At 32.9% G+C, this 72089-nt stretch overlaps 3 protein-coding genes, 1 long non-coding RNA gene, 2 other non-coding genes and 1 pseudogene across 13 annotated transcripts; 1 reads left to right on the plus strand and 6 right to left on the minus strand.

Annotated features, from left to right (window-relative positions):
• Positions 1 to 2084: 2084 nt before the first annotated feature.
• LOC110627598 (serine/threonine-protein kinase BSK7) lies at positions 2085 to 9131 on the plus strand. Of its 8 annotated transcripts, none has more exons than XM_021773946.2 (12): positions 2085 to 2332; positions 2414 to 2543; positions 2768 to 3064; positions 3158 to 3378; positions 3540 to 3675; positions 4063 to 4196; positions 4290 to 4395; positions 4642 to 4727; positions 6978 to 7166; positions 7386 to 7538; positions 7919 to 8032; positions 8356 to 9131. In XM_021773946.2, the coding sequence occupies exons 3-12, from the start codon at positions 2983 to 2985 to the stop codon at positions 8599 to 8601; spliced, it is 1467 nt and encodes a 488-aa protein (XP_021629638.1). In that variant the 5' UTR covers positions 2085 to 2332; positions 2414 to 2543; positions 2768 to 2982; the 3' UTR covers positions 8602 to 9131. The 8 variants fall into 8 exon arrangements, with proteins under 8 accessions (XP_021629638.1, XP_043811642.1, XP_021629654.1 ...); XM_043955707.1 differs by having other exon boundaries at positions 2414 to 2485; XM_021773962.2 differs by having other exon boundaries at positions 2420 to 2543.
• A 6000-nt stretch (positions 9132 to 15131) lies between these two features.
• TRNAC-GCA lies at positions 15132 to 15203 on the minus strand. The gene has a single exon. It is a non-coding gene; the product is annotated as a tRNA-Cys (tRNA).
• A 5474-nt stretch (positions 15204 to 20677) lies between these two features.
• LOC122721730 lies at positions 20678 to 22296 on the minus strand. The gene is made up of 2 exons (XR_006348490.1): positions 22237 to 22296; positions 20678 to 20830 (listed from the first exon to the last, which is right to left on the minus strand). It is a non-coding gene; the product is annotated as an uncharacterized LOC122721730 (long non-coding RNA).
• A 6045-nt stretch (positions 22297 to 28341) lies between these two features.
• Positions 28342 to 28413, minus strand: TRNAC-GCA. Its single transcript has one exon. It is a non-coding gene; the product is annotated as a tRNA-Cys (tRNA).
• A 19-nt stretch (positions 28414 to 28432) lies between these two features.
• LOC110627650 (tubulin beta chain) lies at positions 28433 to 30334 on the minus strand. The gene is made up of 3 exons (XM_021773997.2): positions 29769 to 30334; positions 29408 to 29677; positions 28433 to 29322 (listed from the first exon to the last, which is right to left on the minus strand). The coding sequence occupies exons 1-3, from the start codon at positions 30160 to 30162 to the stop codon at positions 28646 to 28648; spliced, it is 1341 nt and encodes a 446-aa protein (XP_021629689.1). The 5' UTR covers positions 30163 to 30334; the 3' UTR covers positions 28433 to 28645.
• Positions 30335 to 38009: 7675 nt separating this feature from the next.
• On the minus strand, positions 38010 to 46104 carry LOC110601761 (annotated as a pseudogene).
• An 18738-nt stretch (positions 46105 to 64842) lies between these two features.
• Positions 64843 to 66849, minus strand: LOC110627669 (5-amino-6-(5-phospho-D-ribitylamino)uracil phosphatase, chloroplastic). The gene has a single exon (XM_021774015.2). It carries the CDS (start codon positions 66210 to 66212, stop codon positions 65073 to 65075), a length of 1140 nt encoding a protein of 379 aa, XP_021629707.1. The 5' UTR covers positions 66213 to 66849; the 3' UTR covers positions 64843 to 65072.
• Positions 66850 to 72089: the final 5240 nt, after the last annotated feature.

Raw genomic sequence — 72089 nt, forward strand, 5'->3', positions numbered from 1 at the left:
AGTAGTGGAATTGGCCTATTTTTTGCGTGTACCAATTGAAATATTTTGAAATGAGCTGAAGAATGAACATTTGTCAATCTGGGAGCTTCTTTTGATCTGAACTGAGTTGTATTTCTATCTCCTTTTTAAATCTAATGGTTACCATTACCTCTTTCCTTTGTCATCCTTCTTGGTGGATATCAAATTTGCAGTGGTTGAAATGAGTTTCTTATACTTCAATACATAATTCTTGCCATCTCGGCTTCAATAAAGGAAGTTCTTGTTGATGTGTATGATTGAAGGTGATCGAAAGGATCATCGTTAAAAGCTTTTTAAATCATCTCGAGTCAAGTTTTGGATCTCTTGAATTTTTTTTTTGAAAGCATGGACCTCTTGAATTTAGATGGTAGTTTACTTTTTTTTTTTTAATGTTTTTTAGCCCTAAAGTCCTTATATGTTCTTAGATTACATTTATAAGGCTTAAGATCTTTTATCCTATTTAATGATCTATCATCTTTCGATAAAAAAAAAAATTACTTTCTCATAAATTAGTTTAATTTAATTTGATACACTGGTTAATGTTATATTATTTACTTCAGTTTAAATTTTTATTTCTCTAAATTCTTTATCTAAAAAAAATTTAAATGAAGTGGCCATTCTAATGTCAAAATCAATGATCTAGCGCGATGGGAAAAAAATTTCATATATGAACTTTGAATGAGTTGATTTAAATTATTTTAAGAGATTTAAGGTTTGTAAAAGTTTAAAAAAGTATTAAACCTTTTAATTTTTCAACTCGTTGAATTAATAGATTGAAAAATTGATATATTTTATTTTTTTTATTAACTTATTTTAAAAGGTATCATTTTATTAGTATTAAAAAGTCTAATAATTAATTTTTTTGTTAATTTTAACCATTAAATATTTTATTGTTTAATCCTATAATCTTAAAAAATTAATTAATTAATCTTTAAAATTTTTAAAATGCTTATTAATTATTCTTTTTATTAGGGATATTTTAAAATTTTTTTATTATACTTAACAATTAAAATAAATAGATAAATTAATTAATTAATTTTTTAAAATATTAAAAATATTTTAATATATTTTTTTTAAAATAAATAAATATATTACTGAGTTTTGTCAATAACACGAAAATTAAATTTCCTAAAATATACACTATAAATTATAAAACCCACATGTTGCAGGTATAATTTTCAAAAAGGCATGGCAATAGGAAGGCTCCTAAATTCAAAGATTTTTGCTCATTTTATTTATATGGGCAATTACTACTTCCTTTATTTCTTTTTCTTTTTTTTTTAAATTATAAATACCCATTTTTTCCAAAATTAGACTCAGCCAAAAATCAGTTTAAGAACATAAATAAATCAATTTAATCCAAGTGATTATTTATTAAACTTATCCATTAACTAATATCAAATCAAAATTAATTGAAAAAAAATTTTAAAATGGTGACACATTAATATGTTTTTCTTGATAATTGAAGACAAAACTATGGTTGATGACAAAAAGTGGTACTACTACTCTATCTTTTTTATTATATTTTTCTCTCAAATCAAATCCAAAATGTAAAGATTTCATGTTACTTCAATAATGGCAATAATTAGACGTCATAATCATTCTATTTCCTTCACTAAACATATTTAGATTAATTAATTAATTATTTTTTAAAAAATTATTATTTAATTCTTATGTTAAAAAAAATTATTAATTAATATTTTAATTTTAAAAAATAAATTAAAACTCATAATATTCACATTATTTTTTTAATATAAGTAAAATTATAATAATATATGATTTTTTTAAAAATTGAACATATAATTTATATATTTTTTATAATATAAGAATTAAATATTATTTGTTTATTCTAATTACTATTAATTAATTATAAATATTTAATTGAATAGGCAATTGATTATGGAAAGGGCTTAAGGTTAGAAATTATTAGAAAGACGAGTGATGTCGGTGGAAATACATGGGAAAAAGAAAAGGAGAATTATTTAAAAAAAATAAAAATAAAAAAAGAGAGAAAAAAACCCGTAGGCCCATAACCTCTTCTTCCTTTCTCATTTAATATGTATTTCAATATTTATCGGTCTCTTCTCTTGTCTATTTTTGTTTGAATTCATATATCCAAATCTCAAAATTCTCTTTCTCTGAACTGATCTCAGATTCGCTCCCTTCAAAATCCACTTTTCAATTACACTTCCAATACCCAAAATTTTTTGCCAAATCCAAACGTTTTCTTCAACCCTTTTTAGTATCTATATCATATACTCTTTTGCTTTGCTGTTCTTCTTGAATGAATCTAGCTGCTGCTTTGCTCTTTCAGGTTCTCAGCTATTTTCCTTTCTTTTCTATGCATATGGGTTCTTTGCTTTTTTGCTCTTTTGGTTGAGTAAATCTCTTGAAGTTGCAGAGAGCTGAAATTTGATCGAATTGGGTGTTTCAGTGAGTTGACTCGGAGGGAAGCGCTGAAAAAGGGGTATATCCGTTTCTGGGTTGTTTTTTTTTTGTTTCGCTTGGTTGTTGACAAGGCTGAGGTAATGAAATTTGTGGTTTTGTTTGATCTTTAGATTCATAGGGAAAATGGGAATTTTATACTTGATAAAAGATATGTTGCAATGTTAAGGATTAGTTTATTTGGGGATTTATTTTGTTAGCAGGGTACTGATGTGACTTATTAGATTCTTATTGCTTCAGCTGTTTCTGTAGCTTTTATGTTGTTCTAGAATGGAAGTTTGATTCCAGTTGGTTTTTGTTGCAGGCTTACTTGGCTTGTTCTAAAAAGAATTCTGGGGCAAATTATTCTCACATTTCTATATATTCACGGGAACAGTTGAAGCTTTGAAATATTTTGCCATATAATTTGTGAACAAGATTAGTCTGTGAAGCTGGATGAAGTGGGTGAGCCAGATAAAATTTTTATAATTTTTGAGGCTTTGGGATTAGGTAGTGTTTAGTTTCAAATTTGCTGTTGTGATGGGCTGTGAGTGTTCCAAGCTCTGTACCTGTTGTTGGACTTCTGATTTTGATGGATCAGTTCCTGAGGGCCAAAATGAGGGTGAGTGAAATCTTTAGTTGTTATTTATTTAATCTGTTTTCTATTACGTTGTTGGAGAGTGGTTTTGATCTTTTATTTGGGTGTTCTTGGTAGAAAATGAGGAGAAGAACGAAGTTGATGATTTACCCCCGTTCATTGAATACACCATTGAGACACTCAAGATGGCAACATCTGGGTTTGCTGTGGAGAATATAGTTTCTGAACATGGAGAAAAGGCTCCAAATGTGGTTTACAAGGGTAAGCTTGAAAATCAGAGGAGGATTGCTGTAAAACGATTTAATAGATCTGCTTGGCCTGATGCCAGACAGTTTTTGGTAAGTCAAGCACATTGTTTCCTTTTTTTCACAAATTCCACGGCAGTGGAAGTATATTTTCATCAATGCGCTATACTCATATTTTCGCCAATGTGGTGATCTTGTAGTATTGGCATATGGAAATTTGGTAGGTCCTTGACTTTGACATTCTATAACTTTAGGAAGAAGCAAGAGCTGTTGGTCTGCTTCGGAACCATAGGCTGGCAAATTTACTTGGCTGTTGTTGTGAAGGGGATGAGAGGCTACTTGTTGCAGAGTATATGCCCAATGATACATTAGCAAAACACTTGTTTCATTGTAAGTTCGGTTTTGGTGCCATTGCTGGAGCTTTAACATATGGTCATTGTTATTTAAGAGTTCAAAATTCATATACTTCATAATTGGACAGTAATCCAGGTTCTGCCAATTGCGGATCTCTTTTTTTTGTTTGTTAAATACTTTCTATTGGTATTAATACTTATCTCGTTATCTAAATTTGTCTCCCATTGAATATTAATATTTTGTGAATTCACTTTATAGTAGATAATAGGGTGAATGCAAGTATACAACACAATTCTTTAGGTCATTAACTTTCACAACATGGGAATTTTTTTGGATCTGATAGATTTCTGTGGTACGTCTATCTTGTATTTTGTTACTATTACTTTCTATGGCATCTCAATATCTGCCTCTTGGCTTGTTTAGGGGAAACCCAACCGATGAAATGGGCAATGCGACTCAGGGTGGCTTTACATCTGGCACAAGCACTAGAGTATTGTACTAGTAAAGGGCGTGCCCTGTATCATGATCTGAATGCTTATAGAATTGTTTTTGATGATGTAAGTATGCATAAAAAATCAATAAAAATATGATCCTTTCTTTTTGAAGTTAGAACTAATCTATTAGATCACCACATTTGCATTTTTGTACAGGAGGCCAACCCTCGACTTTCATGCTTTGGTCTGATGAAGAACAGCAGAGATGGAAAAAGTTATAGTACGAACCTGGCATTTACTCCTCCTGAGTATCTGAGAACTGGTAACCAGATCAATTTTTCTGCTCAGGCAGACTTCATATTTATTGTGGTTCATTGATATCTGTTTGGCGCATGAATTCTAGTGGCAGTTGAATCCTGATTCCTGAGTTAGAGAGTTGATGGTGTATCACATTATCATTTACGATTTTGTTTGTGCAATAATGTCTCATTTAATATTTAGATATCATAATCATATTTATTGATTGTTTATGTCCAGAGTAAAAACCCATATTTCAATCTTTCTGCAGGCAGAGTAACACCCGAAAGTGTAATGTATAGCTTTGGCACCCTTTTGCTTGACCTTCTCAGTGGAAAACATATTCCTCCCAGCCATGTAAGTTTTGTACTTGATAGAATCAATTTGGAACCATGTTAAAGCATCTATTTACTGGATCTGTTGTGCCTTCCAAAAGTGTAAATTTTGCTCCACAAGCCCCACACTGCAACAAGGAGGAGCATTTAATTTGAATTATAAACGAAGTAATCCAATTAGTAAACACAGCATAAAAACATATCTTCCCAGCAATGTAATTTTTCTCCTTGATAGAATCAATTTGACATAACAATGTTAAAGCATCTATTAACTGGATTTGTTGTGCCCTTCAAAAGTATAAATTTTGCTCCAAACCCTCTTAGGAGCATTTAATTTAAAAATAAGATAATTAATTCGATTAGTGCACACATATCGTAAAATGTTAACACAGCTGGTTTCTTTCTAATTCAGCTCTCTCTCTGGCCTATTTTTAGTATTGGCATATTGGATGATGGTATAGTGTGCTAGTGGAGACTGAAGTTTGGATGGGTAGAATAATGCTTGATATGATTGAAAGTATAAGTCCTACTTTATCTTTCTGTCTTTGCTAAAGAAAATTCGTCTTCCCAACCTCTCCTATAAAGAAGGGAAAAGAGCAAAAACCAAATAATAGTAAACAATGGAGTGCCAAACTGTGATAAAAGCTCGTCAAGTTGTATCATGTTAACACAAACAGAACTTGGGTGTTACTCAATGTAGTTCTAGTATGAATAGTACTGGGCTATCTGTCATTGCTTAGTAGTAAAATGGTCCTTGTATTGTGGTGCCATTTCATAATTTGTGATTGAATGAAAAGGCCTCTGACATTTGATAGGAGGTGAGAGGCAGCTTAGATTCAGAGTGGAAATCAAGGGGAGGCAGCTTAGATTCAGAGTGGAAATCAAGGGAACAAAGTAATTCCTTACTTTCAAGGCATTTTGAAGAGGGCAATAGCTAAAGTTTGAAAATTTTGTTTCCTCAACCTCCTTAAGGTGGGAAGCCGGAGGAGAAGAGAATCAGTGAGTCTTGCATGCTTCCTCCATTTTGGTCACTGGGATAATGGTAGGAAGGTTTGGACGCATTGGAGTATCCTTAGGAGACACCTAAAAAGTTAGGTGTACTTCCTCAGTATTTGGACATATACAGCTCCCAAACTGCCCTCTGCTAGGGGTGGAGTTGAGAGGGAAGAGGATAGTAGACAATGATGAGACATTTACTTATTGCTGTTAACTTCTTTCCATTTATTACACTCCTTTTCTTTGGTGGAAGGGATTCCAATGCCATAATATCCCATTTTTCTAAGCGATATAGTAAATGATAGTAATTACCCTAGTCATTTCTAACCTCTCTTGCCCTCAGGCTCCTAGCTGTTTCAGATTTATTGAATTGTAGAAGGCAGTTCATATTGAAGCAATAGGACCCTAAAAATCTAACCAGGACAAAAGGAAAAAAAATAAAATAAAGAAAGAAGCCCGGTCTGTTTGGCAGAGCTATTGCTGTCTGGCTTTTTATGTCTGGTTATTAAGTGATGATATCTTTTGGTTAGGAATCTGTTGACTTCTTGCTACTTTTGCACTATCATATTTTTATTGGACATTTAGTTTCTTGTAACTGATGAATGAATACGTTTGGTGGGTCCCTTTTCTCCTTGTAGTTGCCTTGAGCATAATCAACTTCTGTTTTTAGACAAACACATTCTTATCTTACTGCATGAGAAGACTGTTATATTGACTGGTCTAATAGGTGTTTCTAATCCATAGAAAAGTGACTTTGGTTTGTCTTCCTGTGCCTTTATTTTCATGGGTTAATTTGTCTTCTTGTGCCTTTATTTTCATGGGTGAGGTGGAGTGTATTTTGGCTTGTTGGGGTTGAAGCCAATTGTCAATGATAAGGGAAATTAGGTTGAAGAAGATAATGTAAAGACAAATGAGGGCATGCTAATTCCTTGTCTAGAATATCCAAAGTGATGTTATATCTGACATCATCTTCCTCCAAAAGAGAGCAGCCTGTATACTACGTTACCTTTTCCAGATCCTTACCTAGAGGTAGATGGGGGCAGTAATACAATCAGAAATAGTCACCCTGCTTTTTGTCTTGTTTAATTTGATGTCTAAAATTAAAATTTTTTTTTGTCTTGGCAGTTGTTTCTGATTGGAGGCTGACCACGTATAATTAAGTTATCTTTAAGCTGGCCACATAGTCTTCTTATTTTTTTGCTTTACTGTGTGGTTATCTGAATGGTTAGGGTACTCATGCAATTAATCTAATAGTAAGTTGCAATATTTGTTTCAGGCACTGGACTTGATAAGGGACAGAAATATTCAGATGCTTACTGATTCTTGTTTGGAAGGCCAATTTACAAATGATGATGGGACTGAATTGGTGCGATTAGCCACTCGATGTTTACAGTATGAGCCTCGTGAGCGGCCAAATCCAAAGTCATTAGTTGTTGCTTTGATTCCACTTCAGAAAGATTCTGAGGTTGGTTATCTATTTGATTCTTAAGTAACTGAAAATATTATTCCTAATATCCACTTCAGAAAGATACTGAGGTTGGTTATCTATTTGATTCTTAAGTAACTGAATATTATTCCTAATATGCTTAGAATCCACTGGTACTCTTACGCCATTATAAATTGGCTACAAATTGAAAAATTCTAATCCACCTGGGGGAATGAGATAAACTGCTTTGTTCTGCAGGTTCCTTCTCATGTATTGATGGGTATTCCAGATGGTGCTGCACTTTTGCCTTTGTCACCTCTTGGTGAGGCTTGCTTAAGAATGGATTTGACTGCCATGCATGAGTTCATAGAAAAGATTGGATATAAAGATGATGAGGGTGCAGCTACTGAGGTTTGTTTCTGATATGTTAAATGGAATGTGTAACTAACTAATATTGCTGTAGTCATCTATCCTTTGTGTTTCATGGTTGTCCATATATTTTACTTTTGTTTAATATCTTCAAGTTACGGATTCTTATCATTTTTGTATTTATTTGTTTATGTCGTGTGCTTCCACTTTTTGATGGTATTTCATATATGTAAATGTACTCCTATTTAATCCTTTGAACTCATTGAACACATTTATCTTGCATTTGGTCTCCTTAATTACATTATGTCATTTATCTTGCATTTGGTCTCCTTAATTACATTATGTCACTTATTTCTGGTAAAATGACAGAATGGTCGAGTTGAGTGTTGAATTTCACTTGCTATTGTTCTGCTGTCTTGTAGCTCTCATTCCAGATGTGGACCAATCAGATGCAGGAAACATTAAACTCAAAGAAAAAGGGCGATGTTGCCTTCCGGCATAAAGATTTTAGAGCTGCCATTGAATGCTATTCCCAGGTTAGATTGGATGCCGTTATTTTTTTCAAGAGAATATGTTTTTCTTATACAATAGTGTGTGTGTGTGCATATAATTGTTCCTATCTATTTAGCAATGTAATTCCTATAATTATGCTGCTACTACTATTTAGGAATGCAGTAATATATATTAACACAGGGTTCAGCTTTCCTTAACAATTCCTGAGAGTCCTTCCCCTGTGGTTGATTGAAGTAAAAAAAAAAAAAAATAGCAGTTATCTGGATTTGACTAGGAAGGAGTACTAGTTTACGTATCTTGCAAGAAAAATTTCTGAATTTGGTCTGACACTTAATTATATTTGCAGTTCATTGAAGTTGGAACCATGGTTTCTCCAACTGTCTATGCACGTCGAAGTCTATCTTATCTCATGAGCGAAATGCCACAGGAAGCTCTTAATGATGCAGTGCAAGCCCAAGTAATATCCCCCGTTTGGCATATTGCATCCTATTTACAAGCAGCTTCTCTTTTTGCTTTGGGAAGGGAGAGCGAGGCACAAGCAGCTCTCAAAGAGGGATCAACACTGGAAAGTAAAAGAACAACAAACGCTTGATGAAGCTCAACAAACCTCTTCTTGAATCACTCTTCCTTGAGATGACCACAAAGGTAACACAAGCTTAAATTTCCAGGCAGGATGATCAAGTATTATCCTGGATTTGTGTGGGTCATAAATGGGCCCATCTTCTGCATGTCATTGCTTGTCATCTTCGAGAATTCTTTTCAACAAATTATTGGATGGGTTGGTTTGTCACTTTGCTGGGTATTTGCCATATTGGGACACACTCACATGCACATATGAACAATTTACCCTTGTTTCTATAGCTGATCTTTTCCAATACGCCAATCTAGGGAAATAATTTACATGTTTGTAGAGAGATTCAGCTCTTGTTTAAAGATGCATTTAGAGGGTGAATAGAAGTCTTTGCAATCCTTGTAATTTATGTACAGTGCTATTGGTTGCGGTTTCAGTTGCCGAAGGTGAGGTGAAATGGGGTGGTTGTATTTTGGTATGCTGTTACGAATTTTTTGAATTCATATTATTGCTTTCTATTTGAGTCTTCTTATTTTCTTTTTCTTGTGCAAGTATGTGCAAAGAGATCTGTGACTTCTGCAAGTTGTTAGTCTTGTTCATGGCATTTGATTAATCTCAAAACTCTTAACCCTTTGAAATTGAGAAATCTTTCTGTTTGATGGTTGTGTGGATGCGCTCCAAACATGTTTAGAATTAAGAGCCTGTTGACATTAAAGTGGGAGAAACATAATCTCTATCTTTGGAATCAAAGATTTCACTAGAATGTAATTCAATTTTTTTTTTTTCCATCATTTGTCTTTTTTGGAATAAAAGAATTCATCTATTTTTAATTTAGAAAATTTTTATTTTCAAAGTAAATGAAATTATGCATGATTTTATAATTTGATTTTTTTTTCTTACAAAATGAATAATCTCAAACAGAGTATATTTTGAAAAAATTATTTTTATTATTTTAGTGTTTTTGGATTAAATTATGTTAAAAATAATTTCTAAATTCTTAATATTTCTAGCACATTTTTAAGCTTTCAGCTCTAAGATTTATAATGTCTCAAAACTTTCCTTGTGCTTATTATTATTATTATTTTTAAAGGTACAACAGAAATATTAAATCTAAGACCTCTTAAATTTTGCTACTTTGCAATGGAAAATAGAGTATTTTTGAATATTTAAATTCATTCAATCATATAATAATGGGTCTCTTGGTTGAAAAATGTTTACGTAAATTTTGAATGAATTAGTTTAATATTTATTTTACTAATAATTTTAGTTAATTTTTAAAATTAAAATGTAAATATTTATATGGCATTTTATGTATAATATTTTATTATTTTTTAAATAAGTTAATTGCTAAAAAACTTTCATATTTCATAACTTTTACAATTCTACTTTTTGCTTTTAAAATAATTAATTTAACTCTTCAAAAAGAAAAAAAAATTTATACTTTGTAAATTTTTTAAAAAATAAATGTTAAATTTTTGCTTAAATTATATATTGATGATAAAAATTTTAAATTTAATTTTTCAGTGGAATTTTAATTATAAATTATTATTAAAAAGTTAAATAAAATTAAATGGACCGATAATAATAAAAAAAAGTTTTATTTAGTCTTTTAATAATAATTTGAGCAAATTTAAATTAACATATGAAATTTAGTATTTTAACTCAGTAAATTTATCAAATGATAACATAACGTTGTGCTTTTTATTAATGTGGTAGCAGTAGATTAAAAGTTTTTTTAATTATTAGATATAATTAATAAAAATTTTAAAATATAAAATTAAATTACATATTTGATAAATTTATAAAAAATTGTAAAGTATATATATTTTTTATAATCATTTTGCATTGTATTATAATAATGTAACGATGATATTGTACTCACGTGACATTTATATAGGTGAGTTATGGGAAAATTTAACAGTGACGTATAATTTTTAAAATTTTGAAAATATAAATTTAAATTGATTATTTTTAAAGTTACAAAATAAAATTACAAAAATTGTAAAATATGATTTTTTTTTTTGACAATTAACCTTAAACTAATTACGTACGTAAAAATAATACTCTCATGTAAGCCTAATTAACTAATATATTGTTATTGAAGATAAACAATTCAATTATTCAATATATATTTCAGACTTTAATAATATATAAATAAATTTTATTTTACAGTAATAATTATTAAAATTTTATAGTATATATATTATTTTTAATTTTTTTTATATATACTACTATTTTAAATATGTAAATTTAGTTAAAGACAACTTATTGAATTCAACTTTATTAATAATATTTTAAAATTCTATTTTAAATATTATATTATATTATATAATAAATTAATATTTTCATATCCACCTTATGAACATAATAAATTATTATACACCCTTATTAATCATTATACATATAAACAATAAAAGTTAAAAATAGTTTACTAACTGTTTAGCGGTATTCTGTTTAAATCAAAAAAATCAATCGAATCAAAATTCAGTTCGATTTTTTATTTATTTCAGTTTGATTTAATTTTTAATTTTAAAAATTTTGGTTATTTCAATTCGATTAGATTTTATTCAGAAAAAATTAAAAAAAATTAAACCAAATCGATTAGTGATAATAATATATTATTTTTAATAATACAAAGACATTAAATTATATTAAAATTAAAATATTTCAATTAAATTTTAAAATATTGAAAATAAAGTATAAAAAATAAAAAAAATTATTAAAAATAGAAATCGAAGTGATAATAATATATTATTTTCAATAATATAAAGTGATTAAATTATATTAAAATTAAAATATTCTAATTAAATTTTAAAATATTAAAAATAAAATGTAAAAAATAAAAAATTTATTAAAAATGGAAACCAAACAAACAGAGTCGAATCAGATCGGTTTGATTTAATTTTTTTATTAAAATCAATTCAATTTAATTTTTAACGATACTCAAATTGTAATTTTTAAAATCGAATCGACTAAATGTCGACTCTATTACAAGCCACCTGAATTTTACAAATTAGAATCCGTTATCAGTTATTGATTATAGTCAGTTATCACTTAACAATTTAACTGCTCATTATATTCAACCGCTAAACTAATCAAGACTTTAAAAAAATATTTAATATAACATATCACTTAAATTCTCATATTTTTATTTTTAAAAATTAATTAAAATTACACTTAAATCTAAATATTAGATCAATTTATTTAATTTTAAATATTTAAATTTAAATACAAAAATAAAAGTATTGGATTTTTTTAAACCAATGGGTCTGTAATAAAATTATTTAAGTAATATGTTTTGTGATGCTTTTTATGCTTGTTATATATATATATATATATTATTTTTACAATTAGATAAATTAAATTATTATTAATATCATTTAATGGTATTAGCTATAAGCTTTGTTTTATTAAAAACGAAGTAATTATAGTTTTTTTTTTTTTGAAAAAATAGGTTAAATATTCTTTCAAGATTATTGAATTTTAAGGCATAAATTATTAATAAAAATCTATTTTTTTCATATATAAATTACTATTAAATATATAAAATTGAATGAATTTAACGGTATTTAGATAATGATAATCAAATATTTGATGGATACAAGTAATCTGAAATGAATTTTGAATGTGGTCTTGATTTTTTTTTTAATGTGGGTTTTAAAAACGAAATTATTAATTAAAATTAAATAAAACCACCTCTATAAGTATGTTATCATTAAAAACCAAAAAAAAAAAAAAAGTTATTTACGGTATTTATCTTAGACTCGCAATTTGATTGACGCAGTGGATGTGAAGAATCATTTATAATGATTTAAGCTCAATCTCTATGCCAAACCTAATTTATTTCCGTGGAACTCATCTAGAGCATCGCACCTCTATTTAGAAAAGCTCAATTTTATATTTTAATAAATTTTAAAACTTTTAAATTAAATATTTATAATAAAAATTTATGTATAATTAAAAGGTATATATAATAAATGTAGATATTTAAATATAAATTATTAAACCACTAATTGTTACTTATATTTTATATTAGAAAGTTATCGCGCTACACTTCTCCGAATGAAATTTATATACTCATTTCACGACTATTAATTTATATTCACATATATTTTATAATTTTTATTTTCTTTACTTTTTCACGCACACTAAAAGTATAAATTTTTTTTATTAATTTTTCAATTATAACCATTTTAAATACATTAAGTTTTATTAAATATTCAAAGATATTTGGAAGGTTTATCTGAAATAAGACAAAATTAAATAAAATTATTGGTACTATATAAGAATTTTTCAAAATAAACTGTGTATTGTCATCGAAAGATAGAGTCACGTGACAAGATTTAATAAGCAGATAAACAGTCTCACCAATAGAAAGAAAAACTTAGACGACCGTTATGCTCGGAATCAAGAGAAAAGACCCAGTCTTAGGACAAGTCGACTTCAAGTCAGACAGACTCACCTTCTCAAATGTTAGGGCAAGTTTTCATAAGGAAGTTATCGCTAAACACCTACAATTCAGAAGATTCCCTTTTATGCATGTGATCACAGAATTTCCTACCAATTAGTTGGTGAAGATTACTTACCAATAGGCCGACCACATCATCGCTGAATTATTAGAAAATATTAGATTTATTTTCACCTTCTTACAGCATAAAAAAGAAACGATCACAAAGGTAAATGTATGCTATTTTCTCATACTAATATTATAAATTTTAAGTAATTTCTTACTCTCGCCTTGTTCTTCAGTTCACCGACTTAAGTATCGGAGTGGCTGCTGTAGGCACCAACCATCTCACTTTCTTCTTTTTGCAGGTCTAGCCAATACAATACAGCTCTGATCCGACCACGTCATAATTTTAGTTCCAGCAATATCATTTATTCCATTGTTTAAAAATTCATTGAATTCTCTCTGTTCATTTTAATTAAAGCCGGTCTCTTATCCCTTTTTCTCTTAAAAAGAAATCTCTTTTTAATGGTTGGCAATTCACAAGCTTCCACTCCTGACAGTGGACAAAATACAGCCTCTATGGTCAACGAAGCAGATTTCAACAATCTGAACATTGAGCAAATACTCCAATATATTTGAAGATTGTATATTATTTTTGAGCAATACAAAGCTTGGGACGAGGTGTCATTCATGGCTCCCATGGGAAGGGAAGCAGTCCAAACATAGTCTAAAGGGAAAAACAAGTTTGAGAAAGGAGAGTTATCAGATGATGTTCCCAAGGACGTTGGCTGGAAGTTGAGACAGGTTGTCTAAAGGTGCTACAAAGAATGGCAAGAGGACAAAAGGGCAGGCCAGAAGCACGGCCAAAAGCCGAAGAAAGGGTATGAGGGAGACCACAAAAGTTATTTGATTTCTTAATGAAGAAATGACCGAGATAAATATAAGAAATATACTTTATTGAACGATTCACGGACGCATATCCTAATATGGATTAGAAAAAATAACAACAGGATTGGGTGGCCTCTTAAACTCAATCCTAAGAAAGTCAGAAAACGAGATAGGACTAGGTACTGCCATTTTCATGAAGACCACAGACATGTAACGGAGGAGTGTCGTCAATTAAAAGATGAGATTGAAAGGTTACTAGGGAATGACACTTCGAAAGTTCAATTAGAAAGAATAAAAAAATAGGAGGTCCGAGCTCGCGGTAACGATTTTCAAAACCATTTCCAAAACCACTATTGACAGTAAATCTATGGGAGATTATTCATGTGATTGTAGGAGAACATAAGTCCTGTATATATTCCGTATATTGGTCCGCATAAATAAAAGCCATAAGACTATTCGAACACAAGTTCCACATATATTTTGAACATTGATCCGCAAAAATAAAGACCACAAACCCATTCGAGTAAGGTTTCCGGACTGGCACGAGTTCCGCACATATTCCGAGCGTTGATACGCGGAAACAAAGACTATAAGCAAAAAATTCAGTTCCTGTGACAAATAAGCTGAAGCAACATCCACTCACAAAAACCTGTAAAGGTAAGATTTTTCAAGGTCTGTATTAAGAATAAACTGCTTTGCCAAATACTCCTTAACATGATGATCGAAAATCCTAGTTACCTACTGGAAGTAAAGGGAGAAAGGCAAGGACCTCTCTCTCTCTAAAAGAACGATAGCCTTCTGATTCGGTAGATCCTCATCTAGGGTCACATCGCATGTCCATGATGGTTGAAGGGCAAAAGAAACGGAAGTAGGGAAAAGACAAACAAAACCCAAAAAACAATGTCGTTTTGTATATCAGTTCAAGGAAGGGCAGAAAAGAAAGGCAATTTGCGGAATTAAAGGAAAGGACATGAAAGCCAAAGAAGAAGTACTATGAGTCCTCTTTGGCTGATTAGTTTTTCAATTTACTGCAAAATAAAGATGCAGAAACATTTTCAGTCTATTTCTGAAAATTTTTATTGGAAACGACTGAGTTTAGGTTCTCTAAAGTGTAATATATAATATTCGTCTATCTTACTAGTTTTCCTGTTTACAATTATTATAATTATTAAAAATCATTAATAACTTAATATTATTGAAGAGGATGAGAAGAAGGGCCCAACCGGGTTCGAACCGGTGACCTCTTGATCTGCAGTCAAATGCTCTACCACTGAGCTATGGACCCGAGATGTGCGATTATCCTTAACAATAAAGAAAATTGGATAATAATCAACCCACAATATATGCAGGGAAAAACCCATAATATTTTTAAATAAATCCGTTCTAAAAACAAATTATTAATTAAATTTAAATAAAACCCTATGTTATCCTTAAAAGAGAAAAAAAGAAACTTGTTATTTACAGTAATTTTCTTAGATTAGCAATTTAATTAACGTAAACTTACAAGTCAAAAAGTATAATATGCTCTATTTTCACTTGATAATAAAAGCTGGTTTTAGATGTTTTGTACGAGATGCACAAGGCATTACTATTCAATTTGTAGAGATTGAATTGAAGGTGTAACCTTTGCTAGTATGGCTGAAGCTCTTGGTTTTGGGCATGAGCTTTCCAAATCGCGAAAGTTTACTTCAACAGGTAAATTAATTATTCTCTTGTTTGGGTGCCTATGCAAAAGAATAGGGTGGCACATGATTTTGCTCATCTGTCCAATCAGTTTTCCCACTTGCGACATTGATCTAAGCCAGTAGATTCTATTTTGGCTCTAGGCTGATTCTTTTAATTTCTGATGGTATTTCTATTTTCTTAAAAAATATATATATATTTGATATGAAATTAGAGAAGTGCGGTATAAATTAAATAAAAAATACTTAAAAAATTATCAGTAAGGGAAATATAATTATAATTTATAATTACATAATTATTATTTGAATATACGGATTGAATTTTAATGTAATTAACGAATTCATCTCTATAGTTTTTAAAACTAAATACTTAAATTCTTTTATAATCAGTCCGCACAATTTAAAGTCATTCCATTTAATTTTTCTGTTAAAAATATAAAAATATATTTATTATCATTTTTAAATAGATAAATTACATTTTAATCATTAAATTTTAATATAATTAATGGATTGATTTCTTTATTTTTAAAATTAAATACTTAAATTTTTCTGTAATTAGTCTATTTAAATTTTAGTCCTTTCATTTAAAAAATTTTTTATAATTAAAAATATAAAAATATTTTTATTATTCCTTTTTAAATAAAAAATATTAAAGAGTCATTCATTTTCTCTCGTCTATTAAAATTTAAACATTTTCTGTTATTCATTTTTCATTTTTAAAAAAATATTTAAATTTTATTAACTTTTGTTCAATTTATCTCATTCAACTAATTTTTAACATTTTTCATCTTTCAATTTTTATTCATTAAAAATACTACAGTATATAATTTCAAAACTTATAAAAAATACTTACAACTTTACTTATTTTTAAATAATACCAAGTAATTTTAAGTAGAAAGAAAAATTACTTTTTAGTCCCTGAGGTTTAACGTAATTAAAACTTCTGTCCCTCTATTTTGACGACCCAACATTTAAGTCCCTCACTTTCTCTTCCGTCCGAATTCGTAATCCTTCCGTCCAAAATAGCCGTTTGGTCAAAGAGTCTAAGGCGAGAGATAAGATTTTTTACCAAAAATATCCTCAATGAACTTGTTAAAAACTCTTTCATTCTAGCAATCCCTCCATCCTTCTTCTCTCTCATCTCTTTTTTATTTCTTTTTGGCCATGGTTGATTCTCTCTTTTTTATCTTTTTTCCATCTTTATTCTCACTCATATCTTTCTACTCTCCCGTATCTTTCTTCTCCCTCATATCTTCTCTATTTCCTTTTGGCCATTGTTGATTCTTTTCTTTTTTTTTTTCTCATTTCCATCTTTCTTCTCTCTCACATCTTCTCTATCTTTCTACTCTCTCATATTTTTCTTCTTCCTCACATGCTAGAGAAGGTAATAGAAAATATTGTAAAGATGAAGAATGATTTGAAGAAGATAAAGGAAGAACAAAGAATTTAGATAATAGAAACTACATTTTTTACTGTGAATATATATTTTGAATTTACAGTACTACGATGGACTAAAGTGTTTGAATATTTAATTTTATGCTGACGTAAGTGTTTAAAAAACTAAACATATGAGGAGTAAAGTGTCTGCAAATTAAAAAATATGAGGATTATAGTGTTTGAATATTTAAATGTAGGGGGACTATAATGTTGTAAACTTTTAGTTAATTAAGTGATAGTATTCTTCACAGATATATTATTTTGTTACAAAATACTTTATCCTTATTTACATATAAAAATGTTATAAAAAAATAGCCAACAAGAAATATAAATGTATACACATAATGTGAAAAAACTGAATATTCATTCATATAAAACTTGATCATTTGAATGACAACATCAGTCTTATCATTCCACTGATCATGTTCATTATTACATTATAAAGAAAAATTTTTCTATTACATCACAAAATATATACAAAAAATCTATCTAAATTCTCCAAAGTTGTCCAAAATATCTGAAGACCAGTATATATATCCAAAATAGCTGCACGTCAAAAGATCTCAAGAAGACCAATACATGTTTAAAACCTGCAAATGAAATCTGTAAAAAAAAAAAAACAAAAACCTGCAAATGAAATATGTAAAAAAAAAAAAAAAACATCAAAAGCTGAATGCTAATTATGTCTAAAAAAATCACAATTTCATCCAATTTGGACTAAGCTAAAACTCACCAAATCTGTCAAAAAAAAAAAACATGTTGCACATCTAATATATCCAACAAAAAACTCACAACTTGCACACCTCTTAGATTTATACATTGCTATTTGCAAAAATAAAAAAGAAATTACAAAATTAATTCCCAAATCATTAAACCCCTTATCTTAACAGTAAACCTTAAAAAAAACAAATAAATAAAAAAATATTAATTGTAACTCAAAAAATCTAAACAATAAAGCAACGAATTTATCTTCACAGTAAAACAAAAGGGATTTTCGTACATTTGAAGTGGATCACGATTTCGTTTTCTTCTGCTTATATGAACACTGATTCCACCTTCGGAATATGGTGGGTTCAGTGTTTCTTGAGAAGATTAAGGAAATAAGGGATAATGGGACCATAGAGAGAGAGAATTTTTGATAGAGAAAGAGACAGAGAGTGCGCGAGAGAGGGACAAGACTTCAACAGAGACAGACATAGCGCAAGAGAGAGGGATAAGTTTTGATAGAGATAGAGGGGTTTAGTTTCGACAGAGAGAGATAGAGAAAGCGCGAGAGAAAGGGACAAAATTGAGAGAGAGAAGTTTAGACAAAGATAGAGAGAGCATGAGAGAGAGAAGAAAGAACGATAGGGTTTCGTGATTTTGAAGTATAGGGACTTTTGGTGAGGGTCAATTTTGTCAATTCACGTGTCCTAAACGGTTATTTTAGACTGAAATGTAATACCCGGCTAGACTCAAGCATCGGAATTCCTACCGTCCGGTGGAATCTCGGATGTCGAAGCTCTCTAGAAGGGTAAAGTAAAGGTTTTCTAGAATATTTTTACAGGTTTTTATGGTTTTGATTAGAAAGGATTTGAGTTTTGAAAGAAAAGACCAAGGAGGGAAGAACCCAGGTTCGGCGGCCGAACCTCAAGTTCGGCCGCCGAACCTCAAGTTCGGCCGCCGAATATGGGGCTGTTTAGGAGGCATGTTAGGCTTCCGAAAGTGGCTTTCTTTTTCAGCCGCTGAACCCCAAGTTCGGCCGCCGAACGTGGTGAAGTTTTGGAAGCAGCTTTGGCCGCCGAAGGAGGTTTGGCCGGCCACCTATAAAAGGCCCTTTGTCCGGAAAATGGGCGAGTTTTCTCTCTCTTTTCAGGCATAGGTGAGTTCATGCTCTCCTTTGGTTGTTTTTATGCTTTTTCTTCAAATCCCTCAAGTTTTCATGAGTTTTATCTTTGTTTTGAAGAGTTTTAAGCTTTGATCAAGGTTTTGAGAGCTTGGAGACTTTTGGAGCTTGGACTCTCCATACCTTCAAGCTTGGGTCGCACCAAACCTCGATCTTCAAGAGGTAAGTATAGATCTTTATCCTTGTGACGTTTTAAGTGAGTTTTATGAAGGGTTAAGGGCTAGGAATGTATGAGTTGTATGGATGTGCATGTTAGGGTTTTGATACCCTTTATGATAAAAGTATGTTAATGCATGTTTAATGAGATGTTTGTTGGGGTTTAAGCTAGTTTAAGACCCCTATATGTTTGTTGTATGATTTGTGCATGTTTTGGAAGTGTTGGATGTGAGTGTGGGAGGTTTTGGAGGATGTGTTCTACCTTGCTGGGGAATCCAGGTTCGGCCGCCGAAGGTAGTTTCGGCTTCCGAACCTGCCTGTGGAAGCAATCTTTGGCCACCTAACCTTGCCCCCGAAAATGAACTTTCGGCTCTGGAAGGGACTTTCAGCCGCCGAAGTTGCCACCGAAAGTGCCTGGCTTTCGTCTCTGGAGGAGACTTTCGGCCGCCGAACCTACCTCTGAAAGTGCCTGACTTTCGGATCTGTGGGAGCATTCGGCTGCCGAAGGTGCCCTGTCCAGCCTTCCTTTGCTTGTTTTGCATGATTGTTTTATGATGTTTTAGGGGGTTTTTGGGGAATTGTTCAGAGTCCTGTTAGAGTATTGACTCGCGGTTGTCGAAGCCGGTAAAAAATAACCTCTACGGTTATCAATAATCTTACAACTGCAGATAGTGGTAAACTGCAGATAGTGGTAAAGGATCGAATCCACAGAGAATTGAGTACTTATCTATTTTTTCCAAACAAGATCAATTAGAATCAACTGAAAGCACAATTGAAAGCAAGTAGATCAAAAGTAAAGTGCAATAAAGTAAAAAGGAGGTTTTGAGATTGATTTGACTAACAACTATTGAAAGCAATTAAAACAGCAAGTAATTAAAATAAAAGAGGAAATCAATATGAGAAAAGTCTAGTTGAAGATATGGATCCACTTTGGTTGTTTGGATTGATCATTGAAACTTATGTTCTTTTAATTGGTTCAATAGATTGGTTATGGGGATGGAAAACGCTTCTCACCACCATGTCTCTCCTTATGATTAAATCAATTAGGGAACGTCCTCTAATCAATTACTAATTAAAAAATTGCCAAGGAATATCCTTGGGCCTTAGGCATCAAAACAATTGTCAATTGCATGAAGAAAGAGAGAGATCGAACCCTAGCTACTCAAACGCATGAGATGTTGCTAGATCATACAATTCCTTAGTTTTTACACCAAGTGTTCTTAGGTCAGAATATTTCCAGCAATTACGGACTAAAAAATATCCCAACTAACAATCAATTAACTTTGCAATCAAGAATCAAGTGGCCAATTTGATCAAAACTGTAACACCCCTTACCCTAACAAAGTGTAGACAGAGCAAGGAATGTCACAAACTATACCTTTTAGACATATCAAGACTAAACAATTTCCTTTATCTGTAAATACCAATTTTAGTTATGTAAGTAACTTTCATCAAGATTAAAATAAGCGTGAGATTTTTTTACCAAAATTTTCGGCAGAGTTTTCTCTGTTTCATTAGCACTTTAACCTGTAATACATATGAACATCACACTTATAATAACACTAACAACTGTCACTTGATATCTTACTATTCTTTGATTTACATAACCTTCACAACTCACTCTATTTAATATGTACATGCCAAAATAAAACTGTACTATGACTCAGAGACTCAAAAGAACCAGCTATGATGATGGCCTTGATATCTGATGTAGATCTCTGATAACTTCTGTTGCCCTATTTTATCTACAACCTGCGTGAGGTAAAAACCAACACGCTGAGCTAATGCTCAGTGGGTGATAGCAAACAAATAACAAAATAGAGCAAACAAGTTCACGTATACAGATAATCGGAATAAAAACATCTTCTTTTTCCGTTATTGCACATTTTCTATTTATAATAAATTACCACAGCTTAGTGCATGTAAGAGATGCAAACATATTAACACTCACTAATAAGTTCACAAAATCAAGTATCAATCTTAATTAAGATCTTAGCCCTTATAAACACATAGTAGGATCGTCTAGGTAGATAAGGAGTTATAACGGTAGGCACAGAGTGCCGAACGGTAGGCTCAGAGGCCAAAACTGTGATAGCAGGGCTCTATGACCGTGCTTATGAGGTACCTGATATGTAACCTCAAATAAAAATCATGTATCGGTAGCAGTACTGCGAACTCTGTATGTTTATATGGCATGCCATACCCTTAAGCTAACCTCGACTCCTATTACGTTTACCAGGGCCAAGTACCATTAATTCAATGTATCAATGTAAAATGCATGCCATTTGAAGCTATTTGAATTCATTTTCCAAAGTCCATATATCATATGCCAAGATTTACAATATGGAAAACTCATGGCAAATAGTGCAAAACTTTATCAACATAGCATTCCAATTTAAGAAAACTACATTCTGCCATCTTTTGCATAAACTTTTCAAGTAGCTTAGAGTCACAATTTGACTTCAATTTCTTCATAAGAAATGTAAATTTATGTCTTATCTTTCCAACAAGATATGGTTCATGCAAATCTGATCATCCTATCTTAAGTTATGAATTTTTCTTTACAAGCTGCTCCATAAGGTCTTAATCAGTCCAGAATTAGTACCTGTTTATAGTATCACAAAACTTATCAGATTCATGCATTTCCATACTAATTCAAGCTAAAGTGTCTTCTACAAAGTTTTAGGTATACTTCTTAAGATTCAATTGGAACTGGTCTTAACAAATTTCACTGAGTACAAAATTAGTTATGGTATCATCAATAGACTCTGTACCGGATGCACTACCACTGTATCCAGTTTAGGTTCACTTGCAATTTTCATCATCTTACATACAGATTTCGAATTTGATCAATTCATAAAAGTTTTAGATCTTTGTCTTATCTTTCATTTGGTATATCTTAGGACTAATTTCAATAAATACACAATAAGTTATAAGGCTTCCAACACTGACTGTCCTGTTAGAACCTATTCTGGCAGATTTGCACTTTTAGCTCTCATGTTAAATTTCTTTACTCTAAGCCTTTCAAACATCATGTTAACATTCATATAACATATTTATACAGTCAAAGCAACATTTCCAGCAAGTAAAATCAACCCCTAATTTCACTTATTCATGGCAGAATCCAAGGAAAACAGAAAATCATACAAACACCAAACCTTTCTTGAATTCCTCCTTTCTTTTCCTCTTCTAATCTCTAGCTATCTCCTTTCCCTTTGATGTTCCTTCACCTAGGTCAATTTATGTCTTAGGAAAGGATTGAATAAACTATAAATTAAAGCTTTATAATTCAAATCCATGCATGAAGAAATGAGAAGATGTTATTTCCTACACATTTCTAAGCTTACCTTTGATTTTCAAGCTTGGTGTATATGGAACCCTAAACTTTTCTTCTTCAATCCCTTCACTATATGGCTCTTCCTTTAGATCTAGGTCTTAGGATGAATTTTGGTTAAAGAAAGAAATTGATTTGGTGAGGTTTGGCTTGGCTTTGGTGGGAGAAAGAAAAGCAAAATTCTTTGGTTTCCTATGGTGTGAGCTACGGCAAAGTGAAATGGAGAAGATGACAATCCCTTTTTCAAATTGCTTGGTCATTTCTTCATCCAATAGCTAGGTGACACATGGAAAGTAAAATTTGACTTTTATATTTTAACTTTCCATATTTATACTTTAACCCACTAAACTTTTTACCATATTGCAATTTAGTTTTTAAACTTTCAATAATCATAGATTGACCTACTAAAATATGCTTTTAGCCTTTAGAAGTCCTTTCCACTTAAGCAAGCATGACGGATTTAAAACAAACACCTCAAGCAAGCACGTCAGAAAACCCTAAGCACCTCCCAAAAGTGACTCGTTCCCGACTCGCTAATCACACTGTCTACTTTATTTCTGGATATGTCCGTTTCTTTATTTGAGTTTTCTATGATTCAGTTATTAGCAGATCAGATTTAAGCTAGCACCATCCCTAATGCCGCTTACTCTAGTGGTGAAATAGCCTAACTCATACCTAATGATGGCACTACTCTAGCTATGGGTTTGAGGATGTTACAAAAACAACAAAGCAATCTTAGATTTAAGCACACAATTGTATGAATATTGAACAAATCAAAAGCAAACACTTTATGTTCAGATCTCACAACCCTTTAAACAACCTTAGTTTCAACCAAACTTCAACTAGAATTAGGGTTTCAGCCACTCATGGCTGAACCAAAACAGAAAATTAAAGAAAAGAAGAAGAAAGAGGAACCGATTTGATGGAAAAGCCTTGGAGTGTGGCTGCCCTTGCTTGGCCGAATTTGGAGAGTTGAATTGTGTTTCTTCTTGTGTTCTTGAAGCCTTTAAATAGGTGTGGAGAGGCTGCCTAGGATTTCTTGGGTGTCCATACATCTTTTAAAGATTGGCCAAAGTGCCCTTAGTCCAATATGTGCATGTGAAGGCAAGGGAGGGGCTTTTTGGTCTTTTAATTGTTGCCCAAGGTGTGTCCAAGAAGTCTTCTTCATGCACTAAAGAGGAAGGTGGAGCCTTGTTTTGAATTTTGAATGTGCATGGCATGAAGTGGGAAACATGTGATCTTCAAGATTTGGCTTCTTGAATAAGGAAGAGGCTGTTCGGGGGTGACTTTCGGCCGCCTAAGCTTAGTTTCGGAGGCTGGACTTTCGGCTCTGGAGCAGACTTTCGGCCGCCGAAGGTGCCTCCGAAGGTGGGTGACTTTCGGCTCTGGACGAGACTTTCGGCTTCCGAAAGTGCTTTCGAAGGTGGGTGACTTTTGGCTTCCGAAAGTGCTTCCGAAGGTGCTTCCGAAGGTGTTTTTTCTAGATTTGGCACTTTTTGGCAGTTTTAAGAGCATTTTCTCCAGAATGTCTCTTTACACCTAATATCTGCAAAATATGATTAAAACCACAAAATTAGGTAGAAAAGGTGTAAATAAACATCAATAAGATCATGATAATATGGACTAAAATATGCTCTATCAAGTATGTTTGGTCCCTCATTTGAGTCCACCTGTGTAGGATCGGACCTGAGGAACCGAGGTGTTCAACAGTGAGTTAGCTGCTCCAGAATTAGTAAGCGTCAGCCAGAGGTGAGTAGAACTAAACTATGTTTAAAATAATGAAAGTTTTTAGCATGTTCCATGCATCATGAATACCATGTTTATATTAGGTTGTATTGCATTAGAATTCACGAAGATGATGCATTGCATCCTTTGTTGTTGATGTGGATGGATGTTGGATGACCCATTAGCCCTCAATATGTATGATGATTAATGAAAGTCCAAGGCTGCCCATGTCCACGCGTCCTGACATTTATTTATGTATGATGATTAATGAAAGTCCAGGACTGCCCATGTCCACGCGTCTTGGCATTGTGTGATGATTAAGAGGAAGTCCTGCGGAGCTCCGTCGAGGGCCGGGCACATTGGAATTAGAGGGTTATTGGTGATAAATCCATCCGTGATGTGAATTGTATGTGATGTGATGTGATGCATTTCATGATGGCATATCTTTATAAATTGTTTTACTGTTTTGCTCACTGGGCTTTATAGCTCACCCCATTCCCTTAACCCCCAGGTTTGCAGGGTTAGAGATAATTCAGGAGGTCGGCAGGTTACGGCTATGGTTATGTTATGTGATAGTATAGTGGTGGACATGATGAAATGTAAAGTAGAGTTATGTAATATAAGGATATGTAATGACATGTCATGGTTAGAGTTGTGCTTTGCCCTATTCATGTATGGTTAATCCCTTTTGATACATGATTTTATGTTAATGTATAAATGATGATGTTTATGTAAACCAAGCTTAAAGTATGATATGTTACCCCATTGGAGCATTTGATGAGGGCTCCAGTGTGGGATTTTATGATATTGAGTTGGTGCATGCACAAGTTAAGCTTGGTAAATGAAAGAAAAAGTTTAAAGTTTTTATGTATTTGTTTGATCATGTATGGGATTATACCAGTTGTACAGGATGTATGTTAGGCTTGCTACGGGTCCCGGCGGCCTTAAGCCGATCTGGATCCTAGCGCCGGTAGCGGTCCGGTTTTCGAGTCGTTACAGGAAAGACTACGAATTCGGACGGAAGAGAAAGTGAATGACTTAAGTGTTGGGTTGTCAAAATAGAGGGACATAAGTGTTAATTACGTTAAACTTCAGGGACTAAAAAGTAATTTTCCCTAAGTAGAATATAAATTTTTATAAAAAACTATTTTAAGAAGAAATTATACTTTTATAAATTTAATTACCCACTAATTTTGAACTAGTATCTATAATGGATGGAAAAACCGTTATTTTAAACGGATTGAAAGTTTTTTTTAAGAATTCAGTTTTAAAATAAAAGGACTGATCCGTTAATTATGTAAAATTTAAGGACTAAAGTGTAGTTCATGCAAGATAAAATATTTCACCTACATTGATATTCACGAGAATATTTTATGTATTTGAATATTTATTCTTTCTTTGACCAGTTATTAAATAAAAAAGGAAAAATTACTTTTTAGTCCCTGAGGTTTAACGTAATTAACACTTATGTCCCTCTATTTTGGCGACCCAACACTTAAGTCCTTCAGTTTCTCTTCCGTCCGAATTTGTAGTCCTTCCGTCCGAATTTGTAGTCCTTCCGTCCAAAATGGCCGTTTGGTGAAAGAGCCTAAGGTGAGGTGAAATTTTTTACCAAAAATACCCTTAATGAACTTGATAAAACCCCTCTCAACGTAAATCCTTCTTCTCCCTCATATCTTCTCTCTTCTTTTCAGCCATTGTTGATTCTCCATTTTTTTCTCTTTTCCATCTTTATTTTTACTCATATCTTTCTACTCTCTCATATATTTCTTCTCCCTCATATCTTCTCTATTTCCTTTCAGCTGTTGTTTTTTTTCTCATTTTCATCTTTCTTCTCTCTCACATCTTCTCTTTCCTTTCGGTGATTATTGTGAATCATCACTGGGGAAAAATAATATCTGTATCAAGTGGGTCTGTCAGGTACTGGAATGGAAGATTGAAGAATGTAAACTGCAGATGTGGCAAAAGGGCTGGGATAAGGATTTCGGAGTCAGCCGAAAACCCTAATAAGCCATATTATTTTTGCAAAGATAATGTGTGTGGAAGTTTTTGTGGGTGGTGTAAACCTGTGAATCAAAGTTCAACTCCATCAAGTGGTAGCATTAACGTGGGTGAGGGATGGAAAATCGAAAAAAGAACACCTATAGAAGAAATGCTAGAGAAGGTAATAGAAGATATTGCAAATATGAAGAATGATATGAAGAAGATGAAGGAAGAACAAAGAGCTACTAGAGATGAGATTGCAAATATTGGGGGAATTATGTGCCAATTGAGAATAATTTATATTGTTTTGATTTTTATTGTAGTTGGAGTAACAATGAAAGTGATTTGAAATAATATATACCAGGAATTTAGATAATAGAAACTATCTTTTTTTTGCTGTGAATATATATTTTAAATTTACAGTAGTACGATGGACTAAAATGTTTGAATATTTAATTTTATGAGGACGTAAGTGTTTGAAAAACTGAATATATGAGGACTAAAGTGTTTGAAAATTTAAAAATATAAGAATTATAGTGTTTGAATATTTAAATGTATGTGGACTATAGTGTTGTGAATTTTTAGTTAATTAAGTGACAGTATCATTCACAGATATATTATTTTGTTACAAAATATTTTATCCCTATTCACATATAAAAATGTTATAAAAAAATAACCAACAAGAAATGTAAACGAGAAATGTAAACGCATACACAGGGTGTTAAAAAAACTGAATATTCATTCATATAAAAGCTTGATCATTTGAATGATAACATGATCAAGTCCATTACATTGCAAATGAAATTTTTTCCATTACATTACAAAATATATGCAAAAAACCTATCTAATTTCTTCAAAGTTGTCCAAAATAGCTTTACAATATCTGCATATATGAAATGATTAGTATATATTCAAAATAGCTGCACACCAAAAGATCTCAAAACCTGCAAATGAAATCTGTAAAAAAAAAAAAAAAATCAAAAGTTGCACACTAATTATATAAAAAAAAATCACAATTTCATCCAATTTAGACTAAATTAAAACTCACCAAATCTGTCCAAAAAAACATGTTGCACATCTAATATATCCAACAAAAAACTCACAACCTGCACACCTGTTCACAAATTGTTCATTCTCTCCTCACGCCCCTCATATTTGATTAACAAATTGTACCTCTCAGATTTATCTATTGCTATCTACAAAAATAAAAAGGAAATTACAAAATTAATTTTCAAATCATTAAACCCCCTAATCTTAATAGTAAACCCTAGAAAAATCAATAAATAAAAAATTAATTATTGTAATTCAAAAAATCTAAACAGTAAAGCAACAAATTTTTCTTCAACGTAAAACAAAAGGAATTTTCATACCTTCGAAGTGGACCACGCTCCACCTTCGAAATATGGTGGGTTCAGTGCTTTTCGAGAAAATTAAGGAAATGAGAGACAATAGGACCACAGAGAGAGAAGTTTCGATAGAGAGAGAGACAGAGAGAGCACGAGAGAAAGAGACAATGAGACCACAGAGAGTGAAGTTTCGATAGAGAGAGACAGAGAGAGCGCGAGAGAGAGGGACAAGGCTTCGACAGAGAGAGAGAGCGCGAGAGAGAGGAACAAGTTTCGATTGAGATAGAGGGGTTTAGTTTCGACAGAGAGAGATAGAGAGAGCACGAGAGAAAGGGACAAAACTGAGAGAGAGAAGTTGAGACAAAGACAGAGAGAGAGCGAGAGAGGGAGAAGAAAGAGAATAGAGTTTCATAATTTTGAAATAGATGAACTTTTTGTGAGGGTTAATTTTATTAATTTACGTGTTCTAAACGGCCATTTTGGACGGAAAGACTATGAATTCGAACGAAAGAGAAAGTGAGGGACTTAAGTGTTGGGTCGCCAAAATAAAAAGACAGAAGTATTAATTACGTTAAATCTCAGGGACTAAAAAATAATTTTCCCATAAAAAAATCTCTAATTTGAATAAATTAATTATTGAGAAATTAGATTTAAAAATAAAAATCAATCAGTAGACTAACGATAATTATAAATAAAAATTTTCTAATTTAAATAAATTAATTATAAAAAAACTAAATTTAAAAATAAAAAATTTATATATTAATTATATTAAAATTCGAAAATTAAAATATAATTTATCATCATTGTTAAAAACCTATGGCCAGTTAACTGAAGAGTGATGCATGTATTTGACCCAAAAATTGCTAAAAGAAAGAAGGGCCCAACCGGGTTCGAACCGGTGACCTCTTGATCTGCAGTCAAATGCTCTACCACTGAGCTATGGACCCGAGATGCACATTAGCAAAATTGCATTAAAAAAGATAATTTTATTGGTATATACACACAAATTCACTCACTGTTACACATAAATACTCATAAATCTCACAAAAATTCACAAAATTAACAACTTCCTTATTGACCAATATCATAATCAACCCACAAATACATGTAGAAAAAAAAAACCCATAATATGTTTGCCAAACCAAAACCCATTAACATTTAAATTGGCCCCAACAATCCTTACATAGCCTCTTCATCCTCATCCTCGTCCTCATCCACCTCCTCATTCTCTGCAACAGCATCTTGATATTGTTGATATTCTGATACCAAATCATTCATGTTACTTTCTGCCTCAGTAAACTCCATTTCATCCATTCCTTCTCCTGTATACCAATGCAAGAATGCCTTTCTCCTAAACATTACAGTGAATTGTTCCGATACTCGCCTAAACATTTCTTGTATTGATGTCGAATTCCCCATAAACGTCGACGACATTGACAACCCAGTTGGTGGAATATCACACACACTTGACTTCACATTGTTTGGAATCCATTCAACAAAGTAGGATGAGTTCTTGTTTTGTACATTTATCATTTGCTCATCAACTTCCTTTGTGCTCATTTTGCCTCTGAACATAGCTGAGGCTGTCAAGTATCTGCCGTGTCTTGGATCTGCTGCGCACATCATGTTCTTAGCGTCCCACATTTGCTGTGTGAGTTCAGGGATTGTCAGTGCTCGGTACTGCTGGGATCCCCGGGAGGTCAAGGGCGCAAAACCCACCATGAAGAAGTGGAGACGTGGGAAGGGAATTAAGTTTACGGCTAGTTTTCGGAGATCGGAGTTTAGTTGCCCCGGGAAACGGAGACAACATGTTACTCCACTCATTGTTGTAGAGATCAGATGGTTAAGATCACCGACTGTAAAAACATATGATCATATCAGAATCAGACAAGTAATGTTTTTGTCTTGAGTATGTTAGGAAAGGGCAAGTGGGTAACTTACAGCTTGGATTAGTGAGCTTGAGAGTTCGAAAGCAGATGTCATAGAGGGCTTCATTGTCAAGAACCATGCATTCATCCGCATTTTCAACAAGCTGGTGGACAGAGAGGGTGGCATTGTAGGGCTCAACAACAGTATCAGAAACCTTAGGAGAAGGAAACACAGAGAAAGTTAACATCATTCTGTCTGGATACTCTTCTCTGATCTTTGATATGAGTAGAGTTCCCATGCCTGAACCAGTACCACCTCCCAAGGAATGGCATATTTGGAAGCCTGTGTAGTAACCAGAACAAATCATATGCCTGAAAATGGATTTGGACTTGGAAAAATAAAAGAAAAAGAAGAGAAAATAAGGAAATTATACCTTGCAAGCAATCACAATTCTCAGCTTCTTTACGAACAACATCAAGAACAGAATCAATAAGTTCCGCTCCTTCAGTGTAATGACCTTTAGCCCAGTTATTTCCAGCTCCATTTTGGCCAAAAACAAAATTGTCAGGCCTAAAGATATTCCCATAAGGACCAGTTCTCAAGCTGTCCATGGTCCCTGGCTCAAGGTCCATGAGCACAGCTCTAGGGACATAGCGCCCACCACTGGCTTCATTGTAGTAAACATTAACCCTCTCAAGCTGAACCTGAGAGTTACCAACATAGTTTCCAGCTGCATCAATGCCATGTTCATCACACACAACCTCCCAAAACTTGCCTCCGATTTGATTCCCACATTGACCAGCTTGGATATGGAGGATTTCTCTCATTCTGGTAATGTGGTTATGGGTGTTTCTTGCAGAGCAGAGGGGGAGATCAAGGGTGAAGAAGAATGAGATGATGCAGGGCTTTTGTAGGTGGTGGAGGGATTAGGTTAGGGGATAGGATTTTTGAGATTGTGATACTGATTTTTTTTGTATATGAGAAAATGATAATTGTATAGAAAGTTTAATGAATAATATCATGTGTCGTTGTTAGGAGGAGGCATGTCAATCTCCAACAAGAGATGTGAGCTGGATTTGGAAAGAGACAAAGAAGATGCAATTCTAGCTTCTCTGGCCTCATCCGTTCCTAAATTATCAACCAACCTCTAGGATGATTTCTCATCTGTCAGTGAAGATTCCATAATTGCCCCAATTTCTTTTGTTTGCTGTTAATCACTTCTTGGGTTAATTTGCTTTTTCCAAAATTTTTTATTAGAAGAAAATGTTGTTGAAACCAATGTTTTTTTGACTTGGGATTTACTCGTAGACATTGTAAATAGGAAGAGGAGGGTAGTTTGGTCAATATAAAAGTTGAAATGGTGGTTCTACCATATAAATGAAAATATAATGGTGCATTTAAGATTTGAAGTATCAAATTAGGTGGGAAATGAGTGATATAAAATCTAAGGTTAAACAGAGAAAAGAGGGTGGCAAGCTTCAATTATTGAGAGGAATGAGATTTGCTCATCACTCTGTCTCTTCTTAAATAAGTAATCCTTTGAGTCCCCACACTACCACGACTTTCCCACTTGATTTTGGAATCCTATGTTCACACCTTTCCACCATATATTATTCCACCGCTTGCAATGAAAAAACAAAATACAGATATAATTAGATAGTATTTTTGCGTGCTTAATATATATCTATAAAAATAAAAATATACTTAAAACTTATTAATGAATAATGGGAAAAAAAATTAGAAATCTTAAGAGTAATTTACCCTTTTCCTAATTCAATCGAATTTTTATTAAAAAAATGGTTTACAAAATATATAACATAATGAGCAGAGTTCTATGATAATATGAAATTGTAAACATAGAAATTTTAAAATTCTTAATAAATGGAGCTTTTTTTCAATTCATGTATAATAAAAAAAATATTTATTAAATCACGCAGAATCCAAAAATATTTTCGGATTCTATGTGTCAAAAGAGCGTGTTCGGCACTATGACTGTCGAACACGCTTCTTCGACACTCATAGTGCCGAATAAAGGACGAAAGCATGTTGTTCGACACTATTAGTGTCAAACAACATGTACAAGCCATGCAGTTTGATCCAAGCCGTCCAAGCCAAGCCGTCCAGCAGTGGGGTTGCTGGACAAAGGCCATGTTCGGCCGAACATGGCCTTCCTCAACACCTTTACATAAAAATAATATTTTATTAATTTTTTAATTTTTTATAAATTTAAAAATTAATTAATAAATTTTTTAAAATTATAAAAATTAAATTAAAAATATTTAAAAATATTTTTTAATTTGAAATGCCTTTCATTTTTATTTATTAAAATTTAGCTTTTAAACAATTAAATTTTTTTAAAAATATAAAAATTAAATTAAAAATATTTTAAAAATATTTTTTAATCTGCTTAAATTTTCTGCAATCCATTGCTTCATATTTTTTTAATAAAAATATTATTTTTTTAATTTTTTATAAATTAAAAAATTAATTAATAAATTTTTAAAAATTATAAAAATTAAATTAAAAAAATTTAAATATTAATTTTTTAATTTTTTATTTTACCCCATCAGTTGTGATTTTGTTTTATAATTAAATTAATAGTTCAAGATTTTTTAAATTAATGGAGCCAAAATCTTTCATCCACTAGAGTCATTTATTTTGTGAATTCCTAATTGATATTCATTAAGCCTTTTTTTTAAATAATAAAAGAACCTTTTAAATTAATATTTAAATCTTTTATTATTTAAAAAATTAATATTTAAATTTTTTTAATTTAATTTTTATAATTTTTAAAAATTTATTAATTAATTTTTTAATTTATAAAAAATTAAAAAAATAATATTTTTATTAAAAAATATGAAGCAATGGATTGCAGAAAATTTAAGCAGATTAAAAAATATTTTTAAAATATTTTTAATTTAATTTTTATATTTTTAAAAAAATTTAATTGTTTAAAAGCTAAATTTTAATAAATAAAAATGAAAGGCATTTCAAATTAAAAAATATTTTTAAATATTTTTAATTTAATTTTTATAATTTTAAAAAATTTATTAATTAATTTTTAAATTTATAAAAAATTAAAAAATTAATAAAATATTATTTTTATGTAAAGTTGTTGAGGAAGGCCATGTTCGGCACTAATAGTGCCGAACATGGCCTTTGTCCAGCAATCCCACTCCTGGACGGCTTGGCTTGGACGGCTTGGATCAAACTGCATGGCTTGTACATGTTGTTCGACACTAATAGTGTCGAACAACATGCTTTCGCCCTTTGTTCGGCACTATGAGTGTCGAACAAGCGTGTTCGACAGTCATAATGCCGAACACGCTCTTTTGACACACAGAATCCGAAAATATTTTCGGATTCTGCGTGATTTAATAAATATTTTTTTTATTATACATGAATTGAAAAAAAGCTCTAATAAATGCAGTAAAAAAGAATTTTAAGTAGATATTTTTTTATACGATATAATAAAATAAGAATAGTTGAAATATGATAGATTAATTAATTAATTTTAGTATAAAAATAAAAGAAAAATTAAAAATAAAAATAAAAAAATGATCGAAACGACTCAAAAACCAAATCGATACCAGCGCTAAAGTTTATATTGACTTAAAATCGTCGGAATCCGTAACAAACCTATTATACATTCTGTTACACATGATATAATCCCATATATGATCACACAAATATATAATAGCATTTTTATTTCATTGACCAAAACTCAAACTGTGCACGTATCATAACTGAAAACATAAATTCATATTAGAGCTCTCATCAAATGCTCTAGTATAGTCAACATTACATGCACTCAAATTTGGTTAAATATAACTTATATTTAAAATTTTTTTTACATAAAAGGATTATAAAATAGGGATCATAAAGAAAACTCGGACAAAACACAATTCTAATCTACAAATTAATACATGTCAATAACTATACTATTACATCAGAATTATACCAACTACTCGGTTGATCACCCCGAGCTAACTTTGATCCTACATACCTGGGATTAGGGGAAAGAGATAAGTTACAAGAATCTAGTGAGCAGAAATATAATAAAAGCATTTGATTGTATGAATGCATCGCAATATAAATAATTTACATCAACATGGACTTGTCACTAGTAACCCTCTACATATTCCAATAGTGTCCGGCCCTCGATGGGTGCTCCTCAGGACTTCCTCTTAAACATAACATAATATATCCAAAATGCCAGGAGCGTAGAATGGACAACCCTAGTCTTTCCCTTACATAGTGCCAGGAGCGTAGAATGGGCAAAGCCTGATCTTTCCATTACGTAGTGCCATGGACGTAGAATGGGCAAGCGCTAATCTTTTCATATCCGTCATAACATATCATAACATACCAGAGGGCTAGTGGGTCATCAACATCCATCCACAACAACAGTAAATTATGCAATGCATCATATTCTTGAATTCTAATGCAAACAACATAATCATAAATGCATGGCATTCTCCGGTGTCGGAATTCCAACTTTCCAACGGAATCTCCGTTGGAATTTGGAATCTCGAAGCTGGAATCTTTTAGAAGGGTAAAATAGGATTTCTATAAAATGATTTTGAAACATTTTTAAAACGTGTTAAAAAAAATGTTTTGTGAAGGTTTTAAAGTTCGGCCGCCAAACCTGCTGAACCTTTAAGTTCGGCTGTCGAAGGTGAATTTTCTAGCTACCTATAAAAGGGTTCTGCTCGAAATGGAGAAAGCTTTTTCTCTATTTCGACCAGAGATAAGCCTCCTGCTATTTTCCTTCTCAAATTCTTCCCTTCACAGTTTTCTTATGAGTTTTTTCTCACTTTGATTTTGAAGAATCGAGTTTGAATCTCAAGTTTCAACCGTGGGACCTTTGGAGCTCATCATTCTATCTCTTAAATCCTTCCCTTGCTTGCTGTAATTTTTGTGTTCTTCAAGAGGTAAGTTTGATCCTTGCCTCTCTTCTTCTGTTGAGGTTCTTAAAGGAAGTAAAAGTATTTTTTATGGTTTAATGATGCATGCTCATGCATCACGAATGCTATGTATTTATGATTAGGTTGTTTGCATTAGAATTCACGAATATGATGCATAGCATAATTTACTATTATTGTAGATGGATGTTGGATGACCCACTAGCCCTCTGGTATGTTATGATATGTTATAACGGATATAGAAAGATCAGGACTTGCCCATTCTACACCCCTAGCACTACGTAATGGAAAGACCAGGACTTGTCCATTCTATGCCTCTGGCACTATGTAATGGAAAGACCAAGATTGCCCATTCTACTCTCTTGGCATTTTGGATATTTTATGTTATGTTTAAGAGAAAGTCCTGAGGAGCACCCGTCGAGAGCCGGGTATTATTGGAATGTGTAGAGAGTTACTGGTGACAAGTCTATATTGATGTAAATTGTTTATATTGCGACACATTCATACAATCATATGTTTTATTAAAATACTTTTGTTATATTTCTGCTCACTAAGCTCTTGTAGTTTATCCCTTTCCCCTAACCCTAGATATGCAGGATCAGAGTTAGCTCGGGGGGAGGATCGACTGAGTTGTTGGTATAGTTCTGATGTAATAGTATAGCTATGGACATGTATTAATTTGTAGATTAGAATTGTATTTTGCTTGAGTTTTCTTTATAATCACTGTTTTATGAAACGACCATCCAAACCATAGAGGACATGTTAAGGATGTGTGTGCTAGATTTTGATGGTTCTTGGAGGCAACACCTACCATTGGTGGAGTTTGCTTACAATAAGAGTTACCATGCTAGATTGCAGATGACTCCTTATGAAACTTTATATGGGGGGAAGTGCAGGTCGCCTGTTTATTGGGATGAAGTAGGAGAAAGGGCTTTAGTAGTGCCAGAATTGGTAGAGATCACCAACAGGGTGATGTCCAACATCAGAGAAAGAATCAGAACAGCTGTGAGTAGAAGATCTATGTAGACATCCGTAGAAAGCAAGTTGTTTTTCAGGAGGGAGATATGGTATTGCTTAAGATGTCTCATATGAAAGGGGTGATTCGGTTTGAAAAGAAAGGTAAACTAGCTCAAAGATACATAGGACCCTTTGAAATCTTGCAAATGATTGGAAATGTATCTTACAAGTTAGATTATCCTGCTTTCATGGAGAGAATTCATTTGATTTTTCATGTTTCTATGTTACGAAAATTCGTGTCAGATCTGGATAAGGTTCTTAGTGAGTCTGATATGGAGATCCTAGGAGATCTCACCTATGTTGAGCAACCAATACGAATCTTAGACACGCAAATCAGAAAGCTGAGAAATAAAAAAATCGCGATGGTGAAAGTTTTATGGAATCACTACAATATGGAAGAGTGCACCTGAGAGACCTGAGAGTTAATGCTTAAGTAGTATCCTCATCTTTTTTGAAGTAAGTCGTTAAAAATGGTTTTATGTATATTCTTGATGTGTATGTTTTATTTTGCTTATTTGGTTGAACATTCGAGGACGAATGTTCTTAAGGGAGAAGAATGTAATACTCGGCTAAACTCCAATGTCGGAATTTCAACTTTCCGACAGAATCTCCGTTGGAATTCGGGATCTCAAAGCTGAAATCTTTAAGAAGGGTAAAATAGGATTTCTGTAAAATGATTTTGAAATATTTTTAAAACATATTAAAAAAAAAAGGGCTTTGTAAAGGTTTTAAGGTTCAGCCGCCGAATGTGGTTTTTTCAGCCACCTATAAAAGGGCATCTGCCCGAAATGGAGAAAGCTTTTTCTTCATTTCGAGCAGAGATAAGCCTCCTGCTATTTTCCTTCTCAAATTATTCCTTTCACAATTTTCTTACGAGTTTTTTCTCACTTTGACTTTGAAGAATTGAGTTTGAATCTCAAGTTTCAGCCGTGGGACCTTCGGAGCTCATCCCTCTGTCTCCTAAATCCTTCCCTTGCTGGCTGTAATTTTTGTGTTCTTCAAGAGGTAAGTTTGATCCTTGCCTCTCTTCTACTGTTGAGGTTTTTAAAGGAGCTAAAAGTATTTTCTATGACTTAATGATGCGTGCTCATGCATCACAAATGCCATGTATTTATGATTAGGTTGTTTGCATTAAAATTCACGAATATAAGACATTGCATAATTTACTGTTGTTGTGGATGGATGTTGGATAAACCACTAGCCCTTTGGTATGTTATGATATGTTATGACGGATATGGAAAGACCAGACCTTGTCCATTCTACTCCCTTGGCACTACATAATGGAAAGATCAGGGCTTGTTAATTCTACGCCCCTGGCACTATGTAAGGGAAAGATCAGGACTTATCCATTCTATGCCCCTGACACTATGGATATGTTATGTTATGTTTAAGAGCAAGTTCTGAAGAGCATCCGTCAAGGGCCGGACACTATTGGAATATGTAGAGGGTTACTGGTGACAAGTCTATCTTGATGTAAATTGTTTATATTGTGGCGCATTCATACGATAATATGTTTTATTAAATACTTTTGTTATGTTTCTACTCACTGGACTCTTGTAGTTTATCCCTTTCCCCTAATCCAAGATATGCATATCAGAGTTAGTTCGGAGGGTCGGCCGAGTTGTTGGTATAATTATGATATAATAGTATAGCTATGAATATGTATTAATTTGTGGATTAAAATTGTATTTTGCCCGGGTTTTTTTTATAATCCATGTTTTATGATCCTTTTATGTAAAAAAATTTTGAAGTATAAGTTAAGTTTAACCCAGTTTGAGACATGTAATGTTGACCATACTAGAGCATTTGCTGAGAGTTCTAGTATGAGTTTATATTTTCAATCATAATACATGCATAGGTTGAATTTTGATTAATGAAATGGAAATGTTATTATACGTTTGTGTTATCATGTATAAGATTATATCAAGTGTAATAGGATGTATAGTAGATTTGTTACGGGTTTTAACAATCTTAAGTCGATCTGAACCCTAACGCCGATAGCAATTCGATTTTCAAGTCGTTACAATGGTACCGCACTTTGGCAATTTCTTAAGTTTTAAATGGCAAATTTTTGTAAAGACAATTTTAATATTTATCTTATTATATATAAATCCACTGACATAAATTATGATGTTAAAAATGAAAAAATTGGATAATGAATTGGTTAGAACTCACAACTGTTATCAGTTACACATGCACTTAAAGATGTGTATATATCAGCGCAATTGTTACATACTAACTGTTCAAATCAATGAATCATTATCCTTTGCAGCCGATCACCAAGAGGGAACTGTTTATTTCATGTACCAATAATTTTTGTATCCTTAACAGCCAAAAAAGATTGGTTTGATTTGACGGAGATGCTTCCACAAACTTGCTGTTAGAACATTGCTTTCAAGGCCTAAATAATCAGCCCTACGATGTTACAATGCTCCCTTGCGTTTTATATAATTCCCCTCAATAATTTATCTTTTACATGATCTCTAGGATTTTCATTTATTTTGTTTTTTTTTATCCAAATTTCAGATCTTATCAACTCGACGTATATTTATGTACATATAATATGATGACAACGTGGTGGGGTATGTGCGGTGGGAATAGTGGGCACATGGCTCCTGTCGACAGTCACATGGTCAGGGGGATGGACAAGTCATCCATAAACTCACAAGCTGCTCTCATTTACCTTAGGGGTGGGGGAGAGCTGTTCAAATCCTGATATTCACACTGATGGCTAACAATCTCATAAGCAAAGATATTCATTCATTTTAAACACGAATTGAACTAAGTTCCATATGGGGATTCCTCATACCAAGGATTTACATGATAATTTTTATTTTTATTTTTATTTTTTTAATTTTTCCTGTGAAATCATGTGTCACTAACCACATATGGGAAAGCAGTTGAGAGAAACAAGCAGCTTACATAAAAAAAAAAAGAAAAAAAAGGACACTACTAAAATGCCTCGTGAATCAAATTCACCTTAGTAGAGTAGTTCCTCGAAAACAGGATCTACTGATTGCACCCACTTTCCATTATACATCTCCAAAAGTTTATTGGTTATTATAAAGAGACATCTGAGAATACTGTTCTCAAAACAGCAGCACAAAGACATGATGATGAGTAATCAAGTAAATAAATTCAACAGAAGACGAGGTTATATTTTTTTAAAATCAAGATCAAGGTTGCATCAAATTATGCCATCTTATCAGTTATCACTAGGGAGATTACACAACACTAGGATATGTACTATAATCGTTTAACAAACTGAACAATTAGCATGGGCAAGTCAATTATTTGTTCACCTGAAACTCGCTATGGCTCGAACCAAACATTATCCTAATCCCAAGGCATTCAGACACTTGAAAAGCCCCAGTTGGTGGGAATTGAAATATTTAAGCAATGCATAAGCTTAAAGCATAAACTGTAAACTAACGCCTTTCGAGTTCATTTTTTAGCCATCTGAATACAAGGAACTTGCTGATAAGGTTATTAAAAATAAAAAACACATGCCAAATCACGTACACATCTAAAGCATAATGAGCAAGTAAAACAATAAGCAGATGAATCTACTGATTCATGCTTCTTGTGAAGGATATCTGGCATGGGATTTTCACATTGAAGAAAGACGATATGACAAGCTGTGTTAACAATTGTAAGCCTAAGCCTTTTAGCTAAATCACAAATTTTTAACATCCAAAAAGACAAAATAGAATAAACAGAAGCAACAAGTCGAGTTGATTACCTGTTCTAACCACCTCAGCCACCTCATTCAAGAACCCAATTTCCTTAAAGCCTCTCCTTTCTAAGCCATCCTGGAGAATGATAGATTCATTTTTTTGTCATAAGGAAAAATGGAGATATGGTTTAAGAATATTTCTAGAGCTGAAAGCCTCAAACATTTATAGTACCAAAGTTACCTTGGCCAACTTTAGAACATTGTCAGCAACATGCTTCAGTAATCCATCCCGAAATGGTGTCCTTACACCAGTCTTTGGAACCTACAAAACTAATTTCAAATCAGATGTTGCCGTCTTCTTTACAGCACCAAGATGATGTAAAAGAAGGTCAGACTTCATTCTGTAGTAGAATAAATGTAAGTAGGAAGCAACTTATCCTAATTCAAACTAAGAATAGACATGCTCATTATGCTATATGTGCACTGTGCTCCTATATAAGTATAGACTTGGTTGAGAACAGTTAAAAACATGACAAGAGTACAAAATGCTAAGCATGAGCCCATGACATCCATCAACATCAGGTATCATAAACTTGCATCAATCATAAGATCATTGATATAAAAAAGCATTTGAAAGGTTCAACTTGACATTGTGTGGTCCTTATATCATTATTTTCAAATTCTGACTTAAAAAAGAATGAGCAACGAACACCAAAAAGCCCAATAATAAATTTCCAAGTACTTGACCTTTTGACACCTCACCCCAGAATATTTTCAGAAGATTTATGATAACCAAAACAAATACACCAATACACACACACACATATATATATATATATACACACATATATACATATATACATATTCTTTAAGCAACAGAAAAGATACGTTATATGCCACTTCTACAAATTATAGATCTCATATGCTGCAGGCTAGCGCTTCTGCAATGCAGTTTAGTGTTCATCAACCATTTGGTGTTTGCATTACCTTATTCCTTAGCATTTGCCTTTCTCCAGGAGTCCAATCAGCTATCATATCCAGCACATTTTGAAGAGAGATATCATCGTACAACAATCCTACCTGATGTTTTAAAGAAAATGAACCTGATTTGGTAATCTATAAATGAAGCAGTAATAGAATCTATATGAGAAGTAAATGTGCTTGTCTAGTGGTACAAGGGGTCAAGGTTCAATCCCCTTCTGCTGCCCCCACCAAAAAAAAAAAGAAAAATAGTTTCTCCAATCAACACAAGCAGACAATACGATTATATTTTAGTTAGATCAGCAGACTACTGTAGGAAGGAGCATGGGGTCACACAAGTGAATATCAATAAAAAGATTATCGTTTCCCATTCCATAAGCATCTATTGAAAAGCTAACTTTCGATGACCTGAAGATTTCTCTTCAAGTTTCACAGCCTTCCTATGTGGAGTGTTTTTTTAAGGTTCTATAAACCCTCAGGCTCAACCCTATCCAAATGGGTATTAAAAAATCATGTGAAGAAATAGACAGATTTAGATAGATTAGAAAGGCCACTACCCAAAATGCTGGAAATGCACACAATCTCGTCCAAGGCACTCCATCAGCACCTCTCATTTCCAAGGATCGCTTCAATCTGACCTGAATGAAAAGAGTTACAGGCTTACAGCAGGCAAAGGTAAGCCAGAGCATCAAGATAACATGCATTTTACCAAATGAACCAAAATGCATATGACATAAACCTCAGGAAAAATTGTTGTTAAGTGATTCTCTCAATCATTAAGGGTCGGCAATTCACCGGGAATGCAAGGAAGTTTTCCAGCCATAAAGTCCTGACAAGCAACAAACAAGATATCAAGGGAAGAAAGACTCATATTACAAGACGAAGAATGTATGAATACCCTGAATGACATTCCAGTGCAGACAATGTACTTCTTCTTTCGATAAACAAAATACATTGGAACATCAAGTGCATAATCAACATACTTCTCAAACCTGCAAAAGAATTTAGAGAAAGAGATTCAATCATGAAGCCCAATTTTTGGATTTTAGGGGGAAAAAGTCTGCGCTTATAGATGGTTTACCTGCTTTTCTATACATGAAAATATTTGAAAGATAACCTCTAAAGAATTTTCATCCCAGCAATCAAACAAGAGAGAGAGAAAAGAAACCAAGAAAAGTTCCAAAGTAAATGAAATAAGAAAAGTTCCAAAGTAAATGAAATTTAAAACTCACCCGAATGAGTCATCAAAAACAAAAGGCAGCATGGCAGTGCGATTCTTGTCAGTATCAGTCCAAATTTGGCTGCACAGCAAAGAAAATTAACTAAGAAGTCCATGGGCAACAAATAGAGAAACAGCAAGTGCAGCTACTCTACAATGATGTTTATAAACCTTCTCATGCTTAGATAACCATTTGGCTTTCCTTTAACGAAAGGTGAATTTGCAAATAGAGCTGTTGCTATCTGTTAATTTGCAATAGTTAGATGCAAGTGAATACGAGAAACTTCAAGTTAAAAACAGGTTCACAAAATTTCTCACCGGCTGCAAAGCAAGACCAGTGCGAAATTTCCTTATCATGTCAGTTTCAGAACTGAAATCCAGATCAACCTATCGAAAATGAATTTGACATACCAGAGTGAGTGCTTTTTATTTTCAAAAAAGAAATTTGGTAGAATCAAGAAACTTCAGGATTAAATTACTAAATATTCGGCAGAATAAAATAGTTTGCTTCAGAATTACCAATTCTGAGAAAATGTCAAGTTCATCTAACCTGGACAGTGCATGTCCTGAACATCATATCAAGTCCTAATGAGCCAACTTTAGGCATGTAGTTCCTCATGATTTCATATCTTCCTGAGATAAAATACACATCACCACTGAAAGTAATCAAAGTTCCGAAAGGAAACATAATTTGAGAGAGAAAAGGGGTAAGAATTACAGAGCAGAAAATATGAAAAGGAGTGCCCGTATGTTATAGGACAAAGTGGAAAGGCTAACCTATGTAACTTATTCCAATAATAAGAATTAGATAACTTTATTTCAGAAATTTTTTCCTTTTGATATATAATGCAATTCTAGAGAGCTTTAAGAAAAAAGGTTATAGCCACAAAACTTGAGAATTATCAAGAGATAGAATATCAAACATGAAACAACTGAAAGCTAAGTGACTTGAACTGTTGTATTTAATAAGAAAAAAATAGAGAATGCAATGAAAGTTCAAAATGCAAAATCCAAATTTGACAATGGTCAAATATGCAAGAAAAAAAAAGCTTGATGTTTCTCCAAACTACTCCCTCCCACAACCCAAGGAAAAATGCATAGGGAAAAAGGGACAAAACACATACAAATAATTAGCAGAACATTTGGTGTTTGTCTTGTGAATATAACTTTCATTTGCCAGATGCTAACATATTTTCTAGTATGGTTTTACTTCTGAGGACAATTATGTCCATTCACATTAGAAAAAGCAATTTCCATTCCAGAATCTACTACTTCCTTAAGAATAGAGGAAGCAATGTATTTTTTCCTCACTTGAGTGGCTGAAAACAGAAGAACTAATACCTTGGGCATAACAGGTATGTCTTTACGTCCCCATTTGGGCTGGAAGCCAATTCCTAAAAATCCAATTCCCATTTCCTCTGCAACAGATTTCACCTGGTAAAAGAAATAGCATATGATGATTATACTGAGCTTAAACAGCATTCCCATTAGGTTGTGATAAAAAACTGACAAAAAAATTAATAACACCATCAAATACTCACTGAATTTTAATCAAGTTTGGGCCATTTTTTATAAAACCTTAAAAGGCATAGCATGAGGATTAAAAATGGAAAATATGAAATATGAGAGAAAGATATCAATCTGAAGAGCAAGACACATATAATCTCATCAAGAGAGATGTTGGACAGTAAACCTCACATGCACAGCGTCACAATTCTGCATATTATTTTTTTACTTCACTTTATTTTTATTTTTTATTTTTTTTAAAAAGGAAGAAGAAGAGAGAATAATGTAGTCAGCTTCAACTGGTGCTTCATTAGGCAAACAAGCTAACGTAGCCTATGCATGCACAAAAAAAAAAAAAAAAGAAAAAAAACTATCAAAATCATCATCAGATCCATCATTGTTGAACATTTATTTCTGTTATTTATTGATAAAATAACTGTAAGATCAGGAAGAAGCTGAATGCATCAAGAAATAAACACGCAAATATAACATAGGCCAGAAGGGGATAATATAGGAGATTATTTGATAAAAATGACCATATATTTTCAAAAAAAGATGTTGACACCGCTACCTACCAACCCCACCAGTCCAGCAAGCCATGAGCGAGAATCTAGCTGATAACTTTGTATATAGAATTCCTAATTGTGATGATTTTGTGAAGAAATTGTATATTAAGAACATGTGGTGCAATTTTCCAAAAGCAATTTATCTTGTTACAGAAGAAATATAAGATGATAACCATCATCTACAACCAACTTGCATCAATTATGAAGAAAGACAACAAGCTTGTTCATACAGATACTGAAGTATAATATTGCGATTCTCAACCTACCTGATAAAGGTGCGAGTTAACTTCAGCACAAGTTTGATGCAAAGTTTCAAGTGGTGCAACACTCAGCTCAAACTGGCCGCCAGGTTTTAATGATATGCTATGCTTTCCCTGGTATACAATAACATAAAGTTATTATGAAATTCTTGGCAATAAAAGAATTAATTTGTGTTAGTAGCTGGTGCAGCACATGCCATTGAGAAAATAATAACAGAATTTCCCCCTCCAATAAAATGTTGTGCATTACCATTCAATGACATACAAACCACGCAAATAAGTACAAGATGTAAACATGAAGGAATGCAAATGTGGTCTTCCATAAAAGGAAATGAAGATAAATAAAACAACCAGTTTACCTGTTTGAGTCCTATAATATTGTCACCCTCCATTATTTTCTCCCAATCAAATCTCTCAGCAATACCATTAAGCAAAACTGCAATTTGTTCATATTTCATAAGGCGTAAAGTTCCAAGTTCAAATCCAAACTTCTCATGTTCTGTACCTATTCTGTGAAGAACCACGTATTCAGTTTAGCAAATAACTGATTTGAGAAAAATCACAAATCAAACATAAAAATCCTCAATGGTTGAAACTAACAAACCAAATATATGGAAGCAGAATTTAGCAACTGTCATTTCAGACATGAAGTGAGAAACTCTTCCTCAACGGAAGGTACTTGTGATAAAACTTTAAAAGCATATAAGTGTATTAACCTCCATATGGGCTAGAATGAACATAATAATCAAACCTTCATAAATACTTCAGGTAATTGTAGGTAAACTAGCTAACTTTCAATCAAGTTTATTTATTTATGAAAGCATCATTGCAAGGAACTATAATGAATAGAAAAATCTATCTCAGGTAATAAATCCATATTCCACACCTATGAAAGGGAACACATCAAATGGAGTAATTTTGAGATCATGATCAAAGTAAGAATTTTGACTAAAAAGACTAAAAAGTAAAAAAGAAACAACAACATTTGATGTTCCAGCTTAATGAAATAGTACAATATTTATCAAAACATATTTATACCTCCATTTTTCCTTAGGCTTGCAGCCAGAGGCAAGGTATCCTACAAGATCCTCTTTAGTTAGTGGTTCTGCAGGAATCACAGTATCCTCTGTAGGAGGGCTTGCAGCAACAACCAGTTGATTCTCTCTTCTAATTCTTACCCATTCTCTTGGAACCCAAGATGTTTTTATAGAGTTGCAAGACAAAGAACAGAATCTAAAACATGTTTCTTTCTGTTTGAATGCCTCTATGCTATTAGTCACACCAAAAAGCACATTCTGACCAGTTTTACACCGTGATATGTCAGTTGGAAGACAATATGATGGACTTGCCCGGGAAACAAGTGGCATACCTGCAAATAATACATATCCATCATTTAAATTACAATTTACAACTGACAGAGAAACAATTAACTACCATTCAGGCATCCAAGAGCAAGCATAAGCATGAATACATATACCGTTTTGGATATGTGGACCTGAGGTCAAACAAAGCTGAAAGACAAAAAACAAAAGATCCAAATAGCTGACCCCAACTAGTTTGGGATTAGATCTTAGTTGTTACCGTTGTTTGTATTGTAACATAAGACAAAAGTTAGTTAAAAAGCTATTTTAGCTGCAATCGTAGTAATTTTGGACTGGTAAAACAGATTAATCATTTAATTTTGGACATTTCCTACCCTTTGGATTTTGTCAATAGGAGAGCATGTCGGGTCGATTCGAAGGCTGATCAAGTGAAATACTTGCCGTGTTTTCCAATTTTTGCTGTCCTTATTCTTATTAGTTCTTAATGACTGGGATACGGTCAGAGAGAATAATCTTAACATCAATAATCTAATTGCACGTAGAGTTCCATACTGAATTACACAGAAAACAAAAAACGTCAAATATTCTAATGCTCACAATTGCAGGATAAGTTTACCTTCATAATTAATCATCCATGTACTCGAATCATTTCAATTGAAAAAGTAACTAGACAGAATATCAACGGCCTGCAGTCCGTTCAAATTTTATACTCCTCATTCATACCATAAGCACATTCATAGTCAGATAACCAGAAAACACAGAAGGCAAAGAAAGACTAAAAATTGAAAACACGTTAAAAACAGAAAAAGGAGAACAGGAAGAGAAGTAGGTAATCATCAAAACAAACTACTGTAAACAGCATCAAATGAACCTGAATCACATTGGAATGCATCAACGAGAACAAGAACATCAATAACAATTCAGCACTAAATTTTAATAACTCAAAATTGAAATGCGAAAGAGTAAACGTATAAATCATACGCCAACTGAAATGAGCAAGTTCTGCGTCAAACACACGCAAAACACAGAGAGAAGAGAAAAACATACCTATGTGAAAAAAATAAGGGTGAATTTGGGGTTTGGATGTGAAGAAGGCGATGAGATTAGGGCTACAGAGTTGAGGCTCAGAGGCTCCTGCCAATAGAAAGTTGGAAAAATGGAGGCAAGTCGGTTCTTTGGAGAAAGATGGAGCGCGAGTGTGAAGTAATCAAGTAGAGTCTAGGGAGGCGGGGATTAAATATAGAGCGGTACTATGTTGCTTCGTTATGGTCCACTGAGTACACGTCAGCAACTTTTTGGATTCTCATTCCCCTCGTCATCTTCAACTTTGTGCGTGCCATTTCGTTCCGGATTATTACAATGATTTTTTTTCTTTTTTCCACGGCTTATTTATTTATTTAAGCTTTTTATAGAAAGGCTATAAGAATGACTCTCACTATCATTAAATTAAATATTTATATTTACATTCATATATTTATTATTTATCATGTTTATCAGTTATCCTTGCTCCATCAAAAAGAGAATCCACAATTCAATAAGACCAGTAAAAAAAAGAAAATATTTAGGAGTTTATCTCCTGATAAAAACCCTCTAATATCCAAATTAAATCTAAAAAAATTTCGTTGTGAGCTCTTGGGTAGAATAGAGAAAAAAAAGGGGGACAAAAAAGAAGTTGGATTTTAGAGATGAAGAGAAAAAAAAAAAAAAAGAATGGGAGAATATTAGATAAAAGAAGACGCTGAGTCCTCTCTCCAAGTTTGCCCCTTTACTTTTTACCTTAGTTTTACTCTTACTAGAAAGATGCGAGAATATTTTTTAATAGAGCCCATTATTTCTTAAATTATTTTTATTTTATCAGATGCTATTATTCTATAGTTCAATCAATTAAGTCAAATGACCAAATGTAAATAAGATGAAAGAAGTATATTTTATATTTATATTACATTAATTATAATTAATAAAGTATGTGTGGTCTTGACTTGAGCTTTTAAGAAACAAAATTAAAATTTCAAAACTTTAAGATTGGCCTATAATGCTTATAATTTAACTTGAATATTTCATTTTACGCTTTATGAGGTTTTCCTTTTTGAACTCTTATATTATGAGATCTTACCTTTTAAAAATGTCTTTTAGAAGTATTATCTTTTTAAGTCTTACCCTTAAAGGTCTTATATTCAGAATTTTGAGATCATTTAGAAGGCATATATTCGAAGGTCTTACCTTCAAAAGTTTTACGCTATGAGATTTTTTAAGGTCTTTCATTCTAAGGTCTTAGCCTTAAAGTCATACCTTTGAAATCTTCCCTTTCAAGATCTTTCTTTAAAGGTTCTATTTTTACATGCCATCTCATTTAAGTTTTTTTCTCGTCCTCTCTTCATTTTTTTTTAACTCTCTTCTATTTAACTCTTTTAATCTCATAGATGGGATGGCATGTAGGTCTTACATGTAGGTCTTATAAATTAACTCTTTTAAACGTCTAGAGATCATACATTTGAAATTTAATTTATATGAATCTTACATTTAATTTTGAGCTCTTTTATTGAGCTCCTTTAGACGTTATTTTATTCTTTATTTTGAACTCTTCTATTGAACTGCTTTAAAACCTGTAGGTCTTACAAAATTAATTTTGAGCTTTTTTTATTGAGCATCTTTTGACCTTTTAGACTTACTTTTAATTTTAAACTCTTTCGTTGATCTTTTTTAGAAGTCCTAAGCTTTATTGAGAGTCATATGATAGATGTCTCCAACTTCAAACATTTATATAGTTTCTTAAGTAGTTAGCTATATCTTTTTTTTTTTTAACACATATTGCTTAAGTCTGGAATGGCATAACCTAAGAGTCGGAGCCCTTATAATGGATGTTGGAGTTTGGGAGTAGGAGCTCTACGATGGACTTTTAGAGTTGGGGGCGGTTTTATGTATTATGGCCTTAGTCTTGAAGTCGATGCCAACTAGACAATGTAGTTTTTTGTGCCCTTAAGCTAACTTGTGTTTGTAGTTTTTGGTGTTAAAAGGCCTTAACTCTAAGATTAGTGCTAACTAGATAATATAGTTTTTGTACCCTTAGGCTATATTGCGTTATAGTTTTTGGCTCTAAGAGGCCTTAGTTATGAGGCGAGCACTAACTAGACCACGTAGTTTTCATGCCTTTAGGCCAATTTGTATTGTAGTTTTTGGTAATAAGGGGGACTTAGCCTTGAGATCGGTAAGTAGACAACGTAACTTTTATACTCTTAAGTTAACTTATGTTGTATTTTTTGGTGTTAAGGGACCTAAGCGCATTGAGGGCCGGCTAACAAAATAACATAGTTTTCATGCCCTTAAGATAACTCACGTTATAATTTTTGGCGCTAAAGGGCCTCAGCCCTAAGGTCATATCACTTCAGTTTAGGAGCTCATGGCTCTGCAACTAGGGATCTTGATCCCTTTTTTAATAAATATATTTTAATACCAATTGCTTTTGCAATTTATTTGCAGAAGAAAACTTGTACGGCATATATATTAAAATAATACATGTTGTAAATTCAATAATATTTATCAACAAATAAATTTTTATTTGAAATGCCTATTATCATATTTCAAAGGAATCTAAATATTAAATCTAATTAATAATATTGGCATGCACATTCAAGGAAGACTAAGAAATAAAATTTTATAAGTATAACTTCCTTCTAGGTTATCCATGTAACATATTAAATACTGATGATGGGAGATCCAGCGAGTTGTCCTGATATGGATACTTGGGCAGCGACTCGATTCAATGGGTTGACCATTAATCAATGGTTAATTCTGTTAGGTCCCTTCGTGTTTGATCTTGAAGAAGGAGACCTATAAGATAGAAAAGACGGTCAAGGGTTCACCGAGAGTAGACTCTCCGATGCTCAAATTAGATCAAGAATTATCTGAAATTCGTTAATATAAAAAGAACATAAAAGAAAATAAAATAGTAAAGCATCTTTAAGAAATCTCCAAAGAGCCTCTATTTTGAGGTTTCATCCTTGAGCATCTGAGAGAGAGATTAACTTCTTTTAGCCTTAGTTCCTGGAATTGAAAGAGAGATTTAAGAAGAGTTAGCCTTTCCCATGGGAAGTTGGTTCTGGGATATTTATACCTTGATTCCCTACTTTATATCCCATCAAATTGAATGTTTGCATGAGGCGGCAGGTATGTCAGGCGGCTGATAGATGACTAATTAATGCAGAGCCATTGAGCCCATACTCTTTGGCGGGCGTGTCAGGTGGCTGGGCAGCTTTTCTGTATGCGCATTTAATACTTCGAAGAGGGCTAGAGGGGCCGACTATCGGGTGGAAGTCAGTTTGTCATTGCCCTGATTTTATCAAGTCATGCCCAGTCCGTACGACCTTTATTTGGATCAGTAGTCTTTATATTTATTTTTAGTGTGTGGTACGTGCATTGAAGAGGTCGTCCTGCTCGTTCCAGATATCGAAGAAGTCAGGGGTGTTGTGGATCTCAACGGTCCTTACCATTTTATATGTTAGCGAAGATTATTTATGATAGGTTGAGGAGCGAATTTACTTTTATAGAGCCATTGGGGACAGTTTTCGACGTGTTTTCCTCCGAGAAACACGCTCTCACCATTAGCGATTCTCAAACAGGCATCATCAAATGAAGGCAATAATTATTAGGAGGATTTCGAAGAATTGCTACCTGAGATTTTTGAATTTTAAAATTTTTTTAGGCCTATAAAAACCTTACTTGGAACATTTTGAATGACTTTGGAATTTCTGAGTTTTCTCTTTACTACTTCAAACTTCCTCCTTCTTCAGTTCTTCTTTTACGAAATTTCTTGCTTCAGGTATGTCTTCCCTTCTTATGGCTCCCTTAGGATTTTCTCTCGTAAAGAGATTGCAGTCAAATGTCACCTAGAACAACCTTCGAAGAGCCATTCTCGAAGAGTTTCTTCTTATGGTATGCTCCACACTCTTTTGAAAGAATTCTCTATTCTCTTCTCCTCCTCTTAAGGAGCATACCATATAGTGTGTCATAAGAAATATCCTCTTGTCGGACTTCAAGAGCTCATGTAAAGGGATGATATGTGCGTCTAAGACCGGCTTTGATGAATTCGACCAAATCATTGTCTAAAACAGAATGTTGTAACGAAGCAAGTTTATTAGCAATCCCCTTTACTTTTTTTCATATAAGTTTCAATAGAATCGACTCCACGCTTTAAGGTATAAAGTTGCATCTTGAATTCTCAAATTTTAGATTTAGAGGTGCAAGTGTAGGAAGCAACTAGCTTGTTCCAACCTTTTTAGCTGTTTCGGCACCCATAATTTGCGGAAGAATAGACTCTGAAATAGAGGCAACAATCCAATTAAAAATCATGTGATCTTGACGAATCTGCAAAGAATAATAGGCAGAATTATATTGATTATCGGATAAGAATTTCATAGGAGTGAATTGCGAGCAATCAATAGTATGCTCAAGCGCACATCCACGCAGTATAGGTAAGAACTGTGATTTCCACAAGAGAAAACTAGTAGACAAGAGAAAACTGGTAGAAGTTAATTTCAAAGGAATTTAATGGGTAAGATTGGACATAGGAGAGAAATTCATTAGTGGCGCTGAAGCAGTTGCCACAAGGACAAAAGACGAAGAAACAAGGGCAGATTCAGTCCTACTCATGGTAAAAAGAAGAAAAGACAAAGAAAGGGTTTTAAGCAGCTAAGGCTCTGATACCATGAAGGTTTTGGTTAACCGTATATTTCATTAATCATGAAAAGGTATTTATACAAGGATTTTAAAGACAAATTAGAAAAGGAATTACAATACCAACAAATAACTACAATTCTATACAGAATAGACTTATTCCTTTTTAACTCATAATTATATTATTAAAAGATATATATATATATATATATATATATATATATATATATATATATATATATATATATTCAATATCTTTTTTTGTTGGTTTCTATTCTTTTACTAAAATTTAATTAATTTACATATTTATATATTAAATTAAATATTATATTGTCTTATTGATATGACACAATATGCCCTCAAAGTATACTATATATTATCACTATAAGAAAGAGCTATGTGATAAAGTCCTAATAACCTGTGACACTCGATCATGCAAGTCTCACCATAAAAAAGAAAAATTAGTCATCATGACGGTCAGTGCTCGAAACGGTAGAAGACTAGCTCCATGTGTCTAGTCGAGCCTCTCGTGACATCTAGGTTATCGTTAAAAGATATTATACAGCAAATTTCCATTATATCTACAATCACAAGATTTCTTATTCACTAGCTGGTACTAGAGGGATTTTCATGGAAGTCACTAACTAACCCTATCTTCTTACAGTATAAAAGCAAAGTATATAGAGTTCAAGGTACGCATTCTTACACACTCTTTTTAAGCTCAAGCAATCTACTTACACTCTCCCTCTTTGATAAACTTACTGACTTGAGTGTCGAAGTGTTGCCCATAGGCACCAACCACCTCACTTTCTCTCTTTTGCAAGGTGACAGATCATTTTCAGCTCTTTTTTTGCTACACCATTTGGTTCCATTACCGAGATCCCATTGAGTTTTCTTATTAATTTGGGATAAATTCAGCTAGCCTTTCCATTTACCTCTTCTCATAGAATCTTTTTGTCATCTCTCACTCTTAAAGATGGCTAAAAATTCATAAACTGTTGCAAAGTCTGCTGCTAACAAGGGAGCCATTGTTTCCTCCACCCTTGCCAGTGGGCAGGACACTCCTTCCATTGTCAATGAGACAGGCCTCAATAATTTGAACAACTAGCAGATGATGCAATACATCAAGAAGTTGAAGGCAACTCTCGAGCAGTATAAAGATCAAGAGGAGGCCTTATTCATGGCTCCCATAATAAGGGAAGAAGCATCCTTTGAGACTCTAAAGACTCGGACGGAGGCAGTTCACATGCAGTCCTAAGGTAAGGCAAAAGTGGAGGATGATGAATCATCGGATGAGGCCCCAAGAGACGTTGACTGGAAGTTGGTTCGTGTTGTACAAAGGTACCAAAAGGAACAAGAGGAAGATTACGGCTTGGATGATGCCTCGCTTCTATTAGAGAAAATCCTCATAGAGACTTTTTACACGAAGGTGGATAACTGCCAGGCGAGCCACAAGGCGGGTGACCGCCCTATGAGTCTTCAGGTGTTAGACCCAAAAGATAATGATTAAGGCAATTTCTGCCCAAAAACGCCATAAGGCAAGTAACCGTCAGGCGAGCCATAAGACGGGTGAGCATCAGGCGAGCCACAAGACGGGTGATCGCCAGGCGAATCTTCGGGTGCTAGTCTTAAAAGACAATAATTAAGACAATTTCTACCCAAAAAATATCACAAGGAGGGTAACCGCCAGGCAAATGACTAGTGTTGGGAAATCCCGAGATTATTGCAACTCAAAGGCGCAGCGGAAAAATAAAATCTTGGATTAAATTTTTCCAGAATCCGAGTGCTTCGTTTAATTCACAAGAAGGATATGAAACTAACCTGTTAATCTTGTCGAGAAGATACAATGTTGGACTGATGGTGCTGCTTTTTCAAACGAACACCCTCTATGGTATCCACATGAACGTCTTCTATCCTTCTAGAGTGCTAGCTCTCTCAAAGATAGATAGATTATGTGCTTCACAATCTGCAGCTTTTAGACTGAGTTTTCTCGAAAATGTCCCTTCCACAATTTGTAGAAGGGGTATTTATATGTTTCAATCTTTTGTTTTTCCCACAACTCATTTTCCTAAAAGGAGTTGTGTTTTTCTCACAACTCCTTTTCCTAAACGGAGTTGTGTTCATAACCCACTATCACAATCTCGCAGATACTCAAATATCTTATGTGATAGAGTCCTTTATCTGTAACAGTTACAGATATACTGCAGATCTTTTAAATATTATTATCTCATAATAATAAATGATTAATAATAATAACACTTTATTATTATTAATTATATTAATGATTAATAATAATAACACTTTATTAGTATTAATTATATTAATGATTAATAATAATAACACTTTATTATTATTAATTATATTAATGATTAATATTAATAACACTTTATTATTATTAATTATATTAATGGGCTTTGGGCTTTTAGCCCATTAATATGACATAGCACATCAACAACGTTCTTTTGTGTGTGACCCAATAGGCCCACATTAATTGGCAATAGGTCCAGTCCCACAAGGCCCATAAGTCATAAGTAGCCTCTAGCAAGACATTATGACTACCCAACTAATATGAGGATCAATAGTCTAATAAAGCCTAATAAATAGAACATGTATTAATCCCTTTGTCACACGATATCTAGTTTGAACATAAGTCATGGTCAATATCAAACTTATAATGTTCAAACTTATGATTTCTCGATCTCTAAGTAGACTGATAAATTCAAATGATATTGATTACACTATCAATTCATTTGAGCACGGCCATGCATTTCTCAGTCTCACTTATCGAGGGGCCTAGAAGATATCTCTCTCAAAGAGAGGGACAAATCATATCTTGATTATTCAATATCCTCTACATAATTTCTATTATTCTCAATCATAACCTTTATGATTGTCCGATTAAAGACAATGTTTGGTTATGTCAAAACATAATAGTCCTTATGTTGGAAACTATGACAATCTCAAGTCAAAGGATTAAGACATAACTATTTTGAGATTCACTTATGACAATAACCCATGTAGTGATCTCAGTGCGGGTTCATCCAATACTTTGTTCTCTAACAAGTATCTATGATTATTGAATTATATCAATATATACATAATCATCTCATGATTATCAATCAATAATCATACTAGCTATATTTTATTATTATCAACATAATAATAAGTAACCAGGGATGATAATCATTATTATGTAACATGCAAATAAATAATAATGATAAAAACCTCTTTTATTAATAACCAAAACGACATACAAAAAGGCCCAAGATAATGGCCTAGGGCATATACACTAACAATTTCCCACTTGCACTAGGCCTAATCATATAAGTATCTAATACCCATAGACCTAGTGTGTTGATCATGCTTAACTTGTGAAAGAGACTTAGTCAGTGGATCTGCAATGTTGTCATTTGTGTCTATTTTGCATATTTTGATATCTCCTCTATCAATGATCTCTTGAATAAGGTGATATCGCCTGAGTATGTGTTTAGATCTCTGATGAGATCTGGGCTCCTTTGCCTATGCTATGGCACCATTGTTATCACAATAAAGGTCCATAGGATTTGCAATACTGGGAACCACTCCCAACTCTGAGATGAATTTTTGTAACCAGACTGCCTCTTTAGCTGCATCTGATGCTACTATATACTCAGTTTCTGTTGTAGAATCTGCTACAGTGCTCTGCTTGGAACTTTTTTCAGCTAACAGCTCCACCATTTAAAGTGAATACAAATCTTGACTGCGATCTGAAGTCATCTATGTCGGTTTGGAAACTAGCATCTGTGTAACCATTTACAACTAGCTCGTCTTCCAAATCTCCTTAAACTAGGAATGCATCCTTAGTCCTTCTAAGGTACTTTAGGATATTCTTAACAGCTGTCCAGTGACTCTCACCGGGATCTGAATGATATCTTCTTGTTGTGCTCAAGGCATATGAGACGTCTGATCTAGTATATAACATGGCATACATGATAGATCCAATAGCAGAAGCATAAGGAATCTTATTCATCCGTTCTCGCTCATCAGATGTCATAAGACATTGATTCTTGCTAAGATGAATACCATGAGACATGGGCAAGAATCCTCTTTTGGAATCTTGCATGTTGAACCTTTTCAGCACCTTGTCAATATAAGTACTTTGACTCAGACCGATTATCCTCTTGGATCTATCCCTATAGATCTTAATACCAAGGATATATGCAGCCTCACCTAAGTCCTTCATTGAAAAAGAATTTCCTAACCAAGTCTTAACCTTTTGCAAGGTAGGGACATCATTTCTAATGAGCAATATGTCATCCACATATAGGACTAGAAACACAACTGCACTCCCACTAACCATCTTGTAAACACAAGGTTCATCTTCATTTTTGATGAATCCAAAGTCCCTGATTGTCTCATCAAAATGAAGATTCCAGCTCTGAGAAGCTTGCTTCAACCCATAAATGGATCTCTTAAGCTTGCAAATCTTTCCAGAATTCTCAGGGATTACAAAACCCTCAGGTTGTGTCATGTACACATCCTCGAGCAAGTTTCCATGAAGGAAAGCTGTTTTGACATCCATTTGCCATATCTCATAATCATAGTACGCAGCAATGGCAATGAGAATTCTAACTGACTTAAGCATTGCAGCTGGCAAAAAGGTCTCATCATAGTCTATACCATGAGTTTGCTTGAAACCTTTTGCAACAAGCCTTGCTTTGTAGGTATGCACATTTCCATTCATGTCAATTTTCTTCTTGAAAACCCATTTGCAACCAATGGTCTTAACACCCTCAAGGGGATCAATTAATGACCAAACTCGATTGTCATACATGGATTGCATTTTAGATTTCGTGGCAGAAAGCCATTTCTCAGAATCTGGACCTGACACAACCTCTTGACAGGTAGTAGGCTCATCTTGATCAATGAGCAAAAGTTCACGACTATCAGTCATGAGAAATCCGTATCTCTCAGGCTGATGACGTGTCCTATCAGATCTGCGTGAGACTTGTGTCACCCTTTCAGTTTCCACAACTGTTTGTGGTTCTGAAAGTGGTTCTACTGGCGGTTCAATACTCTCTTGTGGTGCTTGAGTTTCCTCAAGTCACACTGTACTCTCATTGAATCTCTGAGAGATAAACTCCTTTTCCAAAAAGGTACCATTTCGAGCAATAAACACTTTGTTCTCTGAGAGACTATAGAAATAGTATCCTTTGGTTTCCTTAGGATACCCCACAAAATTGCACTTGATAGATTTTGGAGCTAGCTTATCTGAAATTGGGCGTTTCACATAAGCCTCACAACCCCAAATCTTAAGAAAAGACAAACTGGGCATTTTGCCAGTCTATAACTCATGTGGTGTCTTTTCAACCGCTTTTGAGTACTCAGTTTAAAATGAATGCAGCTGTTTCCAAGGCATAACCCCAAAACGATAAAGGGAGATTTGTTTGACTCATCATAGATCGAACCATATCTAATAAAGTTTAATTTCTCCTTTCAGAAACACCATTCCATTGTGAAGTTCCTAGAGGAGTCAATTGTGAAACAATTCCACAGTTTCTAAGATATTCATCAAACTCTTGGCTCAAATATTCACCACCTCGATCAGATCGAAGTATCTTAATAGTTCTACCAAGTTGATTTTGTACTTCATTTTGAAAAGTTGTAAACATTTCAAAAGATTCATGCTTATGTTTCATTAGGTAGACATAGACATACCTACTGAAATCATCAGTGAATGTAATGAAATACTGATAACCTCCCCTGGCACTAATGCTTAGTGGGCTACATACATCTGTATGTATTAAGCCCAATAAGTCTGAAGCCCTTTGACCTTATCCAGTAAAAGGGTCCTTTGTCATCTTACCAAGCAAACAAGATTCACAATTTTCAAATGATTCAAAATGAATCTAATAAACCATCTTTATGGAGCTTAGATATGCGATTCTCATTTATATGGCTAAGACGACAGTGCCATAAATATGTTGGGTTTAACTCATTTGGCTTAGTTTTCTTAGAAGTTATATTATAGATATTGTTGTCTCTAGAATCATCTAGATTAAAGACATAAAGGCCATCGTATGAATTTGCAATACAATAAAACAAATCATCTTTATAAATGGAGCATTTCTTATTCTTAATAAGAAATGAAAAGCCTTCATCGTCCAAAATAGAAACTGAAATAATATTCCTACTCAAAGTAGGAACATAAAAGCAATTGTTCAAAACTAACAAAAGCCATTAGGCAACACAAGTTCATATGTCCTTACAGCTAAGGCAACAACTCTTGCTCCATTGCCTACACGTAGGTCCACATCGCCCTTTTTCAGTTTTCTACTCCTTTTGAGACCATGCACATTTGTACAAATGTGAGAACCATATTCGGTATCTAATACCCATGAAGTAGAAATAGATAAATTAATATCTATAACATAAATACCCAAAGTCGTAGTCTCACTACTCTTATTCTTCTTGCACTCATCCAAATAGAGTTTGCAATTTCTCTTCCAATGCCCTGGTTCCTTGCAATGGAAGCAGATTCCTTCCTTAGGAACTATTTCCTTAGGAACTTTTGCCTTGTCTTGCTGTTTAGGCTTGCCTCGTCCCTTAGGCCCATTACCACCTTTAGACTTGGGCTTTCCCTTATTTTTCATGGGCTTACCCTTATTGACATTCAAAATTTGGGTAGGCCTTTTCTTGACATTCACCTCAACTGTTTTTAGCATCCCATGCAGCTCAGGAATGGATTTCTCCATATTGTTCATGTTATAGTTCATGACAAAATGAGAAAAACTGCTGGATAAAGAATGTAGGATCATATCCGTAAAGAGTTCTAAACTCAGAGGATAGCCAAGCCTAGCAAAGTTTTCATCTTTAAAACATGAGCACTAATTGATTCACCTTCAGCCATTTTGCAATCATGCAATGCAATGGTGGTTTCATACCTATCCTGCCTAGCTTGTTGTTGGAAAGTTTGTTTGAGATGGACACTCATCTCATAGACCTCAAGGTGCTCCAGATCCTTCTGATGTTCTGGGCATATAGTTGCCAACATAAGACATCCAATGTCATTAGAATCATCCATATGCTTCTTATGCTTGTTCTTAACAGCATTAGTAGCATCAGCAAGAGGTGGTTCTGGGATAGCTTCATCAAGCACATAGGACTTTTTCTCTTGCTTGAGAACAATTCTTAAGTTTCTAAACCAATCAATAAAATTAGTCTCATTTTCTTTCAGTTTATCCTTCTCAAGGATGGATCGCAGTGATAAGGTGGAATTGTTATTAGCAGCCATAATTATCTACAAATATGCAAATATAATCAATTTAGTAAATTAATATTGAGGTGATAATAATCTCTCACTAAAATATAACCCTCAAAAAGAATAATAATATTTTAGTGGGCTAAGATCCATATTTCACCTAATTCTAAGTCAGCTTTGGCATGACGCTTAGAATTAAGTTATTTAGGCAGGTAACTCCTTACCAATTACATCTAATGTAACTCTTAGATTATGAGGTGTTGACATCATATGTCAAATGCATATTATACCTCATCTAATGCCTTAGGCCCAAAACCGTTTTGATAGCCTAATTAAGCCCAACCAAAATTAAATAAATGAGTAACTATTACTCATCCTATCTTACTAGGATAACCTAAACACTTTGCTTTGGCAAAACCTGTATTTTGGTGATCTTAGTCTTGATAGGTATTTAATATATGGGTGGCATTAAAGTTTAAAATTTTAGAGTGAGGGTTCAACTTTTAATTTTAATTATTTTGTCTTGCATATATATATATTATAGCATCCTATATGCATACATATATATATAGACAATCATGCATAGTATCTCATACTAATATATGACAAAATAATAAAACTATTTTACATAGTCATTTAAATCTAATTTAAAGACTAAAAGAAAATAATTTTAAAATTTATTTTCTTATATATATATATATATATATATATATATATATATTATTTTATTTTCAGGGGCAAAATGGTAATTGAGGCATTATCTTCTTTCTCAGGAAGAAGCCCTAGTTGCCGCTTCTTCACCAAGCAGCAGCCCATTCAATCACCGCCATGTCCGACGATGAGCTCAGCAGCTACAGAAGTGGCCACTATGCATGGCAAGCGTGCGATGCCAACGACAGGTATGCAGCACCATCATTTGTTGAATGGAGGTGCTTCGGCCTGTGTCCAGCGCAGGTGATGGTTGACTGCAATTGGTCCTTGCCAATTTATGGGTTCACGATGACTGTTCATAGTGAATTCCCTTTTTTTTATTAATTTAATTTTTCTAATAAAAATTAAAATTATTTAAATGATCCAATCATTCATCTACAATTATCATGCCATTCTAATAAATATATATCGCATATATAATATCAATCATGGCATAATTAACATAAACGAAAAGCACAGGTTGGCTCTGATACCACTGTTAGGAAATCTCGAGATTATTGCAACCCAAAGGCGCAACGGAAAAATAAAATCTCAGATTTCCTTTTTCCAGAATCCGAGTGCTTCGTTTAATTTACAAGAAGGATATGAAACTAACATGTTAATCTCGTCGAGAAGATACAATGTTGGACTGATGGTGCTGCTTTTTTAAACGAACACTCTCTATGGTATCCACACGAACGTCTTCTATCCTTCTAGAGTGCTAGCTCTCTCAAAGATAGATAGATTATGTGCTTCGCAATCTGCAGCTTTTAGACTGAGTTTTCTCAAAAATGTCTCTTCCACAATTCGTAGAAGGGGTATTTATATGTTTCAGTCTTTTGTTTTTCCCACAACTCGTTTTCCTAAAAGGAGTTGTGTTTTTCTCACAACTCCTTTTCCTAAAAGGAGTTGTGTTCATAACCCACTATCACAATCTCGCAGATACTCAAATATTTTATGTGATAGAGTCATTTATCTGTAACAGTTACAGATAGACTGCAGATCTTTTAAATATTATTATATCATAATAATAAATTATTAATAATAATAATACTTTATTATTATTAATTATATTAATGATTAATATTAATAATAATAATACTTTATTATTATTAATTAAGTGTTATTATTATTAATTATATTAATGATTAATAATAATAACACTTTATTATTATTAATTATATTAATGATTAATATTAATAACACTTTATTATTATTAATTATATTAATGGGCTTTGGGCTTTTAGCCCATTAATATGACATAGCACATCAACAACGTTTTTTTGTGTGTGACCCAATAGGCCTACATTAATTGGCCATAGGCCCAGTCCCACAAGGCTCATAAGTCATAAATGGCCTCTAGCAAGACATTATGACTACCCAACTAATATGAGGATCAATAGTCTAATAAAGCCTAATAAATAGAACATGTATTAATCCCTTTGTCACACGATATCTAGTTTGAACATAAGTCATGGTCAATGTCAAACTCATAATGTTCAAACTTATGATTTTTCGATCTCTAAGTAGACTGATAAATTCAAATGATATTGATTACACTATCAATTCATTTGAGCACGGTCATGCATTTCTCAGTCTCACTTATCGAGGGGCCCAGAAGATATCTCTCTCAAAGAGAGGAACAAATTCTATCTTGATTGTTCAATATCCTCTACATAATTTCTATTATGCTCAATCATAACCTTTATGATTGTCCGATTAAAGACAACGTTTGGTTATGTCAAAACATAACAGTCCTTATGTTGGAAACTATGACAATCTCAAGTCAAAGGATTAAGACATAACTATTTTGAGATTCACTTATGACAATAACCCATGTAGTGATCTCAGTGCGGGTCCATCCAATACTTTGTTCTCTAACAAGTATCTATGATTATTAAATTATATCATATATATAATCATCTCATGATTATCAATCAATAATCATACTAGCTATATTTTATTATTATCAACATAATAATAATTAACCAGGGATGATAATCATTATTATGTAACATGCAAACAAATAATAATGATAAAAACCTCTTTTATTAATAACCAAAACGACATACAAAAAGGCCCAAGATAATGGCCTAGGCCATATACACTAACAACTAGGTGCCAAACCCATTAAAAAGTTTAAGGCATTTATTCTGAAGCTAGCAGGCGGGTAATTGCCAGGCATATGATCGAGTGTCAGAACTATTAAGAAAGTTATTAAGGCATTTACGCCTAAGCCTCAAGGCGGGTGACTACCAGGTAGAGGTTCAAATATTAGTCCCAATTAATAAGGCACTTTTTACCTAAATCTCGAGGTGGATAACCAACAGGCAGAGATCCGAGTGTTAGCCTCAATCATTAAATATTTTTAAGTTGTTATTTTTATGCTGACAAAGTGATGCATCAAGTATCAATCCTTATACTCGGTAAAAATAAAGACGGGATGAACAAAATATTTTTTTATTAATGGAGGGAAAATATTACAAAGCATGAGGGTCTTCTTTACTAACCCTCTCACGAGCTCTTATTACATTGTCTACTATAATGACATCTTCAGTTAAAGTTGGATCGAAAGGATGGGTGTCATTTTTCCTCTCCTCTTCTTGCTCCTCTCCCTCCTCCTCCTCCTTAGGGAGAATGTCATCTATCCAAGAGAAATCTTTCGAAGGATAACACTTGATTAGCTCCTTCTAGACAGAGTCTTAGCCCTCGACGAATATCTCACCACCTCATGCCACTGTGTCCTGAAGCTCTGCCTCTAGCTCTGCAATCCTATCCGAGGAGGCTCTGCTTTCTTAAACTTGAGACTACAGATCATGGAGTTGTCATTGAAGATCGAACACCTGATCCTCGACAGTTTTGGCTCGACCTTCTAGAGCAGCCTTTGCAGCATTGGCGTCATCCAGATCTGTCTTGAGCTTATCTACAGACTCCTGGATCTCCTTCATTGTGTTCTCTACCTCGATGACTTGAGTCTTCAGCCTTGAGCATTCCTCTTGAATGAGGTTTTTGTTCGTCTCTTAAGCACCAAACTCTCTCCTTAGAGCTTTGTTCCGCTCCTTGACTAAGTATGCACACAGGATGCTTTCTATGGCAGAGTGAATATGGTTCATCTGTCTCAACAACGCCTAGATGATGGCGGTCACCAAACCTCAAGACATTCTTGGCTATAAAGACTAACAACCAGGGTTCCTCAAGAAGCGAGTCCATTTGGGTGAGCGCCATTGCCAAGTGTTGAATGCCCCAGGGCCATAGGAATCAAGTTTCAGTCTCCTCGTTTTGTGCACCAGATTGATTGGGTGATACTAGAGGAGCATCCATGGTGGAAAACTCGAGTTGGATGACAGATGGCTTGATTGTTGTTGAGGGCAGAGGTGGAGGAAGAGGCAACATGATAATATCTTTTGCCCATCATGCCCTTTTTGAATGAGGGGCCGAGTACCAACAACAACTTTCTCTTTTTGAGCAGCACGAGCTGCTTTAGCAAACTTGTTCTTTCCCTTGCCCGCCATATCTATACAAAACAAAGATTGAGTAAGTAAGGTAATTTAAAGGCAAGAATCTTTTAAAGATAGATACCCTACTCTGAAAAAGAAGGTAGGGTCATCTGAGGATTGTTTTTACTGGATGGCCAAGGCAACCGAGCCAATTCTGCTTGATATTGACTCTGCCATGATAAGATGCAATTCCTTATGGCTATGTTTAGTCCATTTTATGAGTCGAGACCATCTTTTGAAGGAAATCCAAAGCCTCTTTCTCATCCCTGTGCGGTCGAATCCCATCCTTTCGGAGCTCCACATAAACGTTCCAATCAGTCCGTAGTTGTCCAAAATCCCCTGACACCCTATGGCAGAGGATGAAGAATTTATTTTTCCAATGTTTCAAGGAAGAGGAAATCTAGTCATAGAGGGTCTGGCGCTTCTTTACGCTAAAGAACCAAAATTTCTCGTTCTTTCAAGTTTCCGGCTGATATAGTTAGAAAAAGAGAGCAACGCTCGGCACGATGTTGTTGTTAAAGCAGACAAAACGGAAAGCCATAAGAAATCTCCAGCTGTTTGGATGAAACTGGGTGATTGGTAGTTTGTGAAACCTAAGGATTTTAATAAAAAACGGGTCAATTGGGAATCAAAGACCCAACTTCAATTGTTCCTCATATACCATGATGGTATCTTCAGCAAAGATCTGGTCATCAACATGAACAACCGGATTAGGAGCATAAATTCAAGAGAACTTTAGGGAGATCTGGTAGTGGTTATGAAGACGGTTTATATCCCTTTTTGTTAGCACGGACGAGATATCATTCACCTGCAAGGTGTCATTGTCATGGATTGCCCTCAGTAGAACTATGAGAGTTGGAGCACGGATGGAACCGCTAGACTGGAGGTTAACCTACCACCAAAAGAAGAGGATAAAGAAGGCGAAAAGGGCATATTCATCTTTAAAGCAGGAAAGATGATAGAAGAAGAAATTACCTTTGAAAAATACGAATGAGAGGACCAAGTGTTCGAGCCTTTTTAGAGAAGAAGGAAGTAATTGAGAGCAAAAGTGGTAATCGAATAAGAAAGGGAGATTTTATATTATTGTTTCGACGACTGATTTAAATGTGGCTCGAGAAGCAAAGCAAAACATTATTTATCACCAGTATAGGCGAAGAGACGTGGATATGAAGAACCAATTCAGGTAGGCCACATGTCCAAAACTATGGAAAATAGCAATAAGCTTTGAATCTGAAGAGTCCAAGACCGATGAGAGGGACTCCTAATATGACACAATATGCGCCCAAAATATGTCATGTGTTGTTACCATATGATGGAGCTACATGGCAAAGTCTTAATAATCGGTGACACTCAGTCATTCAAGTCTCACCCATAAGAAAGAAGATCCGATCATCATGACAGTTAATACTCCTCTGTGTCTAGTCGAGTTTCTCATGATATCTAAGTGACTATTAAAGAATATTATACAGCAGATCTCCATTACAACTACAATTACGAGATCTCTTATTCACTAGCTGTTACTAGTCAAATTTTTAGAAAAGTAACTAACTAAGTCTATCTTCTTACAGTATAAAAACAAAGTATACATAGAGTTTAAGGTATGCATTCTTATAAACTTTTCTTAAGTTATAGCAATCTACTCACACTCACCCTTTTTGATAATTACTAATTTAAATATCGGAGTGACCGTCCGTAAGTATCAACCACCTCACTTTTTCTATTTTGCAGAGTAATAGGTCATTTTCAGTTCCTTTTCAACTACATCACTTATGAAATATTAATTTATTAAATATTGAGATCTCACTTTGTTTAATATTAAATAATTAAATTTATATTTAGATATGTTATTAAATTAATAAATAAAATAAATATATAAATTTTATATAATATACTATTTTATAAATATTAAAAATATTAAATTTATATTAAAATGTATCAAATAAATAGTAATAAACTATGTTAAAATGTGTTGAATATGTCAAATCATGAATTTATTTACGTTAAATCGTATTAAATTAATCGTGCTGTTTTTAATCTAATACGATTAAATTAATTATGTAACACCATACAATTCATATTATAAAATAATCATATTAGTGTTAAACTTTTCACAATCTATTAATCGCGTCCGATCGTGTTAATGTCAACTTCGTGTTGACACGAACACGCTGTGTCCATTCGAACTGCTACCCCCATTGGGCATGTCCCGTACAGGTTTAAATCGCCTCCTTAATTATTCTGCTGTAGGCTATAATCTGCTCTCTGCCAATTTAAAAAGAGAGTGCCTCTGCCGAGAATATTGGCCTCTGTTTCACTAAGGATAAAAAAATTGAAAAAAAAAATTATGATTTCAAATGAATTCACCTTTTTTTCATCAAATTTCTTATTTGAAATGAAAGAATCCATATATTCTTTAACTTATAAAATTTTTATTTTTAAATAAAATAAAATTATATATAATTTTATAAAATTCTTTTCAACCATATATAATTTTATAAAATTCTTTTCTTACAAAATAGAGAGGGGAGAGAGCAGTATTTCTGGAAGTATATATCCAGATCCTATTAAGCATCCATCAAGTAGGCTCCCACATTTGCCTGGCCTTGTAAAGCCGCAAACCTCACACATTAAAATCCCCTAAACAATCAGATGTGCTTGCTGGCACAGATGGAGCATTACATAAGTTGCAAATATTTAATTTCAAGAGCTCCAAGGAAAACTTCAAAGGTAAAAACTAGAGATTTACCCCTAATAGATTTCAAGAATAAATCCCACATCCATCTATCCCTATGGATACTGCATAGAAATCATGGAGAATAACCCACTTAGCCAATGTCACTAGTCCCATCTCCAACTCCGTCTATATGAGCAAAGTTTCGCTTGACTGCTACAAATACCATGATCTAGTTCTAAAAGTTGAAACAGAAAAAGCAACAAGTTAAATTCTCAAAGTACAACTATATATATATGGTACAGATAATACATACATGATAACATTGAGGTAGTCCAATGCAGACTACTTTCCTTTCTTTGTTTTCGTTTTCCTAACCTTGTTTTCCCCCAAGACACAGGGGCTAATGGTTTCCAATGATGTTACAATAGACATATAGGACTAATGTCCACAAGAAATTGATAAAGATGCAAAGCTAACTGTACAATTCAGAGGAGTCACCAGAAAATATCATCAACTCCCACTGCAGTAGATCGATCCTCTTCTTCCTCCTCCAGCTCCATCTCTGGTTCCAAGGAACCAAATTCTGGTGATTCAATATCAGCAAGATTCTTCAGATCAACAATTGAAAGCTCATCTAAATGCTTCACCACCAAGTCTGCGGCGCTGAGCTCATACATTGGATGCTTGCTAGCAACAGCAACACACTTCATCCGAACATCATGTGCAGCCTCCACAGTTGGATTGGAGTTCCCAAACACAATACACCGTTCTGGAATAAATTTTAGAAGCTGTGCTGCATAAACAAACATCTCTGGGTCAGGCTTCCCCCTGTGAACATCTTCTGCTGCTACAATGGCAGTAAAGTACCCATCAATCCCGATGCTTCCAATTGCAGACTCAAGAATCTTCCTTGGACGTGTGGATATCAAGGCCATTGGTATCTTGTAATGCATCAAAATATTCACAAACTCCTTCGAGCCAGACCGTAATCTATATATACCACCTTGCAAAGCTTGATAAATATCTTCCTTCCTAGTGGCCATTCTTCTCAGTTCAGCTGGGTCTCTTGACCAACAAAGAACTTCAGAAATCGCTTGTTCATTCTTCATCCCTTCCATTCGTCTTAAAATGAAAGCTGGAGGAGGGGGTTTTCCTTCTTCCTGAGAAAGAGCAAGCCAGGCTTGCTTCTCAAGATCAGGATTATCCTCAATTATTACACCCTCCCATTCAAATATGGCACCCAACCAGCCACAACCCATCCTTTCCTGTCGAAGCAAAGGGTTATGCAATGACGGGTTATCTGCTCTATTTTCTGGTGGCCACAAACCTGGTTTTCGATCAACACCAGTATCAGGTCGGTAACTCCAAGGGCGAGGTATTCTCTCTTCCTCTTTATATGAATATGCCTCTTTTGTTAATTCCATTGCAAGGGCTTTAACGGATGTATTCACACGCCTATCATCTTTCAACCTCGGATAAAAACAAAAGATCCTTCTGCCCATAAATTTCGATCCTAAGAAGTGACAGTTACTCAAATTCAAAGATTTCCTTCTGTAGGAAGGATTCTTGACAGAAAATCCCCTGCAGAGGGGTCTATACCCAATGAGAGATGTTGCTGCAACCGAGTCCGCCATGTTTTTCCAGAAAATACAGCTCAACCCCAACACAAATCTAGCTCAATAAACCAAATTCCACAGACCTATTCACTTCTTTAATGCTTGAACACAATTCTACCCAACTTTCCCTAATTTCAATACACAATTAAAAATACCAACGGAGATATTTATATTTCCTGGAATATTCTAACAACCGCTAAAAGGAAAGAATATAACAGACTTTTAAAACCAAAAACCCCAGGTCGATTACAAAGAAACCACCATAATTATTCCTCTCAAGCCAAATAAAGCATAACCCATCAACCCCAGAAATTTATAACCCGAAATAAGTAATCTAAACGGCTAGAAAACCTTAAAAATCACAATCCCAGACGTAAAAACAATATATACAGAAAACAAAGTCCAAATAAAACACAAATTATAGCTTATACATTGAGAAAGCTGCGTAAAATTGAAACTGTATGTATATGTTATATATACATGAATTAAGAAGGATAGGCTATGAAGAACCTGGTGTTGAAATAATCGTTGAGAAAATATTCGTGGGCTGAGATGGGAGAAAGAGAGGGAGAAACTAGATTCTTCACGGAAGGGAGGATATCTGAATCTCTCTCTGCTTTTGGTTTCTTGAAGAAGGAAAATTGTGGCTTTTATTTTCAGTTTTTCGTGGTTTATAATAAGAGGCTTGGCCTTGGCCTTGGCCTTGGCAAGCAAGAGAACGGTCATGCCGGTGAAAGTGACCGGCTGGGAGTACACGTGCCTGTTTTCTAAGGCCCATCACTTCTTTATTTTTCTTTTTAACCATTTCATCAGGAATTAAATGGTTTAATTAGCTTTGTCCATTTCTTTTTTTTTTTTTTAAATAGCTTTGTCTATTTCCAAAAAAAAAAAGCATGTCTAAATTAATAGGAGACTTTTACAAAAAATGCTTTTTTTAAATTATTTGTCAGTTAATTATTTAATTAAATTAAATTATATCTATCTATAAAATAATTGTTTATAAAATAATAAAAATATAATTTTTAAGTCTTATTTGATTGAAATAATTTAATTATGAAATTTAAATTTAAAAAAAATAAAAATTACATTCACATACTTAATTTGATAATAGATGTATTTAAATAAATTTGAGAAATATAATATTATATTATTTTAATTTTTATTTAAAAAAAATAATTAACTGACAAATAATTTAAAAAAGAAAGCTGACTTTAGACTTAAGAATAGTTATACAATTTGAATTTAGACTTAAGAATAGTTATATAATTTGAATTTAGACTTAAGACTATGGATCATTGACTTTAGACTTAAGAATAGTTATACAATTTTTATAATAATTAAAAAAAGTTTTATTAATTATAATATTTTATTATGTGTAAAAAATAATTATTTATTGTAACTTACTATGAATATTTGAATTTATATTTGACTAATAAATATTTTTATTATGTATGAAATATAATTAAGTATTGTATGGTTTTAAATAATTATTTTAGGATAATAATTTTTTAATTAAAATATTTATTATTGAAAAAATTTATTAGTTATTTTTTTATTTAAAAAATATATTAAAATATTTTTAATATTAGTGAAATATTATAAAAAAATTTAAAATACATTAATTAACATACTTTTAAAAGTTTAAAGAATTAACTAATAATAATTTTTTTAAAATTATAAAAATTAAATAATAAAATATTTAATAATTAAAATTAATAAAAATTAAATATTATGAACGTTTTAATATTTTTTTAGAGAAAATTACTTTTTAGTCCCTGAGATTTAACGTAATTAATACTTCTGTCCCTCTATTTTGGCGACCCAACATTTAAGTCCCTCACTTTCTCTTCCGTCCAAATTCGTAGTCCTTCCGTCCAAATTCGTAGTCCTTCCGTCCAAAATAGCCGTTTGGAACACGTGAATTGACAAAATTAACCCTCACTAAAAATCCCGCTATTTCAAAATCACAAAACCCAAACCCAAATGCCTCTTCTTCTTCTTCTTCTTCTTCTTCTTCTTCTTCCTACCCTTTCTGCAACTTCTTCTTCTTCTTCTTTTTTCTTCTTCTTCTTCTTCTTCCTACCCTTTTTGCAACTTCTTCTTCTTCTTACCCTTTCTGCAACTTCTTCTTCTTCTTCTTCTTATTCTTTCCTTTCTACAATTTCTTCTTCTTCCTACCCTTTCTGCAAACAAAATGAAATAACTGAAAATAATTTTAAAATATTATAATTTAGAAATACAACAAAATCAAATTTGAAATACAATAAATTTAAATCTTAGTAGATGAGATAAAATAATGGAAATTCTTTCTTTGTTAATTAAAATTTGGAATTTAAGTTTTAGATAAGAAATACTTTTAAAATTTAGGAGAAAGAGCTTTGCCCTCTAATAACCTTATATGCCTTAAATCCGAATTAGTTAGATCAATGAATTTTAATTATGAGATATTATTTTTATTCATAATGCTCTGTTTAAAAGGAGGTTGAGTAAAATATGATGTTCTAAACTACGGTTTTATAAGATAAAGTTTTTCTTAATTTTTAAACCTTCAACAGTTTTTATTATTTGGAAATAAAATAATTTTTAAAAAAAAATATTTAAAGGTTTTCAAAATAAAGTATTCTCAATCCACCAATTTGAAGGGTTGAAATTAAAAACCTCAAAAAATCTTACTTTAAAAACATCACTTTCTCCTAAATACAAATTTAAAATTTTTAAACCTTGAAAATTTTCATCTTAAATGAGTTCAAGTTTCGAGTATGAAATATTTTCAAAACTTAGAAGGAAGTGATTTATGCTCTTAATGAACTTACTTAATATAAAAGTGAATTAGTCGAGTAATAAATTTCGGATCCATAATGGTATATACTAAAAAATAATACAATAAATTTAACAACAAAATCTGATGAGTAAAATAAATCTAAAACAACATCATCTAACAAATACAATCCAAAAAACAATCGAAACAAAATCTAAACCTCTCAAAAATACAATAAATTTTAAAAATTTTCAAACAAAACCACCAATAAAAATCTCAAATTTTACTAGATCTCAACTTGAAGAGCACTAATTGGCACACGGGGATGGTCTTGGAAACCCAAATAGTGGATGTTGTTGAATGTTTAAAATATGTTTTGCAGAGGTTGGTGGATTGTGGATTAAGAAGAAGAAGATAGTTGCAAAATGGAGTGTCTCTATTTTTTAATAATATTAAGTTTGCAAATTAAAAATAAGCTGGATTTCAATTGGGAAACTTGGAAAGAAGTTGAGTTTTGCTATTTTAAATAATAACTAATTTTTAAATGTTTTAACTAATATTTAATTGTTAAAAAGAAAAAACTATCATTCTATTTTTTTGAGAAAAAATATTTATTTATACTTAAAAATATTTTTAAGAAAAGAAAAAAAATAGAAGTTGCTTCTATTTAAATCTACATACCCATGGCTTGATTTAGCTTGATTTGCATAGGAATATATCTCTTATGTGTTTGAGTATGTGAGAAAATTGAAGTTAAAGGTGGATGCAACTAGGGTTTGATTAGTTGTATAATTTAATAGATGATCTATTATTTGTTTATTTTGGTTTTTTAGGTTTTTATCTTTGACGGATAATTTCTTTCATCTAGATTTTAGTGTAAGAAATATGGTGTGATGTTGAGCTGTATTTTAAGCTCACTTATATTAAGTTAGGATTTTTATTTATTTAATAATATATTAAATTTAGATTGCTAAAATTATTTCTTGATGGATGTACAAGATCTAAAGTTTACAGAGTATATAAATTAGTTCTCTCTCAACCCTAATACTAACACAGATATTTCATCAAATAATTGTTACATAAAAGAGAGTAAAGGGAGAGAAACTGATTTATAGGTTATCAACATCTCTCTGTAACAATAACAAATTCCACACAAGATTAGTAATTTATTATATTTTTTTATGTGGTTATTATCATATTCAAAATTCAATTAAAGGCATAATTGTTTATAGTTAATTTAAGGTTCATGTTGTTTTGATTGCACTTGAATGATTTTGATCGCAATCGATTATTAATAATTTTCCATGTGGTATCAGAGCCTCGTTTTAAATTGGTAATAATCCATAGATTTATATTTGATTATGTTTTGATGTTTTACGATCACAAAAATTTATTATTTGGAATGAAATTTGTGCCGATGATGATGTAAGGCATAAACTAATGAAACTATGATGATGTAAACGTGTTGATGATCTAATAATGATCATGTTTTTCAAATTTCAGATGTAATGTTTTCTCTTTATGATTATAAATTGATTAATATAATATGTTAATATTTTCCTTAGTGATGATGTGAGCATGATATATTGATCTTTGAATTTTGTTGCGGCTGTTGTGGCAATTAAATCTAATTCAAATAATAGTCATAATTAGGGTTATGCTTAATTACTATATTGATCCCTAATTTTGATAAAATGATGTATTGTCATCTTGAATTTAAATTTATATAAAAATAAATTATTGACACTATTATATGACTTTTTGAATAAAATTAATTTATTAGTCACCAAGGTGGTTGAATTAATTATTGAATGGACAGTCATATAATTCATGTATTTTTGTAAATACTATTATAAATAATTTATTAGTTGATAGAAATTAAGGATTTTATCCAAATATAAAATCAATATTCTGTGGCTAATAAATATAAAGTAGAAAATTAATATATTTTGGCACATATATGTATTTATCCAAAGATGATATATATATTTATTGAGGTTTATTTTAGTTTTATAAAATTTGAATGGTATTACAATTAAAGTAATGATATATATTGTTGTGTTTACAAAAAAAAAACCTGTAATATATTTAATGTGTTTTCTACTTGTCTGAATCTATTAATTATTGAGCATTTATATATTTGCGGTTGTTAATCTTCACTCTCAAGCTTCCATGTTACTTTGTTCACTGGTGTGAATTTATCTGAATGGAGCGAATAAGTCACTTTCCATTTAGGTACTTTGGATCTTGACTTGGCGCTATTAGATGATAAGCTGCTGACCTTAACGACAATAGTACTGAGGTTGAAAAGGCACACCATAAAGCATGGATAAGATCCAACAAGTTATGCTTGAATTTTATGTGAATGACAATTGCCAACAACATTAAGTCTACTCTTTTCAATACTGAAAATCAAAATGCTAAAGATTTTCTTAAGCTGGTGGAAGAAAAGTTTTGTTCTGCTGATAAGGCACTTGCAGGGACACTTATGGCTAAACTCACGACCATGAAGTTTGATGGGTTAAAGAGTATGCAGCATCATATCCTTGACATGACAAATACTGAAGCAAAACTTAAGTAACTCGGTATAACAGTGGATGGACACTTATGACTGAACTCACAACCATGAAGTTTGATGGGTTAAAGAGTATGCAGCATCATGTCCTTGACATGACAAATACTGAAGCAAGACTTAAGTCACTGGGTATAACAGTGGATGACTCCTTCTTAGTATAGTTTAGGGAGATTTACAATTTAATCCCTGAATATTGCCATTATTAACAAGTCAGTCCCTGTATTTTTAGAAACCTATTAAAACGTCCTTATGTTTTCTTTCCGTCAACGAAATAGTCATTCCGTCATCTTTTCCGTTAAAATTAAATAAAGGAGGAGAGAGAAAATTTTTAAAATCTAATTTTACCCTCAAATAAAACCCCTTATTTAGTCATTGAATATTGCTATTATTAACAAGTCAGTCCCTATATTTTCAAAAATCTATTAAAACATTTTTATCTTTTTTCATATCTATTAAAACGTCCTTATCGTTTCTTTCCGTCAACGAAATAGTACATCCTCATCGTTTCTTTCCGTCAACGAAATAGTCCCTCCTTATCATTTCTTTCCGTCAATAAAATCGT

The sequence above is a fragment of the Manihot esculenta genome, chromosome 1 (genome assembly GCF_001659605.2).
Source record: "Manihot esculenta cultivar AM560-2 chromosome 1, M.esculenta_v8, whole genome shotgun sequence".
NCBI lineage: Eukaryota > Viridiplantae > Streptophyta > Magnoliopsida > Malpighiales > Euphorbiaceae > Manihot > Manihot esculenta.

What these genes read in the sequence shown, in the direction of transcription:
- LOC110627598 (XM_021773946.2), top strand. Translation starts at nt 2,983, where the DNA reads ATGGGCTGTGAGTGTTCCAAGCTCTGTACCTGTTGTTGGACTTCTGAT. An exon ending in TCCTGAGTATCTGAGAACTG is followed by an intron (nt 4,396 to 4,641) that starts GTAACCAGATCA and finishes ATCTTTCTGCAG; the next exon opens with GCAGAGTAACACCCGAAAGT. An exon ending in ATGAGGGTGCAGCTACTGAG is followed by an intron (nt 7,539 to 7,918) that starts GTTTGTTTCTGA and finishes GCTGTCTTGTAG; the next exon opens with CTCTCATTCCAGATGTGGAC.
- LOC110627650 (XM_021773997.2), bottom strand. Translation starts at nt 30,162, where the DNA reads ATGAGAGAAATCCTCCATATCCAAGCTGGTCAATGTGGGAATCAAATC. An exon ending in GAATTGTGATTGCTTGCAAG is followed by an intron (nt 29,678 to 29,768) that starts GTATAATTTCCT and finishes GTTACTACACAG; the next exon opens with GCTTCCAAATATGCCATTCC. An exon ending in CAAGCTCACTAATCCAAGCT is followed by an intron (nt 29,323 to 29,407) that starts GTAAGTTACCCA and finishes ATGTTTTTACAG; the next exon opens with TCGGTGATCTTAACCATCTG.
- LOC110627669 (XM_021774015.2), bottom strand. Translation starts at nt 66,212, where the DNA reads ATGGCGGACTCGGTTGCAGCAACATCTCTCATTGGGTATAGACCCCTC.